General features: G+C 54.2%; 1 protein-coding gene and 16 non-coding genes across 17 annotated transcripts; 13 read left to right on the plus strand and 4 right to left on the minus strand.

Moving 5' to 3' along the window:
• Positions 1-21,001: 21,001 nt before the first annotated feature.
• TRNAS-CGA lies at positions 21,002-21,072 on the minus strand. Its single transcript has one exon. It is a non-coding gene; the product is annotated as a tRNA-Ser (tRNA).
• A 326-nt stretch (positions 21,073-21,398) lies between these two features.
• LOC120375428 (DNA-directed RNA polymerases I, II, and III subunit RPABC2-like) lies at positions 21,399-21,867 on the plus strand. The gene has a single exon (XM_039496061.1). The coding sequence runs from the start codon at positions 21,407-21,409 to the stop codon at positions 21,788-21,790; it is 384 nt and encodes a 127-aa protein (XP_039351995.1). The 5' UTR covers positions 21,399-21,406; the 3' UTR covers positions 21,791-21,867.
• Positions 21,868-22,915: 1,048 nt separating this feature from the next.
• Positions 22,916-22,989, plus strand: TRNAN-GUU. The gene has a single exon. It is a non-coding gene; the product is annotated as a tRNA-Asn (tRNA).
• Positions 22,990-25,405: 2,416 nt separating this feature from the next.
• On the plus strand, positions 25,406-25,479 carry TRNAN-GUU. Its single transcript has one exon. It is a non-coding gene; the product is annotated as a tRNA-Asn (tRNA).
• Positions 25,480-26,246: 767 nt separating this feature from the next.
• Positions 26,247-26,318, minus strand: TRNAM-CAU. Its single transcript has one exon. It is a non-coding gene; the product is annotated as a tRNA-Met (tRNA).
• Positions 26,319-27,907: 1,589 nt separating this feature from the next.
• Positions 27,908-27,981, plus strand: TRNAN-GUU. The gene has a single exon. It is a non-coding gene; the product is annotated as a tRNA-Asn (tRNA).
• Positions 27,982-30,417: 2,436 nt separating this feature from the next.
• TRNAN-GUU lies at positions 30,418-30,491 on the plus strand. Its single transcript has one exon. It is a non-coding gene; the product is annotated as a tRNA-Asn (tRNA).
• Positions 30,492-32,900: 2,409 nt separating this feature from the next.
• On the plus strand, positions 32,901-32,974 carry TRNAN-GUU. Its single transcript has one exon. It is a non-coding gene; the product is annotated as a tRNA-Asn (tRNA).
• A 2,413-nt stretch (positions 32,975-35,387) lies between these two features.
• On the plus strand, positions 35,388-35,461 carry TRNAN-GUU. Its single transcript has one exon. It is a non-coding gene; the product is annotated as a tRNA-Asn (tRNA).
• Positions 35,462-36,218: 757 nt separating this feature from the next.
• On the minus strand, positions 36,219-36,290 carry TRNAM-CAU. Its single transcript has one exon. It is a non-coding gene; the product is annotated as a tRNA-Met (tRNA).
• Positions 36,291-37,848: 1,558 nt separating this feature from the next.
• On the plus strand, positions 37,849-37,929 carry TRNAN-GUU. The gene has a single exon. It is a non-coding gene; the product is annotated as a tRNA-Asn (tRNA).
• A 745-nt stretch (positions 37,930-38,674) lies between these two features.
• Positions 38,675-38,746, minus strand: TRNAM-CAU. Its single transcript has one exon. It is a non-coding gene; the product is annotated as a tRNA-Met (tRNA).
• A 1,549-nt stretch (positions 38,747-40,295) lies between these two features.
• On the plus strand, positions 40,296-40,376 carry TRNAN-GUU. The gene has a single exon. It is a non-coding gene; the product is annotated as a tRNA-Asn (tRNA).
• A 2,381-nt stretch (positions 40,377-42,757) lies between these two features.
• TRNAN-GUU lies at positions 42,758-42,831 on the plus strand. Its single transcript has one exon. It is a non-coding gene; the product is annotated as a tRNA-Asn (tRNA).
• Positions 42,832-45,204: 2,373 nt separating this feature from the next.
• TRNAN-GUU lies at positions 45,205-45,278 on the plus strand. The gene has a single exon. It is a non-coding gene; the product is annotated as a tRNA-Asn (tRNA).
• A 7,263-nt stretch (positions 45,279-52,541) lies between these two features.
• TRNAN-GUU lies at positions 52,542-52,615 on the plus strand. Its single transcript has one exon. It is a non-coding gene; the product is annotated as a tRNA-Asn (tRNA).
• Positions 52,616-54,967: 2,352 nt separating this feature from the next.
• Positions 54,968-55,041, plus strand: TRNAN-GUU. The gene has a single exon. It is a non-coding gene; the product is annotated as a tRNA-Asn (tRNA).
• Positions 55,042-68,333: the final 13,292 nt, after the last annotated feature.

The following is a 68,333-nucleotide window of genomic DNA, read 5'->3' on the forward strand; positions in this document are numbered from 1 at the left end:
CAAGCCCAGGTAGCTCAGTTGGTAGAGCATCAGGTTCTTAATCTAAGGGCCTGAGTTCAAGCCCTTGTTTGGGCGCTCAGCTTTTAAGTTGCCAGGAGCCAAATGATTCCTCGTTCTGTCCACCAGCCACATGCGGATTCCCAGAAGCCTTGGCCATTTCCTGGAAAGGTTCCTTTCCTCAGGAATCAGGAGAGAGGCCACATCCACAGGAGCAGGTGTAGAAAGCGCAGTCTCTGGCTGCCAGGAAGTGCTGTGCCAACATTGTGTTCTCTACAATGGCGCTTAGATCAGGATAATTTACGTGGTCAGCCCCGCCAGTTCCAGCCCCTCTGCCCAGGCAGCTCCCCCAGCCTGACACAGACACCCAGCCCCTGCACCCGCCAACCCCAGGGCTCCTCAGCCCAGAGGGGAGCCCCCCGGCTGAGTGGGGAATCAGAACCCCCCGAAATTACCCTGGGACCAGCATGATCTGCCTCCGCCCTGCTCTGCTCTGCATGTATTCGGAGTGAGTCAGTTTCCCTGTCCCAACATGTGTCCTGCCCTGTGTCTCTTCTCCTCCCCAGCTCCCTCCAAACCAGCCCATTTCCCTGCACCCCGGGCTGGGTCTCTGCCAACCCCCCTTCTCCCCTCCTGCCCCCAATATCTCCCTGCCCCTACAGGTCTATAGGGCTGGATCCCTCCCTCCCCCCTTCTCCCCTCAGTTCCCACCTCTGGGGGTCCAAGGAGATGGGACTCTCCTCCCTCCATCCCCTCTCCTGCCCCCCCATATCCAGCTGCCTCTAGGGCTCTATGGAGCTGGGTCTTTCCCCCCATCTCCCCTCATCCCCTTCCCCAATATCTCCCTGCCCCAGGCTGTGACGTGCTATGACGTGTGCTGGGGCTGTGATGTGTGCTGGGGCCAGGGCCGGCTCCAGGGTTTTTGCCGCCCCAAGCAGCAGGAAAAAAAAATCTGCGCCACTTTCTTCTTCGGCAGCAATTCGGTGACAGGTCCTTTCCTCCAAGAGGGACCGAGGGACCCACTGCTGAATTGCTGCCAAAGAGCCCGATGTGCCGCCCCTTCCCCTGGGCTGCCCCAAGCACCTGCTTGCTGAGCTGGTGCCTGGAGCCGGCCCTGGCTGGGGCTGTGACGTGCTGTGACCTGCTCACTCACTTGAAACCAGCAGGACAGAAGGTGTCGCGTGTCCATGGGCAGGGCTATGCAGATGAGCAGTGTCTGGCGGCAGGACGGAGAGCAGCGAGAGGAACCGAAGGAGCCTGGCGGAGAGAATTCTCTGCGTGTGGACAGAATCCCACCAGTTTTCTCTGTGTTGGGGGGGGGCAGATTTCATGATGTCACAGTCCTTGGGGGAGGGGTTTGAATCATAACTCCAAAGTCGGAGAACAACTCCCCCCACTTCTGCTCAGTCTCCACTAGGGGGCTGGGCTGGGATCACTAGGGAGGGAAGCACTGGCAAAAAACAGTCTCCCCTATGGAACCCAGGAGTCCTGGCCCCCAGTCTCCCTGCTCTAGACCCCCTCCACTCCCAGAGCCAGGGATAGAACCCAGGGGTCCTGGTGCCCAGCCCCCTCCCTGCTCTGACCACTAGACCCCACTCCCCTCCCAGGGTGGTGCAGGGGTCACTGGGTCTGTGTCCCAGCTCTGCTAAGGGCCGTGACTGATTTCCCCAAAGTGCTTCCTTCTGAATCCAGCACATCTGCCCCCCCTGCCCGGTCACTGCCCACCCCCGTGTGGGGGCACCAGCACTGTGCCGGGTCGTGATGGGAAATTGTCCAAGCTGGCCCAGGAGAGACACGTGTGTCCTGCTGCCACCTGCTGGTGGGGCTGAGCCCGGCTCTGTGTGTGTTTGTGAGTGTGTGTGTGTGTGTGTGACACTGTTTGTAGCAATGTGTTGCTGGGCTAACCAGTAGGAAATGGCTTTGCAGGATTTTGTATTCTGCAGCCAGTGACACACACACAAAGGGACTCACACAATCCCAAGAACACTCACACACAACACACTCAGAGGGACATGCTAGCCCAACCCCCAAAGAGAGAAACAATCACCGCCCCCCACACACACACCATAATATTCACAATTGTGCTCAGAGACACAACTGCATGCAGTTCACTCCCACTGCTCCAAATACAAGGACCTCCTGCCCCACATAGCAAGAGCCAAGGCCTGTGGAACTCACTGCCACTGCACAGCTACCAATGAGAATGATCACAACATGCTGGATCATCTGCTTGGCCACCTGCCCACTCTCAGGGTGCGCTGTGCGGCGTGGCTGGGGATTGTGCAATGGCCCAGCACCAGGCAACGCAGAACGGACACCACACACCCTGCCCTGCCTCACCTGAGCTGCTTTCCAGGTGCATCGGAGCCCAGTGCCCTGCACCTGGGCCCTCCTGCCCCACAGGGGGTGAGCTGCAGCCCCCACCACACTGCGCAGAGGGGAGAAGGGTCAGGCCAGCCAGCCCTTGTAAGATGGGGAAATCACCATAAGGGTCGACGGTATGGGGGCTGTGACAAACGGAGAAACGGTAGTCGCGCCGGCAGAGGGCAGCAGAGCATGCACACACAAACAATTGCAAACATACACGAACACATGCATAAATCCAGCCACACACACACAATTGCTAATATACACAAACACCCGCACAAATCCAGCCAACACCAACACAAGCCTGGGAGCCAGGGGAGAAGAGCAGGCTGGGGCTGGGTCACTCCACTTCCCACAGGAAGTAGCCAGCCCCCCTGGTCCCATGGAGGCCTGGGACCAGCCCCCCTCTGCTTCTCCCCATGGAGGCCTGGGGCCCCAGCCTGCTCTGCTCCCTGGCTCCCAAACTTGCGGGGGAACCGCCCACAGCACTCGCCGGCGGCGTGGCTGGGAGCCAGGAGTGGACCAGGCTGGGGCTGGGTCACCCACTTACTATGCAGTGAGTGCAGGGCGGGGCCATGGGAAGAGCCGGGCAGCCCCCGCAGCAGCTCCCACCCCAGCTCACCTCCGCTCCGCCTTCTCCCTGAGCTCGCCGGGCGCCGCTCCACTTCTCCCACCTCCCAGGCTTGTGGTGCCAATCAGCTGTTTAGTGCTGCAAGCCTGGGAGGGGAGGAGAATCAGAGTGGGGGCGGCGTGCTCAGGGGAGAAGACGGAGCAGAGGTGAGTTGGGACACGGAGTGGTTCCCTGCATGCCCCTCCCATTACTTGCTGCAGGCAGCCCCCCCCCCATCCCCATCATGCCCCAGCTCACCTCCACTCCCCCGCCTCCCCTGAGTGCGATTTTTAGTGCCCCCAACCACTTGGCACCCTAGGCGGCCGACTAGTTCGCCTAGTGGTTGCACCGGCCCTGGCCACTGCCTGTCAGCAGGATTCCCCCTCCTCCTCCTCAGTGAGACTAAATCTCCGCACCTAGACAGCCGGTCCGTCCGCTGCACCCCAATCCCCCATGCCTGAGCCTCCCTGCCAAAGCCCTGCACATGGCTCCAGAGAATTAAGTCTCACATCTCACTGGGAACTCGACTTCTTGTGCCCAGAGAGTCTCGGCCCCCCCTCAGTAGCTGACCCAAGAAACACAGTGTCTGCAAAAGCAGCAAAGAGTCGTGTGGCACCTTATAGACTAACAGATGTATTGGAGCATGAGCTGTGGGTGAATCCCCACTTCGTCGGATGCATCAGTGTCTGCCTTTTCCAAAGAAGTGCCTGGAGGGCCTTTTCCTGTGTGACCACGTGGCCTAATGGATAAGGCGTCTGACTTCGGATCAGGCGATTGAGGGTTTGAGTCCCTTCGTGGTTGTGCTTGTGCAGTTTTACCTTTGTGCTGAAAGTCCTGCTCCCTTCAGGGCTGGAACCTCTTTTTGGCCGCTCAGGCCAATGCTCTGGCTGCAGCTAGAGCCCCAGGAAGGAGTTGGGGGTTGGGGGTCACAAAGGCTGGGGCATGAGCCCCAGGTGCTTCCAGTCTCGCCTTTGCCCTTCCTGACTTGCCAAAGAAAATGGGCGGCTGCCCGGGCTAGTGTGTGGAGCAGTTTCCCTCTTCCAAGTGTGCGCCTGTCCCTGTGCTTGAGGGGTTGCTACATAGCACCTTGGGAGCCTGGGTGTTTCTCTGCTTCTTGCCAGCTGGGAAAAGCCTCTTGGGAAAAATCTCCTGCCCCACTCCCAAAGTGAGCACCTGGAGTGGGAATGGTAAGAGGCCCACCAGGGGCTGGCCCTGCTTTCCTACCGTCTTCTGATGTTGGCCAAAAGCATTAGCAGCCGCCCCACATGCTGGTCTGTGGGTGGTTTTCAGTGGGTGTTCGGCATGCCAGGGAGCAGGAGCAGCCTGGCTGGGCGTCTCTGTGGCTGTCTGCTGGCCACGCATAGGCATGGTTCTCCCTCCTCTTACCCTACCCTTGGCTTTTAAGCCTTCCCTTGGAGCTGTCAGCACCAGCCACCTCTGTCCTAGGTGCCCAGAGGAGGAGAGGTGCTGGGCTCCAGCCTGGGACTCTTCCTCCCTCGTGCCTTTCCCTGACTATGAAACCTGGCCTTGACACTCCTTTCTTCAAGCGCCATGTGGGCAAGAGGAAAAGTGTGGTAGAAAGCACAAGGGCCAAACTTGTGGGCATCAGAAATCCCAAACACCCAGTCAAACCATAGCCACTTCTAGACCCCATTCCAACCAAAGACCTGGCTCCAGTGGGGATGAGTCACTCAGCACAAGGTAAACAACTCATTCTTAGACAGCTGGAGACAGGAAAGCACTTGGATCTCCAGGGATTTACCACAAGGTTCCACTGAGATTTGAACTCAGATTTCAGCATACCAACCCTTACACCATGGGACCAGCTTGTGCTAGTTTCTCTGAACATTGGTGATCCTATCATAGGATACCAGGGTTAGAAGGGACCTCAAGAGGTCATCTAGTCCAACCCCCTGCTCAAAGTAGGGCCAATCCACAGACAGATTTTTATCCTAGATCCCTAAATGGCCCATCTCAAGGACTGAGCTCACAAACCTGGGTTTAGCAGGCCAATACTCAAACCACTGAGCTCTCCCTCCCTCACTCACTCACTCACTCACAGGGCCAGCTTATGTAAGGGACCGTTGGCCCTTTACTAAAACTGAGTGGGGGTTTTTAGGTTGGCTAGTTCCCAGTTCCAATAGAAGGGGGAAGGGTCAATGGGAAATCAGGCCCCTGAGACTGACAGGCCCCTGGGGCAATGGTCACCAACTGGTACGGAACAAGTGAGAATTTGTTAATGAGTAAAATTCCTGGTGAAAATTGGCAAAGCTGTGGAGAGTTTGAAAAGTTCCAGTGAATTTACACATGAAGATACAAACAGAGAGACAAATAGAGAGAAAGAGAACATCACAGACTGCACAGGCCCACACAGACATAAACAAAAACCAAACCCACACAGCACACAGAGCCATAAGGGAAAGCCACACAAAACATAGAAGAAATCCACACCAAAAAATACAGCAAAAGCCCACAACAGGAAAGCACAAAAACCACATACCTAAAGAATACTTAGCAAAAAACAATCTGCATGCAAAAGTCACACACACACACACAAAACTATGCAAGGCATCCACAAAAATCACACAGGACCCACATGCACAGCAACACGACAGACAACAAAAAACCCCGACATACAGAAAGCCAGGCAGGGTTTGAGTCTCTCAGCGAAGAGGGTGAGCACACAGGTGGTTTGGGGAGCAAAGACTGAGGGGGAGTCGGGGGCAGTGCTCTGGGCTCTGCTCGACCTTCCTGACACAGGCGGCTGGTGGAGAGCAGAGCCTGGTAGATCTGTGGAATCTGCCCTGCTCTCTGTAAAGCAAGAAGACCCCGGTGTCTTCTGAGCTGCAATTGTATTTTCTGCAGGGCAAAGTGATTGGAAGAAGCCATTTGCTTAAAGGGAACTAGTGCTGTAGGTGAGGTTTGAACTCACAACCTTAGCATGACTCCACTCAGCACTGCTCTGTAAGTACTGGACACTAACCCATTGCACTACTGGATCCTGTTGGCAGGAGCTTGTCTCCATGTTTCATGGATGGATTAGCGGAGTGGGGGGGTTGCATTAGCTAAAACAAATCCACATTAAAGGCTGCAGGATGGCAGCAGCAGCAGAGCTGGGGAGCCTCCTTCCATGTGCTAGAGCTGGTTCCCCCTTCCGTTGCTCAGGGGAAGGTTGATGCTTTGAGCCCACCCGGTGCTGGAATGTCTCATGGGTGAGATTAATGGGACTCTTGCGAAGGGAAGGGAGGGGAAGTCTTTTCTATCCCTGCCTAGCTCCATTGGTCTCCTGTGGCCCTTTCGGCTCTCTGCTCCCCTGCTGGGCAGATGCAGAGACAAGCTCCCATCTGGGTGAGTCACCGAGAGGCTGTGTCCCATGGCGTGTGGGGGAGAGGGGTAGGGGTGGGATGGGGCTCAAGGGGAGAAGGTTGTGTGTGACAGTGTGTGGGGGAGGGGGAGGGTGTGTTCCTTAGGATAGAAATGATGGAAAACACAGGGGCAGTGACAGTGAAGCCCCGTGTCTGAGTGTTATGACCCTGTGTGGTGCCGCCGTTCACCTTCCCCTCCTATGGGCTCAGCTTTCATTGAATCCAGCATTTTTTCACCTGTCATCACCACAGAGGTGTCCCACATGCCTCAGCTACCGAGTGTCCCTCTTAGAGACGCCGAGGACTGGAACTGATTTCAGCTGCTGGACAGCTCTGCTAGGTCTTTATTCATTTGCACAGGAAAATGCTGAGTGTTTAAATTCATTTCAAGCCCCCTGCCCCCATTCAGCGAACTCCTGAACATACTGGAGATGGGTCTGGAAATTGATTTTCATTCAAAAAAGTTTTTAAAGGGAATCACTTGGATTGGAACTAAGAACCCATTACCCTGCAGGGAAACATTCACCCACTGACCTACCCTCACAACAGAGAGTGTCATGTATAGCCCACAGCAGGAACAGTTTTTAACCTGGGGGTTAGTAAACTTTCTCTCTATACAAACACCACAGCTTACAAACTCCCCACCCCCGCTCTGTGTCACCAGAGCACAACAACAACTCTCCTTGGGGCACACACAGCTCCCCAGCTCCCTGCCCGTCAGTCTCTCCAGCATTGCTCCAATCCCTTAAAGCAGGGTCTCAACCACAATTTACCTTAGGGCCAGGGCCAGTCCTCCAGTCCTCCCAGTGGGCCAATAATGTCACTCATACCGCCCAGAACCCATCCCCCAAAACTCTGCCCCTCACCTGCCTAAGGCTCTGGGAGGGAGTTTGGGTGGGGGGAGGAGGTCTAGGGTGCAGGCCCTGGGCTGGGGATTGGGATGCAGGAGGGGTGCAGGCTCTGGGGGGAGTTTGGGTACAGAAGGGGTGAGAGGCTGGTCTCTGGGAGGGAGTTTGGGTGGGTGAGCGGTTCTGGGGTGCAGGCTCTGGGATGGAGTTTGGATGCTGGTGCAGGCTCTGGGCTTGGGCAGGGGGTAGCGGGAACAGAAAGAGGGGTGGGATTGCAGGCTCTGGGCGGGAGCTTGGGGGCAGGTGGGAGGGTGTGTGGGAAGAGGGAGGGTGCAGGCTCGGGAGTTTGGGGCAGGTGTTAGGGGTGTGTGGGAAGGGGGTGCAGGCTCTGGGGAGTTTGGGTGCAGAAGGGGTGAGAGGCTGGTCTCTGGGAGGGAGTTTGGGTGGGTGAGGGGTTCTGAGGTGCAGGCTCTGTGATGGAGTTTGGATGCAGTGTGCAGGCTCTGGGCTGGGGCAGAGGGTAGCGGGAACAGGAGGAGGGGTGAGGTTGGCTGGGGGCGTATGGACAAAAATGGGAATGACTCCCCAGGTCATTCCTTTCTTTAAGTTTTGTCTAAAGGGAGAGTCAGTCCTGTCTGGACTATCAGGCAAGCCTACTAAAGAACCAGAGAGGCAAACAGCCGCTCCAGGTCAGAAATGATGAGCTGCATACCATTCTAGGGGGTGCCCCTGCAACAACCACACCCATTGCTTCCTTCCTCCCCCACTCCTCCTGGGCTATCATGGCAGTTATCCCCCATTTGTGTGACGAAGTAATAAAGAATGCAAGAATTTGAAACAACACTGACTTTATTGCCTCTGCAAGTAGAGTTCAAAGGGGGGAGGGGAGGGCAGCCTCCAGCTGCTATGATATTCCAGGCAGGACTGAATCTCCATTAGACAAAGCTTAAAGAAGAGAATGACCTGGGAGTCATTCCCATTTTTGCCCAGGCACCCCCGGGCAACCTCACCGAGGCCAGCCAGGAGCACTCACGGGATGACGATGACTGATACCAGTCCTACTGTACCGTCTGCTGTCGGGAAGGGAAGGGAAGGGGATGCTGCTGTGTAGCGCTGCAGCACCGCGTCTGACAGCAGCATCCAGTAGACATACGGTGACATTGAAAAAAAGGCGAGAAATGATTTTTTCCCTTTGCTTTCACGGGAGGGGGGAGGGGGGAACGACATATACCCTGAACCACCCGCAACAATGTTTTTGACCCTTCAGGCTTTGGGAACTCAGCCAAGAATTCAGATGGTTTTCGGAGAGGGCGGGAACTGTGGAATAGCTACAGTCATCAGTCGCCCCTCCCTCCGTGAGCGTCCATTTCATTCTTTGGCTTTCTGGTACGCTTGTCTCAGCTCCTTAAGTTTCAGCACTGTGTTGAGTCCCTGTTGTGGCCTCTGTCTATCATGGCCTTGGAGATTTTTTCAAATGTTTTGGCATTTTGTCTTTTGGAACGGAGTTCTGATAGAACAGATTCATCTCCCCATACAGAGATCAGCTTCAGTATCTCCCCTACAGTCCATGCTGGAGCTCTTTTTGGATTCTGGGACTGCATGGTCACCTGTGATGATCGGCGCTCCACGCTGGGCAAACAGGAAATTCAAAAGCTCGGGGCTTTTCCTGTCTACCTGGCCAGTGCATCCGAGTTCAGATTGCTGTCCAGAGTGGTCACAATGGTGCACTGTGGGATAGCGCCCGGAGGCCAATACCATTGAATTGCGCCACACTAACCTAATCCGACATGGCAATACCGATTTCAGCGCTACTCCTCGTTGGGGAGGAGTACAGATACCGGATTAAGAGCCCTTTATATCGATATAAAGGGCTTCGTTGTGTGGACGGTGCAGGGTTAATGAGATTTAATGCTGATAAATTTGATAGAAACTCATAATGTTGAGCACAGGGCCGGCTTTAGGCCGATTTGCCCGATTCCCCCGAATTGGGCCCCGCGCCTGAGGGGGCCCCGCGCCGGCAGCGTCTCTCCCGGAAGCAGCAGCTGTTGTTGCTATGCAACGAGAGACGCTGGCGGGCAGAGGGCTGAGGCAGAGGCAGCCGCGGGTGGGTGTTGCAGGTCAGGAGGGGGGAGGGGAAGGCACATGTGCAGCCCCACCCCCAGCACTCACCTGGAGGAGACGCCGAGGGAGCTTTCAGTCCGGTGGGAGACAGGAATCTCTGCCGTGCACCTCACTCACCTGAGCAGCTGCTGGGGCTTCCAGCCGTGAGTGTCTGACCCTGTGATTCCCCGCAGGGTTGTAATATTGGGCTGGTTTTGTGGTTTTTGTGGTGTTGCTGTTTGAGGGTGAGTTGGTGCCTGCCTGTGTCTGGTTCAAAACTAAAGTCGGGATCATGTAACCCAGGAAAAAAGCCCCGAGCCGGTACTTAGTGCTGTGAACTCCAGGTGAGAGAGAGAGGGAGGTTTGGAGGAGGAAACCAAATACATCAAGAGGGGAGAATGCGAACGGTCTGCAACATGGCAGGCTGAGACTTATCTCTCCCCTTCCCGGGAAGAGGGGAAACTGAGGCACGGCATGATCTGATTCCCTCTCCAAATTATTTTGCAAAGAAAGAGGACGGGGGGCTCCTATCCAGACCAGTTCCCTTCCCATCAACTCTGCTTTCCCTGCTGCAAGATCTCTGTAGGGGCTGAATATTTCCATTAAACTATGGCTCCTTCGTTTGCCCTACAACAATAAATTAGACAAGCTTTCTGGGGGGGGGGGCTATTCCCCTCCCCCAAAGCTGTGGGGATATTAAGGTTTTTTTGAGGGGGGGCATGATAATATTCCAGATCAATCAAATGCCCAGCTCAGCTTTCTAGCCATCCAGCAGCTCTAGGGCAGGGAAGGAAGGTGCTCTTGGTGCAGAGTGGTTGCAAAACAGGGGTGAATTTAGCGGGGGGAGTCCGGTTGAAATCCCGCCTCATGCAGCCATACAGAATAGCTGGAAGTGCTGGGAGAGGCCAGGAGTGGAAACAGGTGGCCTGGGGGTGGGGGGTCATTTGTCCTCAGTTCTGGGCTCTGGGATGGACTAGGCTGGGTGGTGGGTTCAGTCTAGTCTTCCAGCCTGTTGCTCTCTCTGAGGTTTGTGGTTTTCATCTGGCTCCACCGAAAAGAGCAAACAAGCCCAGTAGAAAAGCGGGGTGAGAGAGGCGGGAAAGGGTGTGTAATGGGTTAAAGTGACCCATCAAGAGTAAAACCAGAGTTTGACTGGGTTTCCCCCCAGCCACCACTCCTGCAAACACTGGGCAAGGGGCAGCCCCATTCCCCACCGAGGCTATGGTGAGGGGCAGCAGAGGAGGAAGGAAGCCACATGTGATGGCAGTCCTCCCCCCAAGCACCCAGCACCCCATCTCCGGCCCCCAAACTCTGTCCCAGAGCCTGCACCCAGCCCTCTGCATTCCCTCCCAGAGCCTACACCCCTCCACCCTTCCTGCACCCCACCTGTGCCCCAGCCCAGAGCCTGCACCCAGCACCCAAACTCCGTCCCACTCAGCCTGGGCAAAGCTCTCCTCCATCTGGCTCCCAGCCCCTCTCCAAGGGTTGCAGGTGTCTGGAGGTGCTGCCTTCCACACCTTCCTAATTCACACCTCATTCATTCAACAGGGCAACTGATTACAAAGTGGGGGGACGATCTTATTCTACTCCAAGCAAAAGACATTTTTCTTTTACCTTAATTACACTACCTTTAGGGCCTGCTATAACATATTACCAAGGTTCAATACAAAGTCATATAAAAGTTATACAAAAATGCATAATGCAGAGATTTATCTACAACTGCATTGACTGACTGCTGTGTGCAGTAATATAGTGACCCCTGGGTCTTTGAATGAGGCGTTATACTTGGGGGGAAGGGTGAGGGGGTGAGTGGGCAAAGAGGCGAGCAGTGAACCAGCAGGAGTTCTAGGGGTGGGCATGGAGGTTTCTGGCAGGGGAGGGAGAAGGTGAAAGGAGGCGAGTGGTGGGGACTGACTAGGAGGGATGCAGCAAGCCAGCAGGGAGCTAGGGGTGAAGAAGGATGTGATGGTGGGGCTGAGCAGGGAGCGCGCAGGTCCTATTTTACTGCTGTGATCTGGTCACCCCATGTGTGCCGTTTCTTCCTCCCTCCGCCCCCGATCCTTGTTTCGATGGGGCGGAGCTGGGGAAGGAGGGTTTGTTTCCACAGAGCCGGGCGGCGCTGGGGGGGGGGGGCGGGGAAGGAGGGGGCAATTTTATATTAATAAGGAAATAATTTATAAATTTTAATAAAATAAACATTAGTGAAGAAAATCAGTTGTACAACTATCAAAACAAATTATTTTCCTGATATGAAAGTGCAAATCAGCTAATTAATATATGATGCAATGTATGTAATAGATAATTTTGTTATTATTTATATAGTCATGGAAAGTAAATAATACATGGAAGAAATGAAAGGGGTTTTTTTAAGGTTTTTTTTGTTTTAGTCATCCCTGCCGTGGCCCCATCGAAACTGTTCGAATTGGGCCCCGCACTTCCTGAAGCCGGCCCTGACAATGAGGCTAATCATCTAGTGGAACAAGCTCCACAAGGGACGTGGTTAATTCCCCATCACTGCTGTGTGTAAATCAAGACCGTAGCTCTTGCTGCAAGACACCTGGTGTGTGGGTGTCCCTGTTCCCCCTTCAGAACCTCTGGTACATGGTGCTTCCCTCCTCCCAGTTCAAGATCCCCATCATGTGGGTGCTCCCATCCAGGATCTCTGGTGGGTGTCTCTGTCCCCCACCCCATGAACTAGCTCCCGTGTGTGGTTTCCCCTGCCTGCCCCCATCCGGGATCTGTGGATGTCTCTGTTCCCGTTTTCAAGATCCGTGTTGCTTGGGTGCGTCCATCCCCCAAAGTCAGAATCCCCAGCGTGTGGGTGCTCCCATCCCCCCCTCCAGGCTCTGCAGGGGGTGTCTGTATAAAAAGAGACTGTGTCTCACTGTCTTGTCCAGGCTACGCTGCAGGGGCTATTCACAGGCGTGACCCCACTACTGATCAGCACAGAAGATTTGACCTGCTCCATTTTTGACCTGGGCCGGTTCACCCCTCCTTAGGCAACCTGGGGACCTGAAGCTTCCCCGGGATCACCATATTGACGCTGAGCTTAGTTCGGACACCCGATCAGCACAGCCCCCTGCAGCCCAGAACTCCTGAGCTCAAGCAATCCACCGGCCTCAGCCTCCCCATGAGCTGGGAATCACATGCACCAGCCATGGGGCCTGGCTGGTTATAGGGTCTCCCGCTTCCAATTTCAGGCTCAGCCTGGGAGCGCTGCGCTCTGAGCGGGTGGAAGTGGAGCCTGGCACTGAGCTGATGCGCTGGGGGTTATTTGCACTGTGCGCTTCACATGGAGGTGAAAACACGGGGCACAGATCTTTGAGCACAACCCTCGTCCTGAGGAATGGGGGAGGGGCCCTGCATAAAGAGAAACCGGCTCTCCCTGGCGGGGCTGCAGCGGCTCTTCACAGGGGCAGTCCCACTGCCAATTGGTACCAGAGTTTTCAAAGCCTCCTTTCCTGACCTGGCTCCCCTCTCTCTAGGGGGACTGGTGACCCCAAACTTCCCAGAAACCATCATAGCGAGGCCAACCTGAGCACAGACACCTGCTTAGCACCCCGGGGTGCAGCCCTGAACTCCAGCAATCAGCTACGCTCAGCTGCCCACCCAACAAGCGTTACACGCAGGAGCCTTCGTGCCCCGCGTGTTCAGCTCCCTCCCAGCGCCAGCTTTAAACTCCGCTGCTCAGTTCTAAGCTTTGGCCACACGGGGGCAGCCTGGAGCTCAGCCAACGCCTCCGGTTGCTGGTTGCGTTTCCCGCTCCTCGTGGCAGGTTCACACCCCGCAGGCAGATCTCTGAATCGGAGCCGAACCGTTCCCCAAATCCAGCGCTTTAGCAGCAGCTTTGCTAGGAAAGCGCTGACGTCCCCAAGTAAAGTAAGAGCCAGAGCGCTGTGTCCAGGATCTTCTATCGGGCCCCTCACCGCGGTGTCTGTCAGGCGCAAGGAGAAACCAGGGAAATGTTTTCATGGCATTTAAGGGCAGAAGGGGCCATTAGCTCAGCTAGTCTGACCCCCGAATAACACAGAATTACACCATGACACGTATTGATCCCACAGACCTTAGACAGATCAAAGCGTTTCAGCCCTCAGGAAGGAGGCTAAACTGGGCACCAGAGGCAGCGAACAAGGGGCCCCAAGGCAATGGCAGGGAGCTGACGAGGTGAAATATGCCCAGATGATCCCAGCAGGCGACCCACCCCCATGCTGCAGATGTGGGAGTCCCTGTTCCTCCTGCCCTTAAGAATCTCTGGTGGTAAGTGGGTCCCCCCAGTTCCCCAGGTAAGAATCCTCCATGTGGTTTCCCTGGCTTCACCTCCAGATAAGAACATTGTGTGGAGGGAGTGGGAGGAAGGTTGTCTGGCAGATATGTAAAGGGGGACTGTGTTTCCCTGTCTGGCCCAGGCTCCTGGGAGGAAGTGATCTCAGTGTGTCTGGCTGTCTCCATTCTTCCCGCCCATAAGAATCCCTGGTGTGTGGGTGCACCCTAGACCATTAAGGATCTCTGGTGGGTGGGTGTCTCTCTCCCCCTAGTCAGGATCTCTGGGACGTGCCTGTATAAAAGGAGACTTTGACTCACCCAGGCTGGGCTGCCATCATGGAACAGACCAGGTCCTTCTGTGGAGGGTTTGCGTTCCTCCAAGGACGTGATCTCAGTGTGTGTGGGTGTCCCTGTCCCTTCAACCCTTAACAATCCCTGGTGCGTGGGTGCGCTGGGTCCCATTACAATCCCCTCTGTCTTACCCCCCATGAGGGATCCATTTGATGTGGGTGTTCTCCACACTACCGGGGGTGTCTGGTTCCCCTGTCCCTCCTGGTTAATAGTGGAGTGTGTGGGTATCCCCCCCGCCCGTTAAGGATCCGTGTTGTGTGGATGCCCCCGTTCTTCTCATTAAGAATGGTGCAACGAAGCATATGGGTGTGTCCCCCACCCCATGAACTAGCTCCCGTGTGTGGTTCCCCTACCCCCATCCAGGCTCTGTGGTGTGTGGGTGTCGCTGTTCCTCTTTTCAAGATCCGTGTTGCAGGGGGCGTCCCTCCCCCCAAGTCAGAAGCCCCAGCGTGTGGGTGCTCCCATCCCCCCAGCCAGGCTCTGCGGGGGGGGCGTGTCTAAAAGGAGACCATGTCTCACCGAGGCTACGCTGCAGGGGTTACTCACAGGGACAATCCCACTACTGATCAGCATGGGAGTTTTGACCTGCTCCATTTCCGACCTGGGTCGGTTCACCCCTCCTTAGGCAACCTGGAGACCCCAAGCTTCCCTGGGATCACCATAGTGATGCTGAAGTTAGTGCGGACACCCGATCGGCACAGCCCCCTGCAGCCCAGAACTCCTGAGCTCAAGCGATCTGCCAGCCTCAGCCTTCCCAGGTGCTGGGATCACAGGCACCAGCCACAGGGCCTGGCTTGTATTCTAGCCTGGCAGCTGGAGCTTTAAACTCTGCTTGTGAGCTCTGTGCCTTGGCCAGACGGGGACAGCCTGGAACTGGGAAATGCTCCTGCTTCCCCCGCCCCCGTCTCATGTCGAGCTGCAGGCGCCGCTGTCCTCCCAGGTAAGATCCCGGATGTTTCGGTGCCCCCATCCCCTGTCCAGGTGTCCGGGTACCTCTGCCCCCCATACAGAATCCTGGGTGTGTGGGTGTCCGTCCCTCTGCAGAGGATCCCGGAGTGTGGATGCCCTTGTCCCCCGCTACAAGATCCTGGGTGTGTGGGTGCCACTCTCCCTCCCAGTAGATCTCTGGTGGGTGGGTCCCCAGGGTGTGAGTGCTCCCATCCCCCGATACAGGCTGGGGGGGGGGGTAAAACTGGCTCTCCCTGTCCTGCCCAGGCGGTGCTACAGCAGCTGTTCACAGGGGCAGCAACCCCACTGTCACCCTGCAGCTTTAACCTGCTCCAGGGGTGACCTGCTTCCCCCTCCTTTGGGAGCCCGGGGACCCCGAACTTCCCAGAGTCACCTGATCGATGCTGAGCTGAGCTGTCCCTTGTGCAAAGCAGGGGGCCAAATTCCATGGAAACAATGGATAAGCAGGTGGCCCTAGGCACATCCAGCCCTGGCCGTGAGATGTTCCCTCCCCTTTTCTTTATGCCCCTGTTGTTATTTCATGGATTGTCTGGGATGGGGGAAAAGCTGAGTTCACTCCAGGTGGAGGGGGGAAGAACCCTGAAAATCTCAGGCCCCAACTCCTGCTACGAGGATCACTGAGGTGCTGGGAATCTGCATGGGAAAGGGACGGTGTGAATTGTCAAGGTGGGGAATGAATATCAATCTACAACAAGATCCACCTAATTAATCACTGACACAGGCTAATCCTGCTGCTGATAGAAGGGAAACTGGGAGTGATTCTTTGCTGTTCAGCCATGGAAACTGTGACCCAATTGCACCGCAGTGAATGTGCTGGGGAAAGCTGGACTTTACAGGCAGGTGGAAAGAGCAGATCCTAGAAACACCTGGAGCTCCCCACAGCACTTCTGCCACCGGGGTCAGGTGTTGAGCGACTCACAGCGCCCCTCCCTTCCCATTACATTCCAGGAGGGTGGCAGCACCCCACCCAATGCAGGGAGAGGGCTGAGTGTATCTCTGCACCCTGAGCCCAGGGCACCCACTCTCTCTGCCCCACACATCGAATCTGGCCCTGCAGCAGAGTGACCCCTAAGAACCAGCAACTTCCAGGACAGCAGATTTGGCCTCAGAGCAGGGAATGTGTCCCTCACGCTGCTTTTAGGCCACTAGGTGCTCTGGAAACAGGAGGGCTCTAAGTGTAACCTATAGCACAAATGGCCCATCTGGGGATGTAGCTTAGTTGTAGAGCACATGCTTTGCATGTATGAGGTCCTAGGTTCAATCCTAGCATCTCCAGGTTCTTTTCACCCTGCTGCTTTGCTCATGCCCTGCAGGAGTTTCAATTCTGCTCAGTGAGGGGCTAGTGCCAATTGCATGGAAGGTCTGGGGGGGTTTCTGCTCCTAAGTCTCCTCTGCACATTTAAGATTCCCACCTGCTGTGCTGCTTGGGACAAGGGTAGATGAGAAGGGAGAATCCTCCAGCACTGGAGGGAAAGGTCCCATCTGCACAGACTGAGAGGCAAAGACTAGACTTATTTCTTGTCTGGGCCCAATCTTTTCACCTGCTATAGCCCTTGTTCCAGCTCAGGTGGTAGCTAGGGGATGTCTCATGACTGCAGCCACGTTTGTTCAGTTCCACCCTCTTATAGAGCTTTGGTACAAGGCAGGAATCTTTTGTCTCTCTCCTGGGGAAAAGCCCCAGGATTAAGATGGATTCCTGTACCAGGTGACATGGTCACATGTCCCGTGAGACACCCCCCCCCCCAAGCCTTCATTCTTCCTGGCCTGACTCACAGATGGTGAAGGACAGAGCCATCTCCAGTAAATTGTCCTGGTTAATGGGCCATCAAGAATCCAAACCACTATTAATGCCCCACACTTTGCATCATTACAACAGGACCTCAGAGTTATAGTTCATATTTCTAATTTCAGATCCAAGAATGATCGGTTCATACAAATAGGATGAACACACACCGTAGATTATAAGCTTTGTAATGATACCTTACAAGAGACCTTTTGCATGAAGCATAGTCCAGTCACTTTATATTCACACTCATTAGCATACTTTCATAAAATCCTATGGAGTGCAACTTCACAACAGGGAAAGGGTTTTACTGCGGCACCTGGGAGCAGTTGAGTTTCATGTTCAGGCTGTGGTATGAGTTCCTTCACGTTTCTCGTAAGCACACAGGGACCTTCGGGTGCTCTCGATACAGGAATGGCCCAGATATGATAAAGTGATGGGAATTGCATTTTCCTTTTTATTTCTGTATTTCCAATGACATTTCTGTTTGTGATTTCATTTTGCTTTGTATAACTGTGTTTTCTCCTGGATTTGATATTTAACAAAAAAAAGAATACGGCCTCAGGGCACCAGATGGAGGAGCAGGTGGGGCTAGGACTGCTAAGAGAGCGAGAGTAGCAGGTTTTCTGTATAGTTTCCTGCCCTCATTTTTCTTGACTAGTTTCTCTTCTGTACAAAATTTGCTTTTTGTAGAATGTGAGTCTAGCTAGCTCAGTTGGCAGAGCATCAGCCTTCTAATTTGAAGAGCCAGGGTTCAAGTCCCTGGTGAGGCAAAGAAACACTTTCCCCCTGTAACATACCCAAAGAGTTTTAGAAGGACTCTCCTTGACTTTAGTTTTTCCTTTTCAAGACATGGCCTTTCCCAGGAAGGGTCCTTTACTGCCTGGGACTGAAGGTGCTACTGCCTCACCTGTCCACTGGCTTCACAGTCTGGAGGAAGAAAGGCCTCTGGGCCTGCAGCAAAGTGCTGTGTGCTGACTTTTTCAGCAAATGCAGGGCTGGCCAGAGAGGCATGTTCCCACTGAGACCTCCCTGCCAGAAAAAATTGTCCCCACAGACAGGGGCGGCTCCAGGCCCCGGCACGCCAAGCGCGTGCTTGGGATAGCAAGCCGTGGAGGGGTGCTCTGCCGGTCACCGCGAGGGCAGCAGGAAGGCTGCCTTTGGCGGCATGCCTGCGAAGGGTCCGCTGGTCCTGCGACTTCGGCGGACCTCCCGCAGGCAAGCTGCCGAAGGCAACCTGTCTGTCATGCTTGGGGCAGCAAAATGCCTAGAGCCGCCCCTGCCCACAGAGTCCTCCCTGCTGGAAGTCTACAGTAATCAACAGGTGCTCTGCTTTGGGGGAAGAGGCAGCGTAGGAGCGGGGCCTTGGGGAGAAGGGGTGGTGCAGGGGCGTGGAGTTGAGTAGCAGGGATGGGGCTACTGTTCGGGCTCTGGTGGCCGCTCCTTTTAGGGAGCCTGTTCCGCTCCTGGTCGGACCACAAGACGTCCCAGAGCAGAGAGGGTGGCCAGCAGAGCGGTGACAGGGGGGAACGGCAAGTGGCCGGCAATGTGGCCAGACAGCGGAGGGAGAAAGGGGCTTTCCCCCCAGGAGGTGAGAGGTGAACTCTGGGTTTTCATTGACCCAGGGCAGCAGCTGTGGGTGAGGTGCAGTGAAGGGAGGGGCACATCCACAGAGCTTCTGGTGTCTGGATTTAAGAGCCCGAGGCAAAAGGCCACTGCCCAGCGCACTGTGGGGCGGGTGTTTTGCTCATAGTGTTGTGAATCCTGATTGTGGTGTTTTCCCAAGTTAATACAAGGTGATTTTCCTCCTTTAGTTTCTTTTCTACACTCAGTGCGTGTGAGTGGGGAAAGTATCGCCTCTTAGAGGCACCCAGTGGCCAGGGTTAGTTTCCCCAGGTTACTGGGTGGGGGCTTAAGCAGACTGGGTGTTGTATTGTTGAAGAGGAGCCCCAAGCACCCAAACAGGGTGATTTTCCTCCTTTTTATTAAAGTTTCTTTTCTACACTCAGAACAATGTCCGCCTTTTCCAAAGAAGTGCTTGGAGGGGGGTTTCTCATGTGGCCTAATGGATAAGGCATCTGATTTCGCATCAGGCGATTGAGGGTTCAAGTCCCTTCGTGGTTGTGATTGTGCAGTTTTACCTTTGGGCTGAAAGTCCTGCTCCCTTCAGGGCTGGAACCTCTTCTTGGCCGCTCAGGCCAATGCTCTGGCTTCAGCTAGAGCCCCGGGAAGGAGTTGGGGGGTGGGTGTCACAAAGGCTGCGGCATGAGCCCCAGGTGCTTCCAGTCTCGCCTTTGCCATTCCTGACTTGCCAAAGAAAATGGGCGGCTGCCCGGGCTAGTGTGTGCGCCTGTCCCTGTGCTGGAGGGTACTTGCTACACAGCGTCTTTGGAGCCTGGGTGTTTCTCTGCTTCTTGCCAGCTGGGGAAAAGCCTCTTGGGGTAAAATCTCCTGCCCCACTGCAAAAGTGAGCACCTTGAGTGGGACCAGTCAGAGGCCCCACCGATGGGGGCTGGCCCTGCTTTCCTACCATCTTCTGATGTTGGCCACAGAGCATCAGCAGCCGCCCCACATGCTGGTGACCTTCAGTGGGTGTTTGGCATGGCAGGGAGCAGCCTGGCTGGGTGTTTTGGTGCCTGTCTGCTGGCCACACATAGGCATGGTCCTGACCTCCTCTAGCCCTGTGGCTTTTAAGCCTTCCCTTGGAGCTGTCAGCACCAGCTGCCTCTGCTCTAGGTGCCCAGAGGAGGAGATGTTGCTGGGTCACTTTTACAGATGCCCCTTCCCTGGTAGTGCCCTTGCTCAGCTGCACAGAGGAGCTTCCATCCCCAATCCCTGCCTGTCACTGCCCAGCAGCCCTCTGGCACCATTCCTGAGGGTCACCCTGCCTTGCTCTCTTCCTGCCATGTTGGGAAAGACAGCTCCCATCTCGCCTTGTTAAAGGTCAGGTGGGCCAACTAGGGGCAGAAGCCCCTTCTATGTTTTCCTACTGCAGAGCCCAAGCTCAGGGACTCACCTTGGGTCAGGCACTGCAGTGCTCCCAGAAAACAAGCCACCCCTGTACAAAGAGGGATGAAAGGGCCTGCCAAAGCCTGGGATTGAACCAGGGACCTTTAGTTTTTCAGTCTAACGCTCTCGTAACTGAGCTACTTTGGCAGCTGCATTGAAGTATTTTGGCCTGTTGCTTCTCTGTCTGGGATATTTTTGTCAGCAGTTGCACACAAAAAGAACAGGAAAACGAACGGCTGCTCCACACCCCCACCAGAGGAACCCGACGCCCTTAGCTGTGGGGAGTAAGAAGTGGCTGTTGGCTGACAGGGCCTGTCCCCGAGCAGCTGGAACAGCAGCTGCCGCCTCCCCCTCGGCTCCAGGCTGTGGGAAATGCTCATTGCCTGGCTGCATGGGCGGCTGCTGCTCCGTGCTCTGGAGAGCGTCTGTATTGCTCTGTCAACCCCCCGTCTTCACTGAGCCAGTCTGGTAAGGTCCCAAGTGCCCCCTCCAGCCTGGCAGCTGAGAGTCTGTGCAGACATCAGCCCCCCTGCCAGCCCCACAGGCAGCAGCAGCGCCAGCCCCCCAGCACCACAGGGGCACTCAATGCACTTCCTGTGGGGAAATGGCTCCTTGGCGTCCAGCTGCTAGAGTGAGAGCCAGGAGAGAGCAGTGTCTGGCTCACCATGGGGGAGAGAAGAGACCTGGTGAGTGCGGATCTCCCTCAGCCTCCCCCGCAAGGCTGGTCACTTCTATTGTCACTGTGATAGTCGGTGCTTCCCTTCAGGTCTGGCCCTAGAGGGGTGCAGTCCCCGGAAAAAAAAACCCTTTCCTCCTCCACCCCTTCCCCCAAGCCCCCACCCCAGTCCCATTCCTCTCCCTCCCCCACCTCTTTCCATCTCTGCTCCTCCCCCTCCCTGCCCAGCGCCTCCTGCACTCCACTGAACAGCTGATCACTGGCAAGTGGGAGGTGCTGAAGGGGAAGAGGAGGAGCTTGTCAGCAAGTCCTGTAGTGGGGGGGGGGAGCTGGCTGCCAGTGGGTGCTGAGCACCTATTTTTTCTCTGTTGGTTCTGCAGCCCCGTAGCTCCCATGGAGTCGCTGACTCAGCTCCTTTCACACGCTAGAGAGAGGAGCAGAACCAGGGCTATGGCTGATCTATGGGGCACCAGGTGAGTGGCAGAGGCTACAGGTGCTGAGAGTTTGCCTGACACCTCAGGGACACAATGTGAGGTGGTGTCCCAGGGATCTCTATGAAAGGAGCAGAACAGGATTTACTTGGGGTGGGGAAAGAATTGAGAGTGGCTCAGGGGGTTGGACAGAGGTATTGCCCAGGTGAGAGACTGGCTAAAACACAGGCCTTGCTGTGAGCAGGATTTGAACCTGCCTATTGAATTTCGACTCCAACACCTTAACCACTTGGCCATCACAGCTGTGAGCACAAAATTGCCCCAGTGCCAGAGAAACTGGTAAAGAATCCCAATGCCCAGGCATGAAGTCATCTGAGCTACAGAATTCCCACCGCAAACCTGGCTCCCAAAGCACAGGGGGGATTTGGGGTTCATTCTCTTTGCTTAGCCATGTGCAGTCGCACAGCAGGATGCAGCTGGTGGGACAGGGATACTGAATGCTCAAGGGTCAGACCCAGGAAGGTTGAAGCTGCATAAGCTTCTTGCCCTGAAGACAGCCTGCTCAGAGAAAGGAAACTCCCTTAGAGGGGTCTGCGGTTGGGATCGCATCGCAAGAGTCTTGCGCCGGGCCGGCAGCATGTCCGACAACGAGGACAACTTTGATGGTGACGACTTTGACGATGTGGAGGAAGATGAAGGGCTAGATGATTTGGAGAACGCAGAGGAAGAGGGTCAAGAGAATGTAGAAATCCTTCCATCTGGAGAGAGACAGCAGGCAAATCAGAAGCGGATCACAACTCCATACATGACCAAATATGAGCGAGCCAGAGTCCTGGGCACTCGTGCACTCCAGAGAGCGATGTGTGCTCCAGTCATGGTAGAGTTGGAAGGAGAGGCAGATCCTCTGCTGATTGCAATGAAAGAACTCAAAGCTCGGAAGATTCCCATAATCATCCGCAGGTACCTGCCAGATGGAAGCTATGAAGACTGGGGTGTGGATGAGCTAATTATCACTGACTGACCTGCTTCCTGTCATTGTCCCTGGTTCCTCTTTCACCTGCAGATGCTTTTATTTTTGTTTATATTTGTGTAAATAAAAAATAAACCCCCATTTTTAAGCAAAAAAAAAAAAATCCGGACTGGCTGTGTGTAGCGCACTTCCACAGCATTGCCTTCTACAGCCCCTGACGCAGCCACTGGCCCGCCGGGGAGAGCTGGACCCAGCAGAGGCCCCGGCGGGGACCAGGCGGCACTTCGGCAAGTGCCCCTGGTGGGGCTGGCAGCCGGACTCTTAGCACCGAAGAGCCGGGGCTGGCCAGGGGAGTGCGCCAGGCCGGGCAGGTAGGCAGGGGGCGGGACCTGACTGGAGGGCTGGAGCCACGTGAGCAGGTGTGGGAGCAGAGCATTGTGGGAGAGGAAGCAGGAGTAATCAAGTGTATTTTCCTGTTTAGTTTGCATCAAGGACAGAGTAACTGTACCTGGCATTTGAAGCCTGAAAGCTTCACCCTCACCTGAAAAGTACTCACCATTAAGGGGTATGGGTTCCTAACGCCAAAACCTGTGGGGAGATAGGAATGGATGTTTGTTTAGAATCTGCTTGTATGAGTGGGTTCTTGCTGATTTTTTTTTTTTTTTTGCTGTTCCTGCTGTGTAAAGACAAAAGTATTTTGGGATCTCTTAGAATTGTTGTTAGTGCTGCACTGCTGAAATCATTAGTCCTAAGCTTATGCTATGTGATCTCCTTCACGGTATATTTTGGCCCTGGGAGATAAAAGGCTGCTCTGTGTGTGGTGTTAGGGAGTGAGGTAGCAAACATTGATGGCAGAGGTGGTGCATGTGCCACAGAAGTCGTGTGCCCCCCCCGCCCCCGCTCCTGTCCAAGAGTCCAGTATTTGCATAAACCCACCCACTCACCTGTGACTAACAATCTCGCTCTGCTAACTCTTCCAGCAAAACAGACCAAAGAAAGTGTATGCGAGCGCTGTACCACAGCCCCGGTGCTCTTTTCGGTTCCTTCCCACAGAACTTTCCTTCCATAGCAATCCAGTTCCTTGCTTTTGCTTGGCTAACCACTGTAGGCATGTGCTATACCGTACCCTGAGCTGATTCCCGGCTTTTGTGCTCAATACAGCCTTGCCACCTCCATGTCTCTGTGGCGCAATGGGTCAGCGCGTTCGGCTGTTAACCAAAAGGATGGTGGTTTGAGCCCACCCAGGGGCGGCGCTAAGCCCCTGCTACTGCCTTGCTTTCCCGAGGCCTGTATGGGGAGCCTCAAAGGTCCCATTTTGCTACCTCTTGGCCTCAGAGCTTTCAGCTGGTGGTCCAAAGAGCAGGCTGGATGCCATTCAGAAACCCATCTGCCAGCAGCCGTGCCGGAGGCTCAGGCTTAATCCTCAAGGCCGAGCGCAAAACTTTCAGCCGGGAACATTTCGCTCCCTTCCCGCCTCCGCCCAAGCGGCAAGGGAGAAGCGGAGGAGACAGGCCGGCTCAAAGACACCTCCCTCCCACTTCCCTGTACGCTGTGCAAAGCTCTTGGCCTGCCTCATGCCTCATCAGGAAAGCACGGCCATGCGGCCCAAGCCTGAGTCACGTCCGTGGCCTGGCCCACCCGCCCGGCTGACGGCGCGCAGAGCCACGCGAGTCAATGGCAGGTCGAGTCGGGAGCCTCGGCTCTTTCCCCTGACAGCCACACACACAGCGCTGCCTAGCGCCCCCAGAGCCTCCCTCGTGTTCTCCCGCAGCAGCCGCCTGCCGGTGTGGGTGGGAAAAGGGGACCAGGAAGCACTGCAGCCTCATTCCAGGACAGGAGGCCCTCGCCACGCCCAGGCGTGCCTCTTGCCTTCAGCCCAGGCAGCCGAGCTCCCTGGCAGGCCGCCGCTTTGCCTCAGCCACCTCTTGCCTCATGGCCTAGGCTCTTGGGGCTCTGCTGGTCACCGGCTCGCTTGAAGGCCCAGAGGGAAAAGAAACAAGCGCCGCGCGTAGCAGAGGATGGTTTCGATCCATCGACCTCTGGGTTATGGGCCCAGCACGCTCCGCTGCACCACTCTGCTGCTTCTTCACACTCTCCCCTGTCACCTAGCTGCCACTATCCGGATTAGTGCCTTACATGCCCTCGCTCTGGCAGGCAGATGCGCTGGCTGCCAGGCAGCTGCCCTGGTCACAGGATTTTACAGCTAGCTTCTACAGGGTAAAAGGATCTATTTGGGGTTTGGACCCCATTGGGAGCTGGGTAGCTGAGTGCCAGAGACGGGAGCACTTCTTAAACTGTTTTCAGTTACGCTTGTGGGGACGAGGGTCAGCCTTGGATCCGTGTCTGCAGCAGGCAAGCACCTCTGGCTCAATCGCCCCCGCCGTATTAGCAGACTAAAACGCGGAGCGAACGCACACGCCTTGCAAAGGAAGAGGAGCCGGATCTCGAACAAAAGTCAGCATTTTATTAAGATGAGGTTCAAAGAAAAAAAGTGTACGGTACAGAGTTTTGGCGTAGAAGTTTCTGGTGCTCAGGGAACAACGTACAGCTTACCCAAGGGTGCAAAGTTCGGTTTAAAATGGGGTGGCGTAAGGAATACATAATCTGCAATAGCCCTGAGGGGGGGTAAAAGGTTAACGTACAGACACTGAGTTAGGAGGGCATGTTGTCCATATGAGGGCTACGTTCGGGTGTGGAGTATAACGAGCGGTTACGACGATGAGGATGGATTGACCCGCGTTAGGTGAGTTTTAACGTTCGTGTTTTGGAATCTTTGCCACAATCTAGTTGAAGCAGGGTCAGTATGAAGTCTACCCTGCCATCTGTTGGTGATCTGTCGTCAAGGCCTTTTGGGGCTGATGTCATTTGCATGGTTACACCCACCCCGGATTGCATGATGGGAGTGCTTGTCCAAACGGTCATTTCAGCTGCTGCGGGATCCCCAGTGTCTTTGTTATTGGGGCAGGAGTAATCCAGTGTATTTTCCTGTTGGTTTTGGATCAAGGACAGAGTAACTGTACCTGGCCTTTGAGGCCTGAGAGCGTCACCTCGCCTGAAAAGTACTCACCATTAAGGGTAGGGGTTCCTAACGGCAGCGCGTGGAGGGAGGTAGAAATGGATGTTTGTTGGTCTCTCGCAGGTGCTGCTGATGTCCTTTCTGCTGTCCCTGGTGTGGAAAGACAGAGGCAGAGGCGGTTTTGAATCTCTTCAAATTGTTGTGAGTGCTGCAGTTGCTCACCCTAAGCTTATGCCGTTAGATCTTAGATCTCTTTCACAGTGTATTTTGGTCCTGAGAGCTAAAAGGTGTGTTGTTAGGGAGTGAGGTAGCAGACGTTAGTTACAGAGGTGGTGCATGTGCTACAGAATTCGTGTTGAGCCCCCCCGCCCCTGCTCCTGTCCAAGTGTCCAGTATTTGCATAAACCCACCCACTCACCTGTGACTAACAATCTCGCTCTGCTAACTCTTCCAGCAAAACAGACCAAAGAAAGTGTATGCGAGCGCTGTACCACAGCCCCGGTGCTCTTTTCGGTTCCTTCCCACAGAACTTTCCTTCCATAGCAATCCAGTTCCTTGCTTTTGCTTGGCTAACCACTGTAGGCATGTGCTATACCGTACCCTGAGCTGATTCCCGGCTTTTGTGCTCAATACAGCCTTGCCCCCTCCATGTCTCTGTGGCGCAATGGGTCAGCGCGTTCGGCTGTTAACCGAAAGGATGGTGGTTCGAGCCCACCCAGGGACGGCGCTAAGCCCCTGCTGCTGCCTTGCTTTCCCGAGGCCTGTATGGGGAGCCTCAAAGGTCCCATTTTGCTACCTCTTGGCCTCAGAGCTTTCAGCTGGTGGTCCAAAGAGCAGGCTGGATGCCATTCAGAAACCCATCTGCCAGCAGCCGTGCCGGAGGCTCAGGCTTAATCCTCAAAGCCGAGCACAAAAACTTTCAGCCGGGAACATTTCGCTCCCTTCCCGCCTCCGCCCAAGCGGCAAGGGAGAAGCGGAGGAGACAGGCCGGCTCAAAGACACCTCCCTCCCACTTCCCTGTACGCTGTGCAAAGCTCTTGGCCTGCCTCATGCCTCATCAGGAAAGCACGGCCATGCGGCCCAAGCCTGAGTCACGTCCGCGGCCTGGCCCACCCCGCCCCGGCTGACGCGCCAGAGCCACGCGAGTCAATGGCAGGTCGAGTCGGGAGCCTCGGCTCTTTCCCCTGACAGCCACACACACAGCGCTGCCTAGCGCCCCAGAGCCTCCTCGTGTTCTCCCGCAGCAGCCGCCTGCCGGTGTGGGTGGGAAAAGGGGACCAGGAAGCACTGCAGCCTCATTCCGGGACAGGAGGCCCTCGCCACGCCCAGGCCTGCCTCTTGCCTTCAGCCCAGGCAGCCAGAGGTGCCAGGGAGCTCCTGGCAGGCCGCCGCTTTGCCTCAGCCACCTCTTGCCTCATGGCCTAGGCTCTTGGGGCTCTGCTGGTCACCGGCTCGCTTGAAGGCCCAGAGGGAAAGAAACAAGCGCACGCGTAGCAGAGGATGGTTTCGATCCATCGACCTCTGGGTTATGGGCCCAGCACGCTCCCGCTGCGCCACTCTGCTGCTTCTTCACACTCTCCCCCTGTCACCTAGCTGCCACTATCCGGATTAGTGCCTTACATGCCCTCGCTCTGGCAGGCAGATGCGCAGGCTGCAAGGCCGCAGCCCTGGTCACAGGATTTTACAGCTAGCTTCTACAGGGTAAAAAGGATCTATTTGGGGTTTGGACCCCATTGGGAGCTGGGTAGCTGAGTGCCAGAGACGGGAGCACTTCTTAAACTGTTTTCAGTTACGCTTGTGGGGGACGAGGGTCAGCCTTGGATCCGTGTCTGCAGCAGGCAAGCACCTCTGGCTCAATCGCCCCCCGCCGTATTAGCAGACTAAAACGCGGAGCGAACGCACACGCCTTGCAAAGGAAGAGGAGCCGATCTCGAACAAAAGTCAGCATTTTATTAAGATGAGGTTCAAAGAAAAAAAGTGTACGGTACAGAGTTTTGGCGTAGAAGTTTCTGGTGCTCAGGGAACAACGTACAGCTTACCCAAGGGGTGCAAAGTTCGGTTTAAAATGGGGTGGCGTAAGGAATACATAATCTGCAATAGCCCTGAGGGGGGGTAAAAGGTTAACGTACAGACACTGAGTTAGGAGGGCATGTTGTCCATATGAGGGCTACGTTCGGGTGTGGAGTATAACGAGCGGTTACGACGATGAGGATGGATTGACCCGCGTTAGGTGAGTTTTAACGTTCGGTGTTTTGGAATCTTTGCCACAATCTAGTTGAAGCAGGGTCAGTATGAAGTCTACCCTGCCATCTGTTGGTGATCTGTCGTCAAGGCCTTTTGGGGCTGATGTCATTTGCATGGTTACACCCACCCCGGATTGCATGATGGGAGTGCTTGTCCAAACGGTCATTTCAGCTGCTGCGGGATCCCCAGTGCCTTTGTTATTGGGGCAGGAGTAATCCAGTGTATTTTCCTGTTGGTTTTGGATCAAGGACAGAGTAACTGTACCTGGCCTTTGAGGCCTGAGAGCGTCACCCTCGCCTGAAAAGTACTCACCATTAAGGGGTAGGGGTTCCTAACGGCAGCGTGGAGGGAGGTAGAAATGGATGTTTGTTGGTCTCTCGCAGGTGCTGCTGATGTCCTTTCTGCTGTCCCTGGTGTGGAAAGACAGAGGCAGAGGCGGTTTTGAATCTCTTCAAATTGTTGTGAGTGCTGCAGTTGCTCACCCTAAGCTTATGCCGTTAGATCTTAGATCTCTTTCACGGTGTATTTTGGTCCTGAGAGCTAAAAGGTGTGTTGTTAGGGAGTGAGGTAGCAGACGTTAGTTGCAGAGGTGGTGCATGTGCCACAGAAGTCGTGTTGATCCCCCCCCCGCCCCTGCTCCTGTCCAAGTGTCCAGTATTTGCATAAACCCACCCACTCACCTGTGACTCACAATAGCGCTCAGCTCACTCTTCCAGCAAAACAGACCCAAGCAAGTGTATGCGGCGCTGTACCACAGCCCGGTGCTCTTTTCGGTTCCTTCCCACAGAACTTTCCTTCCATAGCAATCCAGTTCCTTGCTTTTGCTTGGCTAACCACTGTAGGCATGTGCTATACCGTACCCTGAGCTGATTCCCGGCTTTGTGCTCAATACAGCCTTGCCCCTCCATGTCTCTGTGGCGCAATGGGTCAGCGCGTTCGGCTGTTAACCAAAAGGATGGTGGTTCGAGCCCACCCAGGGACGGCGCTAAGCCCCTGCTACTGCCTTGCTTTCCCGAGGCCTGTATGGGGAGCCTCAAAGGTCCCATTTTGCTACCTCTTGGCCTCAGAGCTTTCAGCTGGTGGTCCAAAGAGCAGGCTGGATGCCATTCAGAAACCCATCTGCCAGCAGCCGTGCCGGAGGCTCAGGCTTAATCCTCAAAGCCGAGCACAAAAACTTTCAGCCGGGAACATTTCGCTCCCTTCCCGCCTCCGCCCAAGCGGCAAGGGAGAAGCGGAGGAGACAGGCCGGCTCAAAGACACCTCCTCCCACTTCCCTGTACGCTGTGCAAAGCTCTTGGCCTGCCTCATGCCTCATCAGGAAAGCACGGCCATGCGGCCCAAGCCTGAGTCACGTCCGCTGCCTGGCCCACCCGCCCGGCTGACGGCGCGCAGAGCCACGCGAGTCAATGGCAGGTCGAGTCGGGAGCCTCGGCTCTTTCCCCTGACAGCCACACACACAGCGCTGCCTAGCGCCCCCAGAGCCTCCCTCGTGTTCTCCCGCAGCAGCCGCCTGCCGGTGTGGGTGGGAAAAGGGGACCAGGAAGCACTGCAGCCTCATTCCGGGACAGGAGGCCCTCGCCACGCCCAGGCCTGCCTCTTGCCTTCAGCCCAGGCAGCCAGAGGTGCCAGGGAGCTCCCTGGCAGGCCGCCGCTTTGCCTCAGCCACCTCTTGCCTCATGGCCTAGGCTCTTGGGGCTCTGCTGGTCACTGGCTCGCTTGAAGGCCCAGAGGGAAAAGAAACAAGCGCACGCGTAGCAGAGGATGGTTTCGATCCATCGACCTCTGGGTTATGGGCCCAGCACGCTCCCGCTGCACCACTCTGCTGCTTCTTCACACTCTCCCCCTGTCACCTAGCTGCCACTATCCGGATTAGTGCCTTACATGCCCTCGCTCTGGCAGGCAGATGCGCTGGCTGCTAGGCAGCTGCCCTGGTCACAGGATTTTACAGCTAGCTTCTACAGGGTAAAAAGGATCTATTTGGGGTTTGGACCCCATTGGGAGCTGGGTAGCTGAGTGCCAGAGACGGGAGCACTTCTTAAACTGTTTTCAGTTACGCTTGTGGGGGACGAGGGTCAGCCTTGGATCCGTGTCTGCAGCAGGCAAGCACCTCTGGCTCAATCGCCCCCCGCCGTATTAGCAGACTAATCCGCGGAGCGAACGCACACTCCTTGCAAAGGTAGAGGAGCCGGATCTCTAACAAAAGTCATCATTTTATTAAGTTTAGGTTCAAATAAATTAAAAGTGTACTTTACTGAGTTTTGGATTAGAAGTTTCTGGTGCTCAGGTAACAACGTACAGCTTACCCAAGGGGTTCAAATTTCGTTTAAAATGGGGTGGCGTAAGGAATACATAATCTGCAATAGCCCTGAGGGGGGGTAAAAGGTTAACGTACAGACACTGAGTTAGGAGGGCATGTTGTCCATATGAGGGCTACGGTCGGGTGTGGAGTATAACGAGCGGTTACGACGATGAGGATGGATTGACCCGCGTTAGGTGAGTTTTAACGTTCGGTGTTTTGGAATCTTTGCCACAATCTAGTTGAAGCAGGGTCAGTATGAAGTCTACCCTGCCATCTGTTGGTGATCTGTCGTCAAGGCCTTTTGGGGCTGATGTCATTTGCATGGTTACACCCACCCCGGATTGCATGATGGGAGTGCTTGTCCAAACGGTCATTTCAGCTGCTGCGGATCCCCAGTGTCTTTGTTATTGGGGCAGGAGTAATCCAGTGTATTTTCCTGTTGGTTTTGGATCAAGGACAGAGTAACTGTACCTGGCCTTTGAGGCCTGAGAGCGTCACCCTCGCCTGAAAAGTACTCACCATTAAGGGGTAGGGGTTCCTAACGGCAGCGCGTGGAGGGAGGTAGAAATGGATGTTTGTTGGTCTCTCGCAGGTGCTGCTGATGTCCTTTCTGCTGTCCCTGGTGTGGAAAGACAGAGGCAGAGGCGGTTTTGAATCTCTTCAAATTGTTGTGAGTGCTGCAGTTGCTCACCCTAAGCTTATGCCGTTAGATCTTAGATCTCTTTCACAGTGTATTTTGGTCCTGAGAGCTAAAAGGTGTGTTGTTAGGGAGTGAGGTAGCAGACGTTAGTTACAGAGGTGGTGCATGTGCTACAGAATTCGTGTTGAGCCCCCCCGCCCCTGCTCCTGTCCAAGTGTCCAGTATTTGCATAAACCCACCCACTCACCTGTGACTAACAATCTCGCTCTGCTAACTCTTCCAGCAAAACAGACCAAAGAAAGTGTATGCGAGCGCTGTACCACAGCCCCGGTGCTCTTTTCGGTTCCTTCCCACAGAACTTTCCTTCCATAGCAATCCAGTTCCTTGCTTTTGCTTGGCTAACCACTGTAGGCATGTGCTATACCGTACCCTGAGCTGATTCCCGGCTTTTGTGCTCAATACAGCCTTGCCCCCTCCATGTCTCTGTGGCGCAATGGGTCAGCGCGTTCGGCTGTTAACCGAAAGGATGGTGGTTCGAGCCCACCCAGGGACGGCGCTAAGCCCTGCTGCTGCCTTGCTTTCCCGAGGCCTGTGGGGAGCCTCAAAGGTCCCATTTGCTACCTCTGGCCTCAGAGCTTTCAGCTGGTGGTCCAAAGAGCAGGCTGGATGCCATTCAGAAACCCATCTGCCAGCAGCCGTGCCGGAGGCTCAGGCTTAATCCTCAAAGCCGAGCACAAAACTTTCAGCCGGGAACATTTCGCTCCTTCCCGCCTCCGCCCAAGCGGCAAGGGAGAAGCGGAGGAGACAGGCCGGCTCAAAGACACCTCCCTCCCACTTCCCTGTACGCTGTGCAAAGCTCTTGGCCTGCCTCATGCCTCATCAGGAAAGCACGGCCATGCGGCCCAAGCCTGAGTCACGTCCGGCCTGGCCCACCCCGCCCGGCTGACGGCGCGCAGAGCCACGCGAGTCAATGGCAGGTCGAGTCGGGAGCCTCGGCTCTTTCCCTGACAGCCACACACACAGCGCTGCCTAGCGCCCCAGAGCCTCCTCGTGTTCTCCCGCAGCAGCCGCCTGCCGGTGTGGGTGGGAAAAGGGGACCAGGAAGCACTGCAGCCTCATTCCGGGACAGGAGGCCCTCGCCACGCCCAGGCCTGCCTCTTGCCTTCAGCCCAGGCAGCCAGAGGTGCCAGGAGCTCCCTGGCAGGCCGCCGCTTTGCCTCAGCCACCTCTTGCCTCATGGCCTAGGCTCTTGGGGCTCTGCTGGTCACCGGCTCGCTTGAAGGCCCAGAGGAAAAGAAACAAGCGCACGCGTAGCAGAGGATGGTTTCGATCCATCGACCTCTGGGTTATGGGCCCAGCACGCCCCGCTGCGCCACTCTGCTGCTTCTTCACACTCTCCCCTGTCACCTAGCTGCCACTATCCGGATTAGTGCCTTACATGCCCTCGCTCTGGCAGGCAGATGCGCTGGCTGCCAGGCAGCTGCCCTGGTCACAGGATTTTACAGCTAGCTTCTACAGGGTAAAAGGATCTATTTGGGGTTTGGACCCCATTGGGAGCTGGGTAGCTGAGTGCCAGAGACGGGAGCACTTCTTAAACTGTTTTCAGTTACGCTTGTGGGGACGAGGGTCAGCCTTGGATCCGTGTCTGCAGCAGGCAAGCACCTCTGGCTCAATCGCCCCGCCGTATTAGCAGACTAAAACGCTGGAGCGAACGCACACGCCTTGCAAAGGAAGAGGAGCCGGATCTCGAACAAAAGTCAGCATTTTATTAAGATGAGGTTCAAAGAAAAAAAGTGTACGGTACAGAGTTTTGGCGTAGAAGTTTCTGGTGCTCAGGAACAACGTACAGCTTACCCAAGGGGTGCAAAGTTCGGTTTAAAATGGGGTGGCGTAAGGAATACATAATCTGCAATAGCCCTGAGGGGGTAAAGGTTAACGTACAGACACTGAGTTAGGAGGGCATGTTGTCCATATGAGGGCTACGCTCGGGTGTGGAGTATAACGAGCTGTTACGACGATGAGGATGGATTGACCCGCGTTAGGTGAGTTTTAACGTTCGGTGTTTTGGAATCTTTGCCACAATCTAGTTGAAGCAGGGTCAGTATGAAGTCTACCCTGCCATCTGTTGGTGATCTGTCGTCAAGGCCTTTTGGGGCTGATGTCATTTGCATGGTTACACCCACCCCGGATTGCATGATGGGAGTGCTTGTCCAAACGGTCATTTCAGCTGCTGCGGGATCCCCAGTGCCTTTGTTATTGGGGCAGGAGTAATCCAGTGTATTTTCCTGTTGGTTTTGGATCAAGGACAGAGTAACTGTACCTGGCCTTTGAGGCCTGAGAGCGTCACCCTCGCCTGAAAAGTACTCACCATTAAGGGGTAGGGGTTCCTAACGGCAGCGCGTGGAGGAAGGTAGAAATGGATGTTTGTTGGTCTCTCGCAGGTGCTGCTGATGTCCTTTCTGCTGTCCCTGGTGTGGAAAGACAGAGGCAGAGGCGGTTTTGAATCTCTTCAAATTGTTGTGAGTGCTGCAGTTGCTCACCCTAAGCTTATGCCGTTAGATCTTAAATCTCTTTCACGGTGTATTTTGGTCCTGAGAGCTAAAAGGTGTGTTGTTAGGGAGTGAGGTAGCAGACGTTAGTTACAGAGGTGGTGCATGTGCCACAGAAGTCGTGTTGATCCCCCCCCCGCCCCTGCTCCTGTCCAAGTGTCCAGTATTTGCATAAACCCACCCACTCACCTGTGACTAACAATCTCGCTCTGCTAACTCTTCCAGCAAAACAGACCAAAGAAAGTGTATGCGAGCGCTGTACCACAGCCCCGGTGCTCTTTTCGGTTCCTTCCCACAGAACTTTCCTTCCATAGCAATCCAGTTCCTTGCTTTTGCTTGGCTAACCACTGTAGGCATGTGCTATACCGTACCCTGAGCTGATTCCCGGCTTTTGTGCTCAATACAGCCTTGCCGTCTCTGTGGCGCAATGGGTCAGCGCGTTCGGCTGTTAACTGAAAGGATGGTGGTTCGAGCCCACCCAGGGACGGCGCTAAGCCCCTGCTACTGCCTTGCTTTCCCGAGGCCTGTATGGGGAGCCTCAAAGGTCCCATTTTGCTACCTCTTGGCCTCAGAGCTTTCAGCTGGTGGTCCAAAGAGCAGGCTGGATGCCATTCAGAAACCCATCTGCCAGCAGCCGTGCCGGAGGCTCAGGCTTAATCCTCAAAGCCGAGCACAAAAACTTTCAGCCGGGAACATTTCGCTCCCTTCCCGCCTCCGCCCAAGCGGCAAGGGAGAAGCGGAGGAGACAGGCCGGCTCAAAGACACCTCCCTCCCACTTCCCTGTACGCTGTGCAAAGCTCTTGGCCTGCCTCATGCCTCATCAGGAAAGCACGGCCATGCGGCCCAAGCCTGAGTCACGTCCGCGGCCTGGCCCACCCCGCCCCGGCTGACGGCGCGCAGAGCCACGCGAGTCAATGGCAGGTCGAGTCGGGAGCCTCGGCTCTTTCCCCTGACAGCCACACACACAGCGCTGCCTAGCGCCCCCAGAGCCTCCCTCGTGTTCTCCCGCAGCAGCCGCCTGCCGGTGTGGGTGGGAAAAGGGGACCAGGAAGCACTGCAGCCTCATTCCGGGACAGGAGGCCCTCGCCACGCCCAGGCCTGCCTCTTGCCTTCAGCCCAGGCAGCCAGAGGTGCCAGGAGCTCCTGGCAGGCCGCCGCTTTGCCTCAGCCACCTCTTGCCTCATGGCCTAGGCTCTTGGGGCTCTGCTGGTCACTGGCTCGCTTGAAGGCCCAGAGGAAAAGAAACAAGCGCACGCGTAGCAGAGGATGGTTTCGATCCATCGACCTCTGGGTTATGGGCCCAGCACGCCCGCTGCACCACTCTGCTGCTTCTTCACACTCTCCCCTGTCACCTAGCTGCCACTATCCGGATTAGTGCCTTACATGCCCTCGCTCTGGCAGGCAGATGCGCTGGCTGCCAGGCAGCTGCCCTGGTCACAGGATTTTACAGCTAGCTTCTACAGGGTAAAAGGATCTATTTGGGGTTTGGACCCCATTGGGAGCTGGGTAGCTGAGTGCCAGAGACGGGAGCACTTCTTAAACTGTTTTCAGTTACGCTTGTGGGGACGAGGGTCAGCCTTGGATCCGTGTCTGCAGCAGGCAAGCACCTCTGGCTCAATCGCCCCCGCCGTATTAGCAGACTAAACGCGGAGCGAACGCACACGCCTTGCAAAGGAAGAGGAGCCGATCTCGAACAAAAGTCAGCATTTTATTAAGATGAGGTTCAAAGAAAAAAGTGTACGGTACAGAGTTTTGGCGTAGAAGTTTCTGGTGCTCAGGGAACAACGTACAGCTTACCCAAGGGTGCAAAGTTCGGTTTAAAATGGGGTGGCGTAAGGAATACATAATCTGCAATAGCCCTGAGGGGGGGTAAAAGGTTAACGTACAGACACTGAGGTAGGAGGGCATGTTGTCCATATGAGGGCTACGTTCGGGTGTGGAGTATAACGAGCGTTACGACGATGAGGATGGATTGACCCGCGTTAGGTGAGTTTTAACGCTCGGTGTTTTGGAATCTTTGCCACAATCTAGTTGAAGCAGGGTCAGTATGAAGTCTACCCTGCCATCTGTTGGTGATCTGTCGTCAAGGCCTTTTGGGGCTGATGTCATTTGCATGGTTACACCCACCCCGGATTGCATGATGGGAGTGCTTGTCCAAACGGTCATTTCAGCTGCTGCGGATCCCCAGTGTCTTTGTTATTGGGGCAGGAGTAATCCAGTGTATTTTCCTGTTGGTTTTGGATCAATTACAGAGTAAATGTACCTGGCCTTTGAGGCCTGAGAGCGTCACCCTCGCCTGAAAAGTACTCACCATTAAGGGGTAGTGGTTCATAACGGCAGCGGTGGAGGGAGGTAGAAATGGATGTTTGTTGGTCTCTCGCAGGTGCTGCTGATGTCCTTTCTGCTGTCCCTGGTGTGGAAAGACAGAGGCAGAGGCGGTTTTGAATCTCTTCAAATTGTTGTGAGTGCTGCAGTTGCTCACCCTAAGCTTATGCCGTTAGATCTTAGATCTCTTTCACGGTGTATTTTGGTCCTGAGAGCTAAAAGGTGTGTTGTTAGGGAGTGAGGTAGCAGACGTTAGTTGCAGAGGTGGTGCATGTGCCACAGAAGTCGTGTTGATCCCCCCCGCCCCTGCTCCTGTCCAAGAGTCCAGTATTTGCATAAACCCACCCACTCACCTGTGACTAACAATCTCGCTCTGCTAACTCTTCCAGCAAAACAGACCAAAGAAAGTGTATGCAGCGCTGTACCACAGCCCCGGTGCTCTTTCGGTTCCTTCCCAGAGAACTTTCCTTCCATAGCAATCCAGTTCCTTGCTTTTGCTTGGCTAACCACTGTAGGCATGTGCTATACCGTACCCTGAGCTGATTCCCGGCTTTTGTGCTCAATACAGCCTTGCCGTCTCTGTGGCGCAATGGGTCAGCGCGTTCGGCTGTTAACTGAAAGGATGGTGGTTCGAGCCCACCCAGGGACGGCGCTAAGCCCCTGCTACTGCCTTGCTTTCCCGAGGCCTGTATGGGGAGCCTCAAAGGTCCCATTTGCTACCTCTGGCCTCAGAGCTTTCAGCTGGTGGTCCAAAGAGCAGGCTGGATGCCATTCAGAAACCCATCTGCCAGCAGCCGTGCCGGAGGCTCAGGCTTAATCCTCAAAGCCGAGCACAAAACTTTCAGCCGGAACATTTCGCTCCTTCCCGCCTCCGCCCAGCGGCAAGGGAGAAGCGGAGGAGACAGGCCGGCTCAAAGACACCTCCCACTTCCCTGTACGCTGTGCAAAGCTCTTGGCCTGCCTCATGCCTCATCAGGAAAGCACGCCATGCGGCCCAAGCCTGAGTCACGTCCGCGGCCTGGCCCACCCGCCCGGCTGACGGCGCGCAGAGCCACGCGAGTCAATGGCAGGTCGAGTCGGGAGCCTCGGCTCTTTCCCTGACAGCCACACACACAGCGCTGCCTAGCGCCCCCAGAGCCTCCCTCGTGTTCTCCCGCAGCAGCCGCCTGCCGGTGTGGGTGGGAAAAGGGGACCAGGAAGCACTGCAGCCTCATTCCGGGACAGGAGGCCCTCGCCACGCCCAGGCCTGCCTCTTGCCTTCAGCCCAGGCAGCCAGAGGTGCCAGGAGCTCCTGGCAGGCCGCCGCTTTGCCTCAGCCACCTCTTGCCTCATGGCCTAGGCTCTTGGGGCTCTGCTGGTCACCGGCTCGCTTGAAGGCCCAGAGGGAAAAGAAACAAGCGCACGCGTAGCAGAGGATGGTTTCGATCCATCGACCTCTGGGTTATGGGCCCAGCACGCTCCCGCTGCGCCACTCTGCTGCTTCTTCACACTCTCCCCCTGTCACCTAGCTGCCACTATCCGGATTAGTGCCTTACATGCCCTCGCTCTGGCAGGCAGATGCGCTGGCTGCTAGGCAGCTGCCCTGGTCACAGGATTTTACAGCTAGCTTCTACAGGGTAAAAAGGATCTATTTGGGGTTTGGACCCCATTGGGAGCTGGGTAGCTGAGTGCCAGAGACGGGAGCACTTCTTAAACTGTTTTCAGTTACGCTTGTGGGGGACGAGGTTCAGCCTTGGATCCGTGTCTGCAGCAAGCAAGCACCTCTGGCTCAACCGCCCCCCGCCGTATTAGCAGACTAAACGCGGAGAACGCACACGCCTTTCAAAGAAAAAGGAGCCGGGATCTCGAACAAAAGTCAGCATTTTATTAAGATGAGGTTCAAAGAAAAAAAAGTGTACGGTACAGAGTTTCGGCGTAGAAGTTTCTGGTGCTCAGGGAACAACGTACAGCTTACCCAAGGGGTGCAAAGTTCGGTTTAAAATGGGGTGGCGTAAGGAATACATAATCTGCAATAGCCCTGACTGGGGTAAAGGTTAACGTACAGACACTGAGTTAGGAGGGTATGTTGTCCATATGAGGGCTACGTTCGGGTGTGGAGTATAACGAGCGGTTACGACGATGAGGATGGATTGACCCGCGTTAGGTGAGTTTTAACGTTCGGTGTTTGGGAATCTTTGCCACAATCTAGTTGAAGCAGGGTCAGTATGAAGTCTACCCTGCCATCTGTTGGTGATCTGTCGTCAAGGCCTTTTGGGGCTGATGTCATTTGCATGGTTACACCCACCCCGGATTGCATGATGGGAGTGCTTGTCCAAACGGTCATTTCAGCTGCTGCGGGTTCCCCAGTCTCTTTGTTATTGGGGCAGGAGTAATCCAGTGTATTTTCCTGTTGATTTTGGATCAAGGACAGAGTAACTGTACCTGGCATTTGAGGCCTGAGAGCGTCACCCTCGCCTGAAAAGTACTCACCATTAAGGGGTATGGGTTCCTAACGGCAGCGTGTGGAGGGAGGTAGAAATGGATGGTTGTTGGTCTCTTGCAGGTGCTGCTGATGTCCTTTCTGTTGTTCCTGGTGTGGAAAGACAGAGGCAGAGGCGGTTTTGAATCTCTTCAATTTGTTGTGAGTGCTGCAGTTGCTCACCCTAAGGTTATGCCGTTAGATCTCTTTCACGGTGTATTTTGGTCCTGAGAGATAAAAGGTGTGTTATTAGGGAGCGAGGTAGCAAACGTTAGTTGCAGAGGTGGTACATGTGCCACAGAAGTTGTGTGCCCCCGTCCAAGAGTCCAGGATTTGCATAAACCCACCCACTGACCTGTGACTAACAATCTCACTCTGCTAACTTTTCCAGCAAAACAGGCCAAAGAAAGTGTATGCGGCGCTGTACCACAGCCCGGTGCTCTTTTCGGTTCCTTCCCAAAGAACTTTCCCTCCATAGCAGTCCAGTTCCTTGCTGTTGCTTGGCCAACCACTGCATGCATGTGCTATACCGTATGCCTGAGCTGATTCCCAGCTTTTGTGCTCAATACAGCCTTGCCCGTCCATGTCTCTGTGGCGCAATGGGTCAGCGCGTTCGGCTGTTAACCGAAAGGATGGTGGTTCGAGCCCACCCAGGACGACGCTAAGCCCATGCTACTTCCTTGCTTCCCTGAGGCCTGTGGGGAGCCTCAAAGGTCCCATTTGCTGCCTCAGTGCTTTCAGCCGGTGGTCAAGAGCAGGCTGGATGCCATTCAGAAACCCATCTGCCAGCAGCCATGCCGGAGGCTCAGGCTTAATCCTCAAAGCCGAGCACAAAACTTTCAGCCGGGAACGTTTCGCTCCTTCCCGCCTCCGCCCAGCGGCAAGGGAGAAGCAGGAGACAGGCCGGCTCAAAGACGCCTCCTCCCACTTCCTGTACGCTGTGCAAGCTCTTGGCCTGCCTCATGCCTCGTCAGGAAAGCGCGGCCATGCGGCCCAAGCCTGAGTCACGTCCGCGGCCTGGCCCGCCCGCCCGGCTGACGGCGCGCAGAGCCACGCGAGTCAATGGCAGGTCGAGTTGGGAGCCTGGGCTCTTTCCGTGACAGCCACACACACAGCGCTGCCCAGCGCCCGAGAGCCTCCCTCGTGTTCTCCGCGGCAGCCGCCTGCCGGTGTGGGTGGGAAAAGGGGACCAGGAAGCACTGCAGCCTCATTCCAGGACAGGAGGCCCTCGCCACACCAGGCCTGCCTCTTGCCTTCAGCCCAGGCAGCCAGAGGTGCCAGGGAGCTCCCTGGCAGGCCGCCACTTTGCCTCAGCCATCTCTTGCCTCATGGCCTAGGCTCTTGGGGCTCTGCTGGTCACCGGCTCGCTTGAAGGCCCAGAGGGAAAAGAAACAAGCGCACGCGTAGCAGAGGATGGTTTCGATCCATCGACCTCTGGGTTATGGGCCCAGCACGCTCCCGCTGCGCCACTCTGCTGTTTCTTCACACTCTCCCCCCTGCCACCTAGCTGCCACTATCCGGATTAGTGCCTTACACGCCCTCGCTCTGGCAGGCAGATGCGCAGGCTGCTGAGCAGCTGCCTGGTCACAGGATTTTACAGCTAGCTTCTACAGGGTAAAAAGGATCTAGTTGGGGTTTGGACCCCATTGGGAGCTGGGTAGCTGAGTGCCGGAGACGGGAGCACTTCTTAAACTGTTTTCAGTTACGCTTGTGGGGGACGAGGTTCAGCCTTGGATCCGTGTCTGCAGCAGGCAAGCACCTCTGGCTCAATCGCCCCCCGCCGTATTAGCAGACTAAAACGCGGCGCGAACGCACACGCCTTGCAAAGAGGAGCCGGGATCTCGAACAAAAGTCAGCATTTTATTAAGATGAGGTTCAAAGAAAAAAAAAGTGTACGGTACAGAGTTTGGCGTAGAAGTTTCTGGTGCTCAGGAACAACGTACAGCTTACCCAAGGGGTACAAAGTTCGGTTTAAAATGGGGTGGCGTAAGGAATACATAATCTGCAATAGCCCTGACTGGGGGTAAAAGGTTAACGTACAGACACTGAGTTAGGAGGGTATGTTGTCCATATGAGGGCTACGTTCGGGTGTGGAGTATAACGGCTACGACGATGAGGATGGATTGACCAGCGTTAGATGAGTTTTAACGTTCGGTGTTTGGGAATCTTTGCCACAATCTAGTTGAAGCAGGGTCAGTATGAAGTCTACCCTGACATCTGTTGGTGATCTGTCGTCAAGGCCTTTTGGGGCTGATGTCATTTGCATGGTTACACCCACCCCGGATTGCATGATGGGAGTGCTCGTCCAAGCGGTCATTTCAGCTGCTGCGGTTCCCCAGTCTCTTTGTTATTGGGGCAGGAGTAATCCAGTGTATTTTCCTGTTGATTTTGGATCAAGGACAGAGTAACTGTACCTGGCATTTGAGGCCTGAGAGCGTCACCCTCACCTGAAAAGTACTCACCATTTAGGGGTATGGGTTCCTAACGGCAGCACGTGGAGGAGGTAGAAATGGATGTTTGTTGGCCTCTTGCAGGTGCTGCTGATGTCCTTTCTGCTGTCCCTGCTGTGGAAAGACAGAGGCAGAGGTGGTTTTGAATCTCTTCAAATTGTTGTGAGTGCTGCAGTTGCTCACCCCTAAGCTTATGCCGTTAGATCTCTTTCACGGTGTATTTTAGCCCTGAAAGGTAAAGGTGTGTTGTGAGGAGTGAGGTAGCAAACGTTAGTTGCAGAGGTGGTGCATGTCCACGGAAGTTGTGTGCCCCCGTCTAGAGTCCAGGATTTGCATAAACCCACCCACTGACCTGTGACTAACAATCTCACTCTGCTAACTTTTCCAGCAAAACAGGCCAAAGAAAGTGTTTGCGGCGCTGTACCACAGCCCGGTGCTCTTTCGGTTCCTTCCCAAAGAACTTTCCCTCCATAGCAGTCCAGTTCCTTGCTGTTGCTTGGCCAACCACTGCATGCATGTGCTCTACCGTATGCCCTGAGCTGATTCCCAGCTTTTGTGCTCAATACAGCCTTGCCCGTCCATGTCTCTGTGGCGCAATGGGTCAGCGCGTTCGGCTGTTAACCGAAAGGATGGTGGTTCGAGCCCACCCAGGACGACGCTAAGCCCATGCTACTTCCTTGCTTCCCTGAGGCCTGTGGGGAGCCTCAAGGTCCCATTTGCTGCCTCAGTGCTTTCAGCCGGTGGTCCAAAGAGCAGGCTGGATGCCATTCAGAAACCCATCTGCCCGCAGCCATGCCGGAGGCTCAGGCTTAATCCTCAAAGCCGAGCCCAAAATCTTTCAGCCGGGAACGTTTCGCTCCCTTCCCGCCTCCGCCCAAGCGGCAAGGGAGACGCGCAGGAGACAGGCCGGCTCAAAGACGCCTCCTCCCACTTCCCTGTACGCTGTGCAAAGCTCTGGGCCTGCCTCATGCCTCGTCAGGAAAGCGCGGCCATGCGGCCCAAGCCTGAGTCACGTCCGCGGCCTGGCCCGCCCCGCCCCGGCTGACGGCGCGCAGAGCCACGCGAGTCAATGGCAGGTCGAGTTGGGAGCCTGGGCTCTTTCCCGTGACAGCCACACACACAGCGCTGCCCAGCGCCCGAGAGCCTCCCTCGTGTTCTCCCGCAGCAGCCGCCTGCGGTGTGGGTGGGAAAAGGGGACCAGGAAGCACTGCAGCCTCATTCCAGGACAGGAGGCCCTCGCCACACCCAGGCCTGCCTCTTGCCTTCAGCCCAGGCAGCCAGAGGTGCCAGGAGCTCCTGGCAGGCCGCTTTGCCTCAGCCATCTCTTGCCTCATGGCCTAGGCTCTTGGGGCTCTGCTGGTCACCGGCTCGCTTGAAGGCCCAGAGGGAAAAGAAACAAGCGCACGCGTAGCAGAGGATGGTTTCGATCCATCGACCTCTGGGTTATGGGCCCAGCACGCTCCTGCTGCGCCACTCTGCTGTTTCTTCACACTCTCCCCCCTGCCACCGATCTGCCACTATCCGGATTAGTGCCTTACCCGCCCTCGCTCTGGCACGCAGATGCGCAGGCTGCTAGGCAGCTGCCCTGGTCACAGGATTTTACAGCTAAGCTTCTACAGGGTAAAAGGATCTAGTTGGGGTTTGGACCCCATTGGGAGCTGGGTAGCTGAGTGCCGGAGACAGGAGCACTTCTTAAACTGTTTTCAGTTACGCTTGTGGGGACGAGGTTCAGCCTTGGATCCGTGTCTGCAGCAGGCAAGCACCTCTGGCTCAATCGCCCGCCCGTATTAGCAGACTAAAGCCGGGCGCGAACGCACACGCCTTGCAAAGAGGAGCCGGGATCTCGAACAAAAGTCAGCATTTTATTAAGATGAGGTTCAAAGAAAAAAAAGTGTACGGTACAGAGTTTTGCGTAGAAGTTTCTGGTGCTCAGGAACAACGTACAGCTTACCCAAGGGTACAAAGTTCAGTTTAAATGGGGTGGCGTAAAGGAATACATAATCTGCAATAGCCCTGACTGGGGTAAAAGGTTAACGTACAGACACTGAGTTAGGAGGTATATGTTGTCCATATGAGGGCTACGTTCGGGTGTGGAGTATAACGAGCGGCTACGACGATGAGGATGGATTGACCAGCGTTAGATGAGTTTTAACGTTCGGTGTTTGGGAATCTTGCCACAATCTAGTTGAAGCAGGGTCAGTATGAAGTCTACCCTGCCATCTGTTGGTGATCTGTCGTCAAGGCCTTTTGGGGCTGATGTCATTTGCATGGTTACACCCACCCCGGATTGCATGATGGGAGTGCTCGTCCAAACGGTCATTTCAGCTGCTGCGGTTCCCAGTCTCTTTGTTATTGGGGCAGGAGTAATCCAGTGTATTTTCCTGTTGATTTTGGATCAAGGACAGAGTAACTGTACCTGGCATTTGAGGCCTGAGAGCGTCACCCTCACCTGAAAAGTACTCACCATTTAGGGGTATGGGTTCCTAACGGCAGCACGTGGAGGGAGGTAGAAATGGATGTTTGTTGGCCTCTTGCAGGTGCTGCTGATGTCCTTTCTGCTGTCCCTGCTGTGGAAAGACAGAGGCAAAGGTGGTTTTGAATCTCTTCAAATTGTTGTGAGTGCTGCAGTTGCTCACCTAAGCTTATGCCGTTAGATCTCTTTCACGGTGTATTTTAGCCCTGAAAGGTAAAAGGTGTGTTGTGAGGAGTGAGGTAGCAAACGTTAGTTGCAGAGGTGGTGCATGTCCACGGAAGTTGTGTGCCCCCCGTCTAAGAGTCCAGGATTTGCATAAACCCACCCACTGACCTGTGACTAACAATCTCACTCTGCTAACTTTTCCAGCAAAACAGGCCAAAGAAAGTGTTTGCAGCGCTGTACCACAGCCCGGTGCTCTTTTCGGTTCCTTCCCAAAGAACTTTCCCTCCATAGCAGTCCAGTTCCTTGCTGTTGCTTGGCCAACCACTGCATGCATGTGCTATACCGTATACCCTGAGCTGATTCCCAGCTTTTGTGCTCAATACAGCCTTGCCCGTCCATGTCTCTGTGGCGCAATGGGTCAGCGCGTTCGGCTGTTAACCGAAAGGATGGTGGTTCGAGCCCACCCAGGGACGGCGCTAAGCCCATGCTACTTCCTTGCTTCCCTGAGGCCTGTGGGGAGCCTCAAGGTCCCATTTTGCTGCCTCAGTGCTTTCAGCCGGTGGTCCAAAGAGCAGGCTGGATGCCATTCAGAAACCCATCTGCCAGCAGCCATGCCGGGAGGCTCAGGCTTAATCCTCAAAGCCGAGCACAAAAACTTTCAGCCGAACGTTTCGCTCCCTTCCCTCCTCCGCCCAAGCGGCAAGGGAGAAGCGAAGGAGACAGGCCGGCTCAAAGACGCCTCCTCCCACTTCCCTGTACGCTGTGCAAAGCTCTTGGCCTGCCTCATGCCTCGTCAGGAAAGCGCGGCCATGCGGCCCAAGCCTGAGTCACGTCCGCGGCCTGGCCGCCCGCCCGGCTGGCGGCGCGCAGAGCCACGCGAGTCAATGGCAGGTCGAGTTGGGAGCCTGGGCTCTTTCCGTGACAGCCACACACAGCGCTGCCCAGCGCCCCAGAGCCTCCCTCGTGTTCTCCCGCAGCAGCCGCCTGCCGGTGTGGGTGGGAAAAGGGGACCAGGAAGCACTGCAGCCTCATTCCAGGACAGGAGGCCCTCGCCACACCCAGGCCTGCCTCTTGCCTTCAGCCCAGGCAGCCAGAGGTGCCAGGAGCTCCCTGGCAGGCCGCCGCTTTGCCTCAGCCATCTCTTGCCTCATGGCCTAGGCTCTTGGGGCTCTGCTGGTCACCGGCTCGCTTGAAGGCCCAGAGGAAAAGAAACAAGCGCACGCGTAGCAGAGGATGGTTTCGATCCATCGACCTCTGGGTTATGGGCCCAGCACGCTCCTGCTGCGCCACTCTGCTGTTTCTTCACACTCTCCCCTGCCACCTAGCTGCCACTATCCGGATTAGTGCCTTACACGCCCTCGCTCTGGCACGCAGATGCCAGGCTGCTAGGCAGCTGCCCTGGTCACAGGATTTTACAGCTAGCTTCTACAGGGTAAAAGGATCTAGTTGGGGTTTGGACCCCATTGGGAGCTGGGTAGCTGAGTGCGGAGACGGGAGCACTTCTTAAACTGTTTTCAGTTACGCTTGTGGGGACGAGTTCAGCCTTGGATCCGTGTCTGCAGCAGGCAAGCACCTCTGGCTCAATCGCCCCCGCCGTATTAGCAGACTAAAGCATGTGCGACGCACACGCCTTGCAAAGAGGAGCCGGGATCTCGAACAAAAGTCAGCATTTTATTAAGATGAGGTTCAAAGAAAAAAAGTGTACGGTACAGAGTTTTGGCGTAGAAGTTTCTGGTGCTCAGGAACAACGTACAGCTTACCCAAGGGTACAAAGTTCAGTTTAAAATGGGGTGGCGTAAGGAATACATAATCTGCAATAGCCCTGACTGGGGGTAAAAGGTTAACGTACAGACACTGAGTTAGGAGGGTATGTTGTCCATATGAGGGCTACGTTCGGGTGTGGAGTATAACGAGCGGCTACGACGATGAGGATGGATTGACCCGCGTTAGGTGAGTTTTAACGTTCGGTGTTTGGGAATCTTTGCCACAATCTAGTTGAAGCAGGGTCAGTATGAAGTCTACCCTGCCATCTGTTGGTGATCTGTCGTCAAGGCCTTTTGGGGCTGATGTCATTTGCATGGTTACACCCACCCCGGATTGCATGATGGGAGTGCTTGTCCAAACGGTCATTTCAGCTGCTGCGGGTTCCCCAGTCTCTTTGTTATTGGGGCAGGAGTAATCCAGTGTATTTTCCTGTTGATTTTGGATCAAGGACAGAGTAACTGTACCTGGCATTTGAGGCCTGAGAGCGTCACCCTCGCCTGAAAAGTACTCACCATTTAGGGTATGGGTTCCTAACGGCAGCACGTGGAGGAGGTAGAAATGGATGTTTGTTGGCCTCTTGCAGGTGCTGCTGATGTCCTTTCTGCTGTCCCTGCTGTGGAAAGACAGAGGCAAAGGTGGTTTGAATCTCTTCAAATTGTTGTGAGTGCTGCAGTTGCTCACCTAAGCTTATGCCGTTAGATCTCTTTCACGGTGTATTTTAGCCCTGAAAGGTAAAGGTGTGTTGTGAGGAGTGAGGTAGCAAACGTTAGTTGCAGAGGTGGTGCATGTGCCACGGAAGTTGTGTGCCCCCGTCCAAGAGTCCAGGATTTGCATAAACCCACCCACTGACCTGTGACTAACAATCTCACTCTGCTAACTTTTCCAGCAAAACAGGCCAAAGAAAGTGTATGCGAGCGCTGTACCACAGCCCGGTGCTCTTTTCGGTTCCTTCCCAAAGAACTTTCCCTCCATAGCAGTCCAGTTCCTTGCTGTTGCTTGGCCAACCACTGCATGCATGTGCTATACCGTATGCCCTGAGCTGATTCCCAGCTTTTGTGCTCAATACAGCCTTGCCCGTCCATGTCTCTGTGGCGCAATGGGTCAGCGCGTTCGGCTGTTAACCGAAAGGATGGTGGTTCGAGCCCACCCAGGGACGACGCTAAGCCCATGCTACTTCCTTGCTTCCCTGAGGCCTGTGGGGGGGGAGCCTCAAAGGTCCCATTTTGCTACTCTTGGCCTCAGTGCTTTCAGCCGGTGGTCCAAAGAGCAGGCTGGATGCCATTCAGAAACCCATCTGCCAGCAGCCATGCCGGAGGCTCAGGCTTAATCCTCAAAGCCGAGCACAAAAACTTTCAGCCGGGAACGTTTCGCTCCTTCCCTCCTCCGCCCAGCGGCAAGGGAGAAGCGAAGGAGACAGGCCGGCTCAAAGACGCCTCCCTCCCACTTCCCTGTACGCTGTGCAAAGCTCTTGGCCTGCCTCATGCCTCGTCAGGAAAGCGCGGCCATGCGGCCCAAGCCTGAGTCACGTCCGCGGCCTGGCCCGCCCGCCCGGCTGACGGCGCGCAGAGCCACAGCAGTCAATGGCAGGTCGAGTTGGGAGCCTGGGCTCTTTCCGTGACAGCCACACACAGCGCTGCCCAGCGCCCAGAGCCTCCCTCGTGTTCTCCCGCAGCAGCCGCCTGCCGGTGTGGAGTGGGAAAAGGGGACCAGGAAGCACTGCAGCCTCATTCCAGGACAGGAGGCCCTCGCCACACCCAGGCCTGCCTCTTGCCTTCAGCCCAGGCAGCCAGAGGTGCCAGGGAGCTCCTGGCAGGCCGCGCTTTGCCTCAGCCATCTCTTGCCTCATGGCCTAGGCTCTTGGGGCTCTGCTGGTCACCGGCTCGCTTGAAGGCCCAGAGGGAAAAGAAACAAGCGCACGTGTAGCAGAGGATGGTTTCGATCCATCGATCTCTGGGTTATGGGCCCAGCACGCTCCCGCTGCGCCACTCTGCTGTTTCTTTACACTCTCCCCCCTGCCACCTAGCTGCCACTATCCGGATTAGTGCCTTACACACCCTCGCTCTGGCAGGCAGATGCGCAGGCTGCTAGGCAGCTGCCCTGGTCACAGGATTTTACAGCTAGCTTCTACAGGGTAAAAGGATCTAGTTGGGGTTTGGACCCCATTGGGAGCTGGGTAGCTGAGTGCCGGAGGCAGGAGCACTTCTTAAACTGTTTTCAGTTACGCTTGTGGGGACGAGGTTCAGCCTTGGATCCGTGTCTGCAGCAGGCAAGCACCTCTGGCTCAATCGCCCCGCCGTATTAGCAGACTAAAGCGGCGCGAACGCACACGCCTTGCAAAGAGGGCCGGGATCTCGAACAAAAGTCAGCATTTTATTAAGATGAGGTTCAAAGAAAAAAAAGTGTACGGTACAGAGTTTGGCGTAGAAGTTTCTGGTGCTCAGGAACAACGTACAGCTTACCCAAGGGTACAAAGTTCGGTTTAAAATGGGGTGGCGTAAGGAATACATAATCTGCAATAGCCCTGACTGGGGTAAAGGTTAACGTACAGACACTGAGTTAGGAGGGTATGTTGTCCATATGAGGGCTACGTTCGGGTGTGGAGTATAACGAGCGGCTCACGGCGATGAGGATGGATTGACCAGCGTTAGGTGAGTTTTAACGTTCGGTGTTTGGGAATCTTTGCCACAATCTAGTTGAAGCAGGGTCAGTATGAAGTCTACCCTGCCATCTGTTGGTGATCTGTCGTCAAGGCCTTTTGGGGCTGATGTCATTTGCATAGTTACACCCACCCCGGATTGCATGATGGGAGTGCTTGTCCAAACGGTCATTTCAGCTGCTGCGGTTCCCCAGTCTCTTTGTTATTGGGGCAGGAGTAATCCAGTGTATTTTCCTGTTGATTTTGGATCAAGGACAGAGTAACTGTACCTGGCATTTGAGGCCTGAGAGCGTCACCCTCGCCTGAAAAGTACTCACCATTTAGGGGTATGGGTTCCTAACGGCAGCACGTGGAGGGAGGTAGAAATGGATGTTTGTTGGCCTCTTGCAGGTGCTGCTGATGTCCTTTCTGCTGTCCCTGCTGTGGAAAGACAGAGGCAGAGGTGGTTTTGAATCTCTTCAAATTGTTGTGAGTGCTGCAGTTGATCACCCTAAGCTTATGCCGTTAGATCTCTTTCACGGTGTATTTTAGCCCTGAAGGTAAAGGTGTGTTGTGAGGAGTGAGGTAGCAAACGTTAGTTGCAGAGGTGGTGCATGTGCCACGGAAGTTGTGTGCCCCCGTCCAAGAGTCCAGGATTTGCATAAACCCACCCACTGACCTGTGACTAACAATCTCACTCTGCTAACTTTTCCAGCAAAACAGGCCAAAGAAAGTGTATGCGGCGCTGTACCACAGCCCGGTGCTCTTTCGGTTCCTTCCCAAAGAACTTTCCCTCCATAGCAGTCCAGTTCCTTGCTGTTGCTTGGCCAACCACTGCATGCATGTGCTATACCGTATGCCTGAGCTGATTCCCAGCTTTTGTGCTCAATACAGCCTTGCCCGTCCATGTCTCTGTGGCGCAATGGGTCAGCGTTCGGCTGTTAACCGAAAGGATGGTGGTTCGAGCCCACCCAGGGACGGCGCTAAGCCCATGCTACTTCCTTGCTTCCCTGAGGCCTGTGGGGAGCCTCAGCAGTCCCATTTTGCTGCCTCAGTGCTTTCAGCCGGTGGTCCAAAGAGCAGGCTGGATGCCATTCAGAAACCCATCTGCCAGCAGCCATGCGGAGGCTCAGGCTTAATCCTCAAAGCCGAGCACAAAAACTTTCAGCCGGGAACGTTTCGCTCCCTTCCGCCTCCGCCCAAGCGGCAAGGGAGAAGCGAAGGAGACAGGCCGGCTCAAGACGCCTCCCTCCCACTTCCCTGTACGCTGTGCAAAGCTCTTGGCCTGCCTCACGCCTCGTCAGGAAAGCGCGGCCATGCGGCCCAAGCCTGAGTCACGTCCGCGGCCTGGCCCGCCCCGGCTGACGGCGCGCAGAGCCACGCGAGTCAAAGGCAGGTCGAGTTGGGAGCCTGGGCTCTTTCCGTGACAGCCACACACACAGCGCTGCCCAGCGCCCGAGAGCCTCCTCGTGTTCTCCCGCAGCAGCCGCCTGCCGGTGTGGGTGGGAAAAGGGGACCAGGAAGCACTGCAGCCTCATTCCAGGACAGGAGGCCCTCGCCACACCCAGGCCTGCCTCTTGCCTTCAGCCCAGGCAGCCAGAGGTGCCAGGGAGCTCCTGGCAGGCCGCGCTTTGCCTCAGCCATCTCTTGCCTCATGGCCTAGGCTCTTGGGGCTCTGCTGGTCACCGGCTCGCTTGAAGGCCCAGAGGAAAAGAAACAAGCGCCGCGCGTAGCAGAGGATGGTTTCGATCCATCGACCTCTGGGTTATGGGCCCAGCACGCTCCGCTCGCCACTCTGCTGTTTCTTCACACTCTCCCCTGCCACCTAGCTGCCACTATCCGGATTGAGTGCCTTACACGCCCTCGCTCTGGCAGGCAGATGCGCCAGGCTGCTAGGCAGCTGCCTGGTCACAGGATTTTACAGCTAGCTTCTACAGGGTAAAAGGATCTAGTTGGGGTTTGGACCCCATTGGGAGCTGGGTAGCTGAGTGCCGGAGACGGAGCACTTCTTAAACTGTTTTCAGTTACGCTTGTGGGGGACGAGGTTCAGCCTTGGATCCGTGTCTGCAGCAGGCAAGCACCTCTGGCTCAATCGCCCCCGCCGTATTAGCAGACTAAAGCGGCGCGAGCACACGCCTTGCAAAGAGGAGCCGGGATCTCGAACAAAAGTCAGCATTTTATTAAGATGAGGTTCAAAGAAAAAAAGTATACGGTACAGAGTTTCGGCGTAGAAGTTTCTGGTGCTCAGGAACAACGTACAGCTTACCCAAGGGTACAAAGTTCGGTTTAAAATGGGGTGGCGTAAGGAATACATAATCTGCAATAGCCTGACTGGGGTAAAAGGTTAACGTGCAGACACTGAGTTAGGAGGGTATGTTGTCCATATGAGGGCTACGTTCGGGTGTGGAGTATAACGGCGGCTACGACGATGAGGATGGATTGACCAGCGTTAGGTGAGTTTTAACGTTCGGTGTTTGGGAATCTTTGCCACAATCTAGTTGAAGCAGGGTCAGTATGAAGTCTACCCTGCCATCTGTTGGTGATCTGTCGTCAAGGCCTTTTGGGGCTGATGTCATTTGCATGGTTACACCCACCCGGATTGCATGATGGGAGTGCTTGTCCAAGCGGTCATTTCAGCTGCTGGGTTCCCCAGTCTCTTTGTTATTGGGGCAGGAGTAATCCAGTGTATTTTCCTGTTGATTTTGGATCAAGGACAGAGTAACTGTACCTGGCATTTGAGGCCTGAGCGTCACCCTCGCCTGAAAAGTACTCACCATTTAGGGGTATGGGTTCCTAACGGCAGCACGTGGAGGGAGGTAGAAATGGATGTTTGTTGGTCTATTGCAGGTGCTGCTGATGTCATTTCTGCTGTCCCTGCTGTGGAAAGACATAGGCAGAGGTGGTTTTGAATATCTTCAAATTGTTGTGAGTGCTGCAGTTGATCACCCTAAGCTTATGCCGTTAGATCTCTTTCACGGTGTATTTTAGCCCTGAAAGGTAAAAGGTGTGTTGTGAGGAGTGAGGTAGCAAACGTTAGTTGCAGAGGTGGTGCATGTGCCACGGAAGTTGTGTGCCCCCGTCCAAGAGTCCAGGATTTGCATAAACCCGCCCACTGACCTGTGACTAACAATCTCACTCTGCTAACTTTTCCAGCAAAACAGGCCAAAGAAAGTGTATCACGGCGCTGTACCACAGCCCGGTGCTCTTTCGGTTCCTTCCCAAAGAACTTTCCCTCCATAGCAGTCCAGTTCCTTGCTGTTGCTTGGCCAACCACTGCATGCAAGTGCTATACCGTATGACCTGAGCTGATACCCACATTTTGTGCTAAATACAGCCATGCCCGTCCAAGTCTCTGTGGCGCAATGGGTCATAGCGTTCGGCTGTTAAAAGAAAGTATCGTTGTTCGAGCCCACCCAGGGACGGCGCTAAGCCCATGCTACTTCCTTGCTTCCCTGAGGCCTGTGGGGAGCCTCAGCAGTCCCATTTGCTGCCTCAGTGCTTTCAGCCGGTGGTCCAAAGAGCAGGCTGGATGCCATTCAGAAACCCATCTGCCAGCAGCCATGCCGGAGGCTCAGGCAATCCTCAAAGCCGAGCACAAAAACTTTCAGCCGGGAGCGTTTCGCTCCTTCCGCCTCCGCCCAGCGGCAAGGGAGAAGCGAAGGAGACAGGCCGGCTCAAGACGCCTCCCTCCCACTTCCCTGTACGCTGTGCAAAGCTCTTGGCCTGCCTCATGCCTCGTCAGGAAAGCGCGCCATGCGGCCCAAGCCTGAGTCACGTCGCGGCCTGGCCCGCCCGCCCGGCTGACGGCGCGCAGAGCCACGCGAGTCAATGGCAGGTCGAGTTGGGAGCCTGGGCTCTTTCCGTGACAGCCACACACACAGCTGCCCAGTGCCCGAGAGCCTCCCTCGTGTTCTCCGCAGCAGCCGCCTGCCGGTGTGGGTGGGAAAAGGGGACCAGGAAGCACTGCAGCCTCATTCCAGGACAGGAGGCCCTCGCCACACCCAGGCCTGCCTCTTGCCTTCAGCCCAGGCAGCCAGAGGTGCCAGGAGCTCCTGGCAGGCCGCGCTTTGCCTCAGCCATCTCTTGCCTCATGGCCTAGGCTCTTGGGGCTCTGCTGGTCACCGGCTCGCTTGAAGGCCCAGAGGAAAAGAAACAAGCGCACGCGTAGCAGAGGATGGTTTCGATCCATCGACCTCTGGGTTATGGGCCCAGCACGCTCCGCTGCGCCACTCTGCTGTTTCTTCACACTCTCCCCCCTGCCACCTAGCTGCCACTATCCGGATTAGTGCCTTACACGCCCTCGCTCTGGCAGGCAGATGCGCAGGCTGCTAGGCAGCTGCCCTGGTCACAGGATTTTACAGCTAGCTTCTACAGGGTAAAGGATCTAGTTGGGGTTTGGACCCCATTGGGAGCTGGGTAGCTGAGTGCGGAGACAGGAGCACTTCTTAAACTGTTTTCAGTTACGCTTGTGGGGACGAGGTTCAGCCTTGGATCCGTGTCTGCAGCAGGCAAGCACCTCTGGCTCAATCGCCCCGCCGTATTAGCAGACTAAAGCGCGGCGCGACGCACACGCCTTGCAAAGAGGGCCGGGATCTCGAACAAAAGTCAGCATTTTATTAAGATGAGGTTCAAAGAAAAAAAGTGTACGGTACAGAGTTTGGCGTAGAAGTTTCTGGTGCTCAGGGAACAACGTACAGCTTACCCAAGGGTACAAAGTTCGGTTTAAAATGGGGTGGCGTAAGGAATACATAATCTGCAATAGCCCTGACTGGGGGTAAAGGTTAACGTACAGACACTGAGTTAGGAGGGTATGTTGTCCATATGAGGGCTACGTTCGGGTGTGGAGTATAACAGCGGCTACGGCGATGAGGATGGATTGACCAGCGTTAGGTGAGTTTTAACGTTCGGTGTTTGGGAATCTTTGCCACAATCTAGTTGAAGCAGGGTCAGTATGAAGTCTACCCTGCCATCTGTTGGTGATCTGTCGTCAAGGCCTTTTGGGGCTGATGTCATTTGCATGGTTACACCCACCCCGGATTGCATGATGGGAGTGCTTGTCCAAACGGTCATTTCAGCTGCTGCGGGTTCCCCAGTCTCTTTGTTATTGGGGCAGGAGTAATCCAGTGTATTTTCCTGTTGATTTTGGATCAAGGACAGAGTAACTGTACCTGGCATTTGAGGCCTGAGAGCGTCACCCTCGCCTGAAAAGTACTCACCATTTAGGGGTATGGGTTCCTAACGGCAGCACGTGGAGGGAGGTAGAAATGGATGTTTGTTGGCCTCTTGCAGGTGCTGCTGATGTCCTTTCTGCTGTCCCTGCTGTGGAAAGACAGAGGCAGAGGTGGTTTTGAATCTCTTCAAATTGTTGTGAGTGCTGCAGTTGATCACCTAAGCTTATGCCGTTAGATCTCTTTCACGGTGTATTTTAGCCCTGAAAGGTAAAGGTGTGTTGTGAGGGTGAGGTAGCAAACGTTAGTTGCAGAGGTGGTGCATGTGCCACGGAGTTGTGTGCCCCCGTCCAAGAGTCCAGGATTTGCATAAACCCACCCACTGACCTGTGACTAACAATCTCACTCTGCTAACTTTTCCAGCAAAACAGGCCAAAGAAAGTGTATCGGCGCTGTACCACAGCCCGGTGCTCTTTCGGTTCCTTCCCAAAGAACTTTCCCTCCATAGCTGTCCAGTTCCGTGCTGTTGCTTGGCCAACCACTGCATGCATGTGCTATACCGTATGCCCTGAGCTGAGTCCCAGCTTTTGTGCTCAATACAGCCTTGCCCGTCCAGGTCTCTGTGGCGCAATGGGTCAGCGCGTTCGGCTGTTAACCGAAAGGATGGTGGTTCGAGCCCACCCAGGGACGGCGCTAAGCCCATGCTACTTCCTTGCTTCCCTGAGGCCTGTGGGGAGCCTCAAAGGTCCCATTTTGCTGCCTCAGTGCTTTCAGCCGGTGGTCCAAAGAGCAGGCTGGATGCCATTCAGAAACCCATCTGCCAGCAGCCATGCCGGAGGCTCAGGCTTAATCCTCAAAGCCGAGCACAAAACTTTCAGCCGGGCGTTTCGCTCCTTCCGCCTCCGCCCAGCGGCAAGGGAGAAGCGAAGGAGACAGGCCGGCTCAAAACGCCTCCCTCCCACTTCCCTGTACGCTGTGCAAAGCTCTTGGCCTGCCTCATGCCTCGTCAGGAAAGCGGCCATGCGGCCCAAGCCTGAGTCACGTCCGCGGCCTGGCCGCCCGCCCGGCTGACGGCGCGCAGAGCCACGCGAGTCAATGGCAGGTCGAGTTGGGAGCCTGGGCTCTTTCCCGTGACAGCCACACACACAGCGCTGCCCAGTGCCCGAGCCTCCTCGTGTTCTCCGGCAGCCGCCTGCCGGTGTGGGTGGGAAAAGGGGACCAGGAAGCACTGCAGCCTCATTCCAGGACAGGAGGCCCTCGCCACACCCAGGCCTGCCTCTTGCCTTCAGCCCAGGCAGCCAGAGGTGCCAGGGAGCTCCTGGCAGGCCGCCGCTTTGCCTCAGCCATCTCTTGCCTCATGGCCTAGGCTCTTGGGGCTCTGCTGGTCACCGGCTCGCTTGAAGGCCCAGAGGAAAAGAAACAAGCGCCTGCGTAGCAGAGGATGGTTTCGATCCATCGACCTCTGGGTTATGGGCCCAGCACGCTCCGCTGCGCCACTCTGCTGTTTCTTCACACTCTCCCCTGCCACCTAGCTGCCACTATCCGGATTAGTGCCTTACACGCCCTCGCTCTGGCAGGCAGATGCGCAGGCTGCTAGGCAGCTGCCTGGTCACAGGATTTTACAGCTAGCTTCTACAGGGTAAAAAGGATCTAGTTGGGGTTTGGACCCCATTGGGAGCTGGGTAGCTGAGTGCGGAGACAGGAGCACTTCTTAAACTGTTTTCAGTTACGCTTGTGGGGACGAGGTTCAGCCTTGGATCCGTGTCTGCAGCAGGCAAGCACCTCTGGCTCAATCGCCCCGCCGTATTAGCAGACTAAAGCGGCGCGCACACGCCTTGCAAAGAGGAGCCGGGATCTCGAACAAAAGTCAGCATTTTATTAAGATGAGGTTCAAAGAAAAAAAAGTGTGCAGTACAGAGTTTGGCGTAGAAGTTTCTGGTGCTCAGGGAACAACGTACAGCTTACCCAAGGGTACAAAGTTCGGTTTAAAATGGGGTGGCGTAAGGAATACATAATCTGCAATAGCCTGACTGGGGTAAAGGTTAACGTACAGACACTGAGTTAGGAGGGTATGTTGTCCATATGAGGCTACGTTCGGGTGTGGAGTATAGCAGCGGCTACGACGATGAGGATGGATTGACCAGCGTTAGGTGAGTTTTAACGTTCGGTGTTTGGGAATCTTTGCCACAATCTAGTTGAAGCAGGGTCAGTATGAAGTCTACCCTGCCATCTGTTGGTGATCTGTCGTCAAGGCCTTTTGGGGCTGATGTCATTTGCATGGTTACACCCACGGATTGCATGATGGGAGTGCTTGTCCAAACGGTCATTTCAGCTGCTGCGGGTTCCCCAGTCTCTTTGTTATTGGGGCAGGAGTAATCCAGTGTATTTTCCTGTTGATTTTGGATCAAGGACAGAGTAACTGTACCTGGCATTTGAGGCCTGAGAGCGTCACCCTCGCCTGAAAAGTACTCACCATTTAGGGGTATGGGTTCCTAACGGCAGCACGTGGAGGGAGGTAGAAATGGATGTTTGTTGGCCTCTTGCAGGTGCTGCTGATGTCCTTTCTGCTGTCCCTGCTGTGGAAAGACAGAGGCAGAGGTGGTTTTGAATCTCTTCAAATTGTTGTGAGTGCTGCAGTTGATCACCTAAGCATGCCGTTAGATCTCTTTCACGGTGTATTTTAGCCCTGAAAGGTAAAAGGTGTGTTGTGAGGAGTGAGGTAGCAAACGTTAGTTGCAGAGGTGGTGCATGTGCCACGGAAGTTGTGTGCCCCGTCCAAGAGTCCAGGATTTGCATAAACCCACCCACTGACCTGTGACTAACAATCTCACTCTGCTAACTTTTCCAGCAAAACAGGCCAAAGAAAGTGTATGCAGCGCTGTACCACAGCCCGGTGCTCTTTTCGGTTCCTTCCCAAAGAACTTTCCCTCCATAGCAGTCCAGTTCCTTGCTGTTGCTTGGCCAACCACTGCATGCATGTGCTATACCGTATGCCCTGAGCTGATTCCCAGCTTTTGTGCTCAATACAGCCTTGCCGTCCATGTCTCTGTGGCGCAATGGGTCAGCGCGTTCGGCTGTTAACCGAAAGGATGGTGGTTCGAGCCCACCCAGGGACGACGCTAAGCCCATGCTACTTCCTTGCTTCCTGAGGCCTGTGGGGAGCCTCAAGGTCCCATTTGCTGCCTCAGTGCTTTCAGCCGGTGGTCCAAAGAGCAGGCTGGATGCCATTCAGAAACCCATCTGCCAGCAGCCATGCCGGAGGCTCAGGCTTAATCCTCAAAGCCGAGCACAAAAACTTTCAGCCGGAACGTTTCGCTCCTTCCCGCCTCCGCCCAAGCGGCAAGGGAGAAGCGAAGGAGACAGGCCGGCTCAAGAACGCCCTCCCACTTCCCTGTACGCTGTGCAAAGCTCTTGGCCTGCCTCATGCCTCGTCAGGAAAGCGCGGCCATGCGGCCCAAGCCTGAGTCACGTCCGCGGCCTGGCCCGCCCGCCCGGCTGACGGGCGCGCAGAGCCACGCGAGTCAATGGCAGGTCGAGTTGGGAGCCTGGGCTCTTTCCGTGACAGCCACACACACAGCGCTGCCCAGTGCCCCGAGCCTCCCTCGTGTTCTCCGCGGCAGCCGCCTGCCAGTGTGGGTGGGAAAAGGGGACCAGGAAGCACTGCAGCCTCATTCCAGGACAGGAGGCCCTCGCCACACCCAGGCCTGCCTCTTGCCTTCAGCCCAGGCAGCCAGAGGTGCCAGGGAGCTCCTGGCAGGCCGCCGCTTTGCCTCAGCCATCTCTTGCCTCATGGCCTGGGCTCTTGGGGCTCTGCTGGTCACCGGCTCGCTTGAAGGCCCAGAGGAAAAGAAACAAGCGCCGCAGCGTAGCAGAGGATGGTTCGATCCATCGACCTCTGGGTTATGGGCCCAGCACGCTCCCGCGGCGCCACTCTGCTGTTTCTTCACACTCTCCCCCCCTGCCACCTAGCTGCCACTATCCGGATTAGTGCCTTGCGCCCTCGCTCTGGCAGGCAGATGCGCAGGCTGCTAGGCAGCTGCCCTGGTCACAGGATTTTACAGCTAGCTTCTACAGGGTAAAGGATCTAGTTGGGGTTTGGACCCCATTGGGAGCTGGGTAGCTGAGTGCGGAGGCGGGAGCACTTCTTAAACTGTTTTCAGTTACGCTTCTGGGGACGAGGTTCAGCCTTGGATCCGTGTCTGCAGCAGGCAAGCACCTCTGGCTCAATCGCCCCGCCCGTATTAGCAGACTAAAGCAGCGCGAACGCACACGCCTTGCAAAGAGGAGCCGGGATCTCGAACAAAAGTCAGCATTTTATTAAGATGAGGTTCAAAGAAAAAAAGTGTACGGTACAGAGTTTCAGCGTAGAAGTTTCTGGTGCTCAGGAACAATGTACAGCTTACCCAAGGGTACAAAGTTCAGTTTAAAATGGGGTGGCGTAAGGAATACATAATCTGCAATAGCCCTGACTGGGGTAAAGGTTAACGTACAGACACTGAGTTAGGAGGGTATGTTGTCCATATGAGGGCTACGTTCGGGTGTGGAGTATAACGGCGGCTACGACGATGAGGATGGATTGACCAGCGTTAGGTGAGTTTTAACGTTCGGTGTTTGGGAATCTTTGCCACAATCTAGTTGAAGCAGGGTCAGTATGAAGTCTACCCTGCCATCTGTTGGTGATCTGTCGTCAAGGCCTTTTGGGGCTGATGTCATTTGCATGGTTACACCCCGGATTGTATGATGGGAGTGCTTGTCCAAACGGTCATTTCAGCTGCTGCGGGTTCCCCAGTCTCTTTGTTATTGGGGCAGGAGTAATCCAGTGTATTTTCCTGTTGATTTTGGATCAAGGACAGAGTAACTGTACCTGGCATTTGAGGCCTGAGGCGTCACCCTCGCCTGAAAAGTACTCACCATTTAGGGGTATGGGTTCCTAACGGCAGCACGTGGAGGAGGTAGAAATGGATGTTTGTTGGCCTCTTGCAGGTGCTGCTGATGTCCTTTCTGCTGTCCCTGCTGTGGAAAGACAGAGGCAGAGGTGGTTTTGAATCTCTTCAAATTGTTGTGAGTGCTGCAGTTGCTCACCTAAGCTTATGCCGTTAGATCTCTTTCACGGTGTATTTTAGCCTGAAAGGTAAAGGTGTGTTGTGAGGAGTGAGGTAGCAAACGTTAGTTGCAGAGGTGGTGCATGTCCACGGAAGTTGTGTGCCCCGTCTAGAGTCCAGGATTTGCATAAACCCACCCACTGACCTGTGACTAACAATCTCACTCTGCTAACTCTTCCATAAAAATTTTTCTGCCAGGTTCTCATTCAGCACTATATTCCTATCAACTTCAGCTTTTAAGTACCATCAGAGTCCACCTGCTTCAGTAAACTAAAATTTTTACCTATTTGCTAAAGATTTTAGGTGTATGCTATAACTCGCTATTTGTAATAGGATAATAATTAATTCTATTTTTAAACTCAAGAGAGAAGAAAACCATAAAATGTGCATTTAGAGAGTTCAAAAGAATCCCATGGTGCTAAACACATATATTTATTTTCAATCTTTCTTAAATTGCTATTCTTTGGAACCCATGTCCCTTGTCTAACGATTTTTATGTAGGTTCGGGTGAGTCAAATCATGAACTGCTAAGTACCGTCCTGGTGTCCTTGATTCATATATCCAGGATTACTACACTTTATTTTTTTCTGCCCTAATAAGAAAGTGTTTGGGGATCCCACAGCAGCCAAAATCACCATTTGGACAAGCACCCCCATCATGCAATGCGGAGTGGGTGTGACCATGCACATTAGCAACCAAAGGCCTTTACAACACATCACCAACAGATGGCAGAGTAGAGTTCATTCTGACTCTGCTTACATCCTCCCCACAGCCAAGAATTGGTGGTCTTGATAAATCACACTCCCTATTATACCAGCTCATTGGTATTGAATGCTGAAGTTATGGCTAGCAAAGTACCCACCCATCTCTGCCCTGTAGCATCCAGCTTAGACCTTGTTAACACATAAGTCAGTGGATTGTTCTCTGTACATACCTGAAACTGAGCACCAGTCAAGTAGTCTCAAAATTTCTCAATGATGGCCCATTTCAAGGCCAAGAACTGCAGCTGGTGGATGGGATAACGAATTTCCCTATCAGACAGTCCTCAGCTGGCAAAGGCCACAGATTTACATTTACCTTCCACTTCCTGGTAGGAGAGTGCTCCCAGACCCTCCAAACTGGCATCAGCATGCAGGATACTGTTTGTTTGGTCAGCAAGGACTAGGACTGGCACATGAATCAGGCAAATAATGATTTCCCGTAAAGCCCTGTCACATGTCTCATCCCGCCATGTCCCCAATAGAGGAGAGGAGCCCCTCCCTGTCCCCTGCCAGCGGTACTAGATCTGTGGGAGCAGATATCCATGATCCAGCCCAGATGAGCAAGAGCTGCTGGGGAGAAAGTTTTTCTCAGTCCAAGCTCACCAGAGTTGATATTGCAGCGGTGGAGAGATATTTTTCACCTGGTATTTAGATGCTCTGATGAGAGGAGCAGGCAAAGATTTTCTTCTCCTTGTATTTCAAACTCTCCATCCCCCCACCACTTTGTGCTCTAGTCTGATCTCTTTTTAATGTCTCCAGGGCTGTTTTTAGCCATAGGTAGCCGTCTAGGGCACCACTAGGTCTGGAGGCACTGCTCTGATGGGAGCTTGGACAGATGGGAAGCAGTGAAGCATGTAAGAGCAGGATGTTGGGTCCTAGAGAGAGCTGAATGCAGCACAGTCTGAGAGAGGGATTGGCTGCTGGGGTCTCTGGGAAGGGGCGGGGTGGGGGTGGGGGAAGGAGCTCACCTGTGGGTACGTCTACACTACGGGACTATTCCGAATTTGCATAAACGGGTTTTGTAAAACAGATTGTATAAAATCCAGTGCGCGCAGCCACACTAAACACATTAAATCGGTGGTGTGTGTCCACGGTCGAGGCTAGCATCGACTTCTGGAGCGTTGCACTGTGGGTAGCTATTCCGTAGCTATCCCATAGTTCCACAGCCTCCCCGCCCCTTGGAATTTCTGGGTTGAGATCCCAGTGCCTGATGGGGCAAGAATCATTGTCGCGGGTGGTTCTGGGTAAATGTCGTCAGTCACTCCTTCCTCTGGGAAAGCAACGGCAGACAAGCATTTCGTGGCTTTTTTCCCTGGATTGCCCTGGCAGATGCCATAGCATGGTAATCATGGAGCCTGTTTTGCCTTTTGTGACTGTCACCGTATGTGTACTAGATGCCGCTGACAGAGGCGATTCAGCAGCGCTACACAGCAGCATGCTTTTGCTTTTGCATGACAGCAGAGATGGTTATTAGCCATACTGCACCATCTACCAATCCATAAATTGGTAAAAAGATGATCATGGTTACCAGTCCTTTTGCACTGCTTCCTCTGTTGCTGTTATAAGTGTCTCTGGCTGCTCTTAGCCAGGGTGCAAAAACCAAAATGGGAATGATTCCCTGAGTCAATTTTCCTTTTGGTATCTAAAAATAGACTCAGTCCTGTCTAGAATTTGGGCACGGGGACGAGAGAACTACTGTATCATAGAACCAGAGAGCACAGCTGCTCTGTGTCAGATCCAGCAGAAATTATGAGCTGTATGCTATTCACAGGGGGTGCTCCTGCAACAACCCCACCTGTTCATTCCATTCTTCTCCCAGCCTTCCTGGGCTACCATAGCATTGTCCCCCACTTGTGTGATGAAGTAATAAGAATGCAGGAATAAGACACACTGACTTGTTAGTGAGAAATGAGTGGGAGGCAGTCTCCAGCTGCTATGATAGTCCAGACAGAACAGTAAGGAGTGTGGAGAAGAGGGCCCAGCATCCTTCTGCTAGTCCAGGGCAATTGAATCTCTTCTTTACACATGAAGAGGGGGTGTTGCTATGATGATGATGGTTATCAACCATACTGCACCATCTGCCAGGAAAAATTAGGGCCAGGTGTCCTTGATTGATCTAACTGATGCTAATCAGCATGGTTACCAGTCCTTTTGCACTGCCCCATGTGCCAACAGGCTGATGATGAGAACAGGTACCAGTCATGTTGCACCATCAACCACCCATGGTGGGGGAGCAAGGAGGTTGGTGTTGAGTGCTGCAGCACCGCATCTATCTGCAGCATTCAGTAAAGATAGGGTGACATGTTAAAGAGTCAAGAGAGGATTTTTTTCCCTTTCACTTCTGGAGGTGGGTGGGGGTGCGTAAATTGCCGAGCTATGCCTGACCCACTGCGGACACTGTGTTTGACCTAGAAGCATTTGGAGCTCAACCAAGAATGCAAATACTTTTCGGAGACTGCAGGAACTGTGGGATAGCTTGAGTCCTCAATCCATGAGCGTCCATTTGATTCTTTGGCTTTCCGTTAAGCTTGTCACGCAGCAGTGCGCTGAGCCCTGCTATGGCGTCTGTCTGGAGATTTTTAAAAATGATTTTGAATTTCGTCTTCTGTAACGGACACTGATAGAACAGATTTGCCTGCCCTTACAGCGATCACATCCGCATGGTCCATGCGGGAGCTCTTTCTTTATTTTGATTTTTAACTGCATCGCCACGTGCTGATCGGAGCTCCACGCTGGGCAAACAGGAAATATTCAAAAGTTCGCGGGGCTTTTCCTGTCTACCTGACCACTGCATCCGAGTTCAGATTGCTGTCCAGAGCGGTCAGTGGTGCACTGTGGGATACCGCCGGAGGCCAATACCGTCGATCTGCAGCCACACTAACCTAATCCGATATGGTAATACCGATATTAGCGCTACTCCTCTCGTTAGGGAGGAGTACAGCTCAGTTTAAAGAGCCCTTTATACCGATATAAAGGGCCTCTCAGTATGGACGGGTGTGGCGTTAAATCGGTTTTATGATCCTAAAACCGTTTTAAATGCCTAGTGTAGACCAGGCCTGTGAGTGTTAATCTTTTGTCCCCCCCCACCCCTGCTGAGGTGAGGTGAGGCAGGCTCTTCTGCTCTGGAACCAGTATCCTTTGTTGTCCCACATAACATCCATTCTTCTCCCCCCCTGCCCCATGGAGCACCCCCTCCGTTCTCCCACCTCCCCAGGAGCATCCCTCTCTCCCCACCCTCCCCTCCGTCAGGGCTGGGTTGGGTGAGGTGCTGGGGGGTAGGTGGGGGGAGGAGGCTGCCTACCTGCTGAGGAATGAAAGTGAAAGTAACTCACTTCCTGGCAGTGAGCCAGGATTGGAATTTCACAGGGGGCTGGACTGGGATTAGCCAGATGTGTGAAAAATCAGGATGGGGGTTGGGGTAGGGTGAGCAGATATCCCTATTTTATAGGGCTAGTCCCAATTTTGGGGTCTTTTTCTTATATAGGCTCCTTTACCCCCCATCCCACCCCTGTCCTGATTTTCACACTTGCTGTCTGGTCACTCTAGGTGGGGTAATTGGTGCCTATCTAAGACAAAGCCCCAAATATCGGGACTGGCCCTTTAAAATCAGGACATCTGGATCTGGTCACCCTAGCTGGGGAGCGCGTCTCTCCCCCGGGCTGGCAGTGATCCATCTCATCCGGCGGGAGCTGCACAGGGCAGGATGAGCTGCTGTGGCTCCATGGGTGCCCCGTCCCTGAGATCAGATGCTGTGCTAACTTCACCATGGTCCGTAAGGCTGGTGGTGGTGCCCATTGGCGTGTGATTGGACCTGAGGGTTTGCTGCTGCTGTTGCCACTCTGCACCCCAAGAGGTGGATTTTGGGGTCTACTGCAGCTGTTCGACCAGCAGGCTGGGGGGTGAGCCAAGCATGAAAGCAGTACTGTGTTGCCATTTAGATTGTCATTTAACAACTTCGTTTGCCAAAAATTCTTGCTAACAATCCTGAATCCAATTTCAATATTTATTTTTAAAAAAAATCAATATCTTAGCCAAAAACAGAAAATTAAGTTGTTGACAATTATTAGTGACAGGTTTGGTTTGAGGCAGGGAGTGGGCCAGTTTTCATCAGAGAAACAAAAAATGTTGACTGACTTTCCCATAGCCTGTTACTCTTGATAAGAGCCCTCCAACAACTGTAATATGCTCATCTCCTTACTAGTGTATAAAGCAGGGGTTGGCAACCTATGGCACACGTGCCAAAGGTGGCAGGTGAGCTGATTTTTGATGGTACGCAGCGGCAGGCTGAGCGGCTCAGCCCATCACTGCTCTGGGGTTCTGGCTGCTGCCCTATTGTCAGCTGGGATACCAGCCGCCGGCCCCACTCAGCACCTGCTGCTGGCCTGGGGACCCCCAAGGAACCACAGGCTGGCATCGGGCTGAGCAGGCCGGCTGAACCACTCAACCTGCTGTCAGCCTGGGGTTCCATTCATTCAGCCGGCAGCGGGCTGAGTGGGCTGGTGGCGGGCTGAGCAGGGCCGGTGGAGGGTTGCGTGGCATTTTGTCTGAAGAAAAAAAAATTCCCTGGAATCTTTTCCCCCCCCCACACACACACACATTTACATTAATTCTTATGGGGAACTTGGGTTCACTTAACATTGTTTCGCTTAAAGTCACATTTTTCAGGAACATAACTACACCATTAAGTGAGGTTCCTGTATCAGCAAAAGAATAAAGAGTCCTTGTGTCACCTTAGAGACTAACATTTGGGGTGCGGCAGCACTCAGCCTACTGCTACTCCGGGGTTCGGCTGCCAGCCCCTTGCCAGTCAGGGCCCAGCCGCGGCCCCTGTCTGCCTCCTGCCAGCCTGGGTGAGCAGAATCTTTGTTTCAATACCTCTTCATATAAATTTCCAATAACATTTTGACAAATTAAAAAAATTATATTATTTGCATCATTCTGTCAAATCAAATTTTTCTATAGTGCTACTTCTTTAGTTCTAGTGCATCAGCATTACAGTGTGCTTAATTAAGTTAAACTGGTTTTAATAACGTGAATGTGGCAAGTTTTCCAATACTGTATGCTTATATTTGTGTTGCTAAGAACAGATCAGGCACAGGGGCACCAGTTTAATAATCTCGCCTAGGGCACCATAAATCCTAAGGACGGCCCTGCATGCCTCAATTCTCTTTTTCCTGGCCTTGTTCCAGAGCCCTCACAGCCCAATTCTCTTCCCTAACATTGGGCCCTCTACTGCATCCTGAACCGCTCAGTCCAACCCCAACCCAAAGCCTGCACCCCCTAGCCAGTGCTCTCATCCCCCTGCACTCCAACTCTCTGTCCCATGTAGCCTGATTTAGGGTGTACTAATAATATTAATTTGGAAAATATGATGAAAATTTAATTTATTAGCTTACATTTTATTTAATTTAATTGAGTTATAAAGTTACAGTTGCATTACTGCTATTCAAAGATACATATGGCATTATATGCAACAAAGTTTTAGTTAATATACTCACACCCTTCCTTGATAACCTGGTGGTAAGAGACACAGGACCAGCCTTGCAGTTCAGGTTTCTCAATTCTTGAGTGAAAGATGCAGTGCTTAGAAAAAGCTAATGTTACTTTGGGTTTACTTGAATAAGTTAAACTTAAAATCAAATCCTAATAAACAAAGAATAAAAACTTAGGGAAACCGAGCTTAGCCGAGTTTCTTTGAAACTCAAAGTTTAAGAACAAGTACAGCCTACTGATAGTAGAGAGAGAGAGAGTGGAGGAAGTAAGACAGACTGATAGAGCGACGTGCTCTGTGAGGTGAGTTACCTCTTTTATAGGGCACAAGCACCAGAAATCCTTCCTCCTATGCCCAAATTTCATTCCTTACCAAAAAAACATTAGGGTACGCTTACTTCATAGGCTAGTATGTTTGTGCGTGTTGATGACATGTACATATGCACATAAGTTCCCTTGTGGTGTACCTGTTAATTCTGTGGGTACAGCACTGAAAAAAACCCCTATGCCATTCTCCATTGTCGATTGGTCTAGGTAAAGGTCTAAGACAGGCGTGGGTACTTCTCTATTTAAGTAACAAGATAAAGGTCAAGTTTCCTTTCTGAGTAAAGGTCACACTATAGAGATGCTCACTTTGCCTTAGCTTAACATACAGGATAGGGCCTGTAGGTCCTCGTAAGTCATGTGCTCCAGCCCCTAATCATTTTATTGCCCTCTGCTGGACTCTCTCAGTTTGTCCACATCCCTTCTCATGTGGGTCCCAACCCCAAAAGTACTCACATATCACCCCAATGGCTCCAAAATGTACATATGGTGCTGCCATGGTCAAGTCACTCTTGAGCCTGCTGGCAGAGAACAAGGTGAAAATTAGACAGGACGTCGCTCAGGCAATTCCCTCTGCTCCCAGCAGGTGGTTTCGGAAAGCTCCAAGATGGCTCACTTCCCTTTCTCTCATCAGCTTCAGGCCCCAGGGTTACAAATGCACAAACCAGTTGGGAGTCTCCCCTGGGCTCAGGGTGTGGGGCTGCTCTGAGGGGATGGACTTGCACACTTGGGATATTAGTACAAAGATGCAATTTCAGTTTCTCATAGCGAAATCTGAGGGCAATTTATATTTGGTTAAAAATCTTATTTAGTGAAAGGAAAGCTGCAGTGACAGCCTGGTTACTGGGGTGCAAAACACTTTCCTCCTGGGAGAAACAAGAAGTTAGAATTCGAAATTTACATCATTTGTTCCAATGTTGGCACAGGTTTAATTTTGCTTCTGTGTAGGTTTGTTTCAGGCTGTGACTGTTTTGGTTTATTGGGTTGTTTTGTTTTTTTAAGTTGGAATGGAGATTTAATTGACATTTGCTGGATTCGAATGGCTGACCTACAACACCAGTTTTGACATTGTTCTGCATATTTTATACAGATTTGGCCAGTATTCAAGGATTTGATTCCTTTATAGGAGGTTTTAGTGGTCAGGCTTATTTATTTTATGTTATTTTATCATCCTGCTGTAACACACCTTTTTGATAAAATGTTGAAATTATTAATTTATGGTATTTGTTATTTTTTATTTTTAAAAAAAAAGTTTTTGTTAGTGTTTGGGTTTTAAATTAAACATTGTTTTTGGTTTCAATTTTTTATTTTGGCTTTGGTTATTGATGGGATCTTTAAGAACTTTGGATTTAATACTAAAATTTGGATAGCAAACCCTATTTACTATTTTATTTTAATAAAGGTTGTATTGCTCTAACCCCTGGCCGGGGGGAGAGGAGATGAGCCTGGCCTTTAAGTGAGAAGGAGCAGAGGCATGGGAGGCATGGCCCCCGTGAAGGGTGGGGCCAGGTGATGGGGGGCACAGCCCCTCCAATTTTTTTTGTCTAGCCCACCTCAGTCCCCCACCAAACGAGAAGAGTCTGATGCCACCCCTGGTGGTCACCGGGTGTCACTGGTGCTCCATGGGAAATATGCTCTTTGCATTACCCAGATTGGTGGGAAACACACTCTGTGCCTTACCGTGACTGGTCCGTGGGAGTCACTGCTCCTAGAAGGCAGACACACGCTGTGCATTACGCCACCTGGCCACTGGGTGTCACTGCTGTACCAAGGGAAACACCTTCTGTGCATTAACCTGAATGACCACGAGTGTCACTGCTGCTCCAAAGGAAACATGCTCTGTGTGTTACCCTGATTGGCCACTGGGTGTCACTGCTGCGCCAAGGAAAATACCTTCTGTGCATTACTCTGACTGCCCACTGGGTGTCACTGATGCGCCAAGGGAGACATAAGAAGCCAGACTGGCTCAGACGCAAAGTCCATCTAGCCCAGTATCCTCCTGTCTTCTGACAGCGGCCAGTGCCAGGTGCCCCAGAGGAATGAACAAAACAGGGAATCATCAAGTGATCCATCCCCTGCCGCCCATTCCCAGCTTCTGGCAAACAGAGGCTACAGGCACCATCCTGCCATAGGCGGCAGGTTTGTATAATTTTGGTGGAGCCCAAAATGGTGGTGCCCCCGCTCCGCCCTGTAAGCCGATATAAAATGAAACTACAACGTCAGTGCCACAAGATTACAAGGGTCAATTAAAAGTGGAAAGTCAGAAGCAGCACTTGCCTACTTCAATATACAGTATTATATTTTGTTGCACCTGTTGTGATGAAGTGGGAATGTTCTTAATATTTTCTCTGAATACTGTGTGGGTGCCTCAGTTTCCCCTGCAAGATGCCAACTGAAGGTGTTGGGGACAAAGAGATCAGGTGGCCTCCTTGTCCGGAAGAGACACAGCGGCCAGAGGAGGGAGTGTCATTTGGAGCTGGCTGGGAAATGGGGAGAGACCCAGAACTTGGTTCTGGGCTCCCCACCCAAGATGGACCTGACAGAGGGTTCTGTTTTCTGTACCAACAAGCTCTGTTTAAACTGTGTTCCCATCATCTAATAAACCTTCTGTTTTACTATCTGGCTGAGAGTCACATCTGACTGCAGAGTTGGGGTGCAGGGACCTCTGGCTGCCCCAGGACCTGCCTGGGCAGACTCACTGCGGAAAGCGCACGGTGTGGAAGGGCTGAATGCTCCGAGGTCAGACCCAGGAAGGTGTAAGCTTCTTGCCCTGGAGACAGTCTGCTCCGAGAGAGGAGGCTCCGCCAGAGTCCTGACTGGCTTTGTATGGAGTTGTTCCAAAGCATCCCAGCATCCCCTTCCACCCCATGCAATTCCCAGAAGTCCACACAGGCACTGACACTCCCTCCTCTGGCCTTTGTCTCTTTTCCAGGCATTAGGAGGCCACCTGATCTCTTTGTTCTCCAACACCTTCAGTTGGCACCTTGCAGGAGAGTGGCACAGGCCATCAGTTACCAGGAGTCAGGGTTGCAGCCATTCTCTGTGCAGACAGCTCACACTGTCCCTCTAGGGCTCTGCAACAATCACACCCCTTATCCCACCATCTAGATCCTTGAGAAATGCACAGGGAAACTGAGGCACCCACACAGTATTCAGAAGAACATTCCCACTTTGTAACACCTGTATACGACTAGTTATATACTTTAAAGGGGTGTAAAATAGTCAAGTATCATGCTAAACAAAATGATACTCCAAACTGACCACCAAATTTAAGTTGCATGTTTTTCCCCTCAGGTGAGGGCTGTAGGGTTGGGCTGTGGATGAGGGGTTCACAGTGCAGGAGGGTGCTGAGGGCTGGGGTGCTGGGGGTGCAGGGACTGGGGTGGGGCAGGGCTGGGGATAAGGAACTTGGGATGCAGACAGGCTGCCCCAGGGCTATGGCCAGAGAGGACTCCCGCCCCGCCCCCATTACCGGCAGCCACAAGCTCCAGGGGAGGGGCCCCGCCTTGCCCCGCTCCCGGCAGCACACTCACTCTGCACCACAGTCACTGCACATGCTCCTAGGGACTCTCTCAGGTCCAGAAAGCCCACTCGCCTCCCCTGTGGTGGGTACCGGGTGTCATGGAGTCCCTGGGCGCTGCTCTGGAACTGCTCCCCACCAAGCCAGGCAGGACTTTGGGGAGCCTCCTCTCCCTCGGAGCAGACTGTCTGCAGGGCAAACACTCACAGAAGCCCCAGCAGCTGCTAAGGTGAGTGATGTCCGTCTCCTGGCCGGAAGTCCTTCCGTGTCTCCTCCAGGTAGCGGGAGGAGGGCTGCCAAAAACGGCAGGGTCCCCTCCCCTCCTGAGGTGCTACAGCAGCTAGCACTGCTCTTATGCTGTAGCCCTTAGGCGGCGGCAGCAGCAGCAGCAAGGGAGAGAGACGCTCGCTGCGCACTCTTTATGTTCAGGCAGGAAGCTCTGGGGTGGAGGAAGCTGCAGCCCTGGCGGCGGCGGCGGTGGGAGTGGTGGTGAGAGGCGGGGCGGGCGCTCAAGCAGGGGAGAAACCTAGCTCCAAATATTGGTGGAGCAGAGCCCCTGACTGTGAATATTCCTGGGGCTAAAGCCCCAGGAGTCCATATAAGTTGGCGCTCATGTGGAGGTCCTCACCTAACCATCTCTCTCTCTCTCTCTCCCCCACTCCTAGTTGGTGGAGGACAGGGCCCAACAGCTCGGCTTCCTCCATGCTGTCCCACGTCTGTGCTTCTTGGCACAGCAGCAGGAGCTGGACACTCTGGAGCCCCAGGTCTCCAAAGCAGCCCTCGTGGAGAACATTTGCGGTGAGTAGGACCCCATGTCTGGCCCCTGGGTCGAGAACCCAGAAATGGGAGGAAAAGTTGGTGGGGCCAGAGGGGAAGCAGAGGACAGTGGTTCCTGGGGCTGAGGACTGGGGAGCAGGAAAGGGAGAGCTTCTGACACCAATCGGGAGCTGGCAGTGGGGGAGTTGTAAGGCCGTGTCTGCATCAGTCTATGAGCATTGGTATTTTCTTGAAATTTGTCAGACCAACCTAACTAACATCTAACCCACATTTGAACCTCTTTTCACACTCTTGCTCATTCTGAAGGTCTGTTTGCCTCCAGACAGATCCGTTGTCTTTCAGAACAACCTTGCTCTTTCTGTCTGTTTCACTCACTGAGGTGTCGGAGTAAACACTCACCTTCACTCTATTCTCAGACAAACACTAATATTAAC

The sequence above is a fragment of the Mauremys reevesii genome, linkage group 12 (genome assembly GCF_016161935.1).
Source record: "Mauremys reevesii isolate NIE-2019 linkage group 12, ASM1616193v1, whole genome shotgun sequence".
Taxonomy (NCBI): Eukaryota; Metazoa; Chordata; order Testudines; family Geoemydidae; genus Mauremys; species Mauremys reevesii.

Bases quoted from the DNA above. Each gene is read 5' to 3' on its own strand.
- LOC120375428 (XM_039496061.1), top strand. From the start codon at position 21,407: ATGTCCGACAACGAGGACAACTTTGATGGTGACGACTTTGACGATGTG.